The sequence below is a fragment of the Populus nigra genome, chromosome 7 (assembly GCF_951802175.1).
Source record: "Populus nigra chromosome 7, ddPopNigr1.1, whole genome shotgun sequence".
NCBI classification, from domain to species: domain Eukaryota; kingdom Viridiplantae; phylum Streptophyta; class Magnoliopsida; order Malpighiales; family Salicaceae; genus Populus; species Populus nigra.
This window is the reverse complement of record NC_084858.1, coordinates 17,284,144-17,341,724: the sequence shown is the minus strand read 5'-3', so window position 1 is coordinate 17,341,724 and position 57,581 is coordinate 17,284,144. Positions and strand designations below refer to the sequence as shown.

Sequence of the window (57,581 nt, the reverse complement as noted above, 5' to 3'; positions counted from 1 at the left end):
AAGCAAATTTCTTTTGAAACTCAATTGTAAACTACTAGAGACTTTGACTGTTTTTATGGTGTAGATATTGCCACCTTTAATTCAAATAATCATGATAACCAAGTGGATAAAACTGATTCCATGATGAAGTAATCCGAACACTCCATTTATTCTAACTCATTATTTACCATTCTAGCTTCCCCACCTATTATTCATTCCAAACACGCATTTATTTTTTCTTAAAATATATTTTGCTATTTTAGCTTTCCAACATATTTTCATTTCAATCACACAACCAATTTCCCATAACACATGTTTTTACATTTAGAATCTCCATCTCTTCTTTTGGCTTTTTTGCAATTATTTTTCTAGTTCAATCTCTCATATTTCATGCATGTCATCACCTATATTCATTGATTTATTTTTCTTTCACATAACTCATGCTATTGACTCTTTTCAAAAATTTAAAGCATGCATTTAACATTAATTTATTATTTTCAAATGAAAAACTTTCTTGATTTAATAAAATTTCAATAGAGTTTTCTTTACACAAAAACTTTATTCAATTTTGTCTTTCCATTTCCTACATAAAAACAAGTCACAATTCCATCAATATCACCACACAGGTAACCTCAAGCATATCACCAATCAATTTTAACATTTCTCACTATAATTTTAGAACCTCTTTTATAAAATTATATTAATTCTATTATGAATCTGCCACGCTCTTTTTAGTTTTACACATGACCTATTACATAGTACAAATTACTCAAGAAGTACTAAAAATGATATAAGAGGTGTTACATTAAACTTATACACATGTCCAAATGGAATTTTATAATTTCTCATAGCTAATGTTTATACTAATACAAATCTAATAGCACGAGGACAGTGTTATGCAAGAGCTCAGGATGAACATATATGCAATACACATAGCAATCATAGGATTATCAAATACTCATATACACATCCCATGAATAAGGAATTAACATTTTTTTCTTTCCTATGTTAACAACCCTTGAGCTAAATGATCTCACATAAAAACATGATATCCTTACATCTACTTCCAAAATTACAAATTAAAATACACATTAATCAGTACATCTGTGCTTAACCAACGACTGACATGATTGCAAATTAAATTTATTAAAATGATTTAAAAATTTGGAATATTGTAAATAAAAATCTGTAACGGATGATTGACAAAACTAGCAAATATATTATTATATGAGAAAATTACAAGACAATAAATCTATCTTCTTTAAATCTTCAGTATATGTACATAAATCGAGACTTTAGAAAGTTCAGCGTATTAATGCAACACGATTCTAAGATGGAATTAAAGTAGAACTTGTAATATAACTAGGTTGATTTCCTGTGTTGAGGGATGAAGCCATTTGTTTTTCATTGCAAAAAAAGTTGTGCATATTGTTAACTTTTTTTTAAATGAAAAGTTGATGCATGCATTGAATAAAATAAATTGAAAATATTTATTTATATGTATTAATAAATAATAACAAAAATATTAGTTCCATCTAAAAATTAAGTCGAAAAGTTTAGATAAAGATGGATATTAAAATATTTAATCTTATATCGCAAAGAGCTCTTTATTTATTTTTTATTTAACTATACAACTATAAAACAGTTCTTTTTGTTAGAAAAGAAATAATTTAAACTCCATTAAAAAATTTCTAGTATAATTCCTCATTTTTTTAATAATATATTTTTTCAACAAAAAATATTTTTTTTTCATGGTTTATAAAAAAAAATAAACATAATTAGAATAGATATATAAAGATATTTTATTCTCATTTAATATTAATGATTCAATATTAATGAGTAAATTATTATCAAAATTTGAATATTGTGCTCACATATAATTATCCATAAAGCAATATATAATATTATCGTAAAACGTTTTAATCTTCATAAGAACAACAACATTGGTTTTTACTAGGAGCACATTTTTCTAATTAAAGGAAATGATAATTAAAATAAAGGATTGTTAAAAATTTAAGCTATTTGAAAAAAAAAAAGAGTAGAAAACATAAATTTCTCAAATCTCATTTCTATTTATTTATTATGTATCTCTCGATTATTTTAGTAAAAATATATTTTTAAACTAGAATCACTATTTAAAAGAAACATTTCATAATTTTCAAAACAGGTTCAACAAATCTATATTAAACTAATTTTTTTAAATTTTGCATGTGATTGAAGGTTTAAAAAATTTAAAAATGTCAAAAATCTATTTACAATTTTTTTAAAAAAAATTAATTTTGTGAATATTCATGAGCAATTTATTATTACTATTATTTTTTTGCATATTATGTGCATAATAATTGAAAAACAATTATTAACATTCTAATGAAAACATGTGACATTATTTAAAAATAATATTAAAATTGAAGGGTACTTGAATTATCATGTTAAATGATTTTTTTTTAAATTGTAAAAAAAATTGAAAGGAAGGAAGGAAGTCCAACACCAAACCCAAATAGAATAGAGGCTATTTGTTTACGTGGTTGCTTTTGTTTTTTAAGCAAACCACAAACACAATTTATTATTTACGAGGCCTAGTCCATTTCACGATTGAATCATAACCAAATTCAAAGCAGCTCTGAGCTGCTTTTCTTGTGCAGAGTGAATTTAATTCACTCTGCACTGTTTGGCTTAGAAATTACATGTGGCATAGCCTTCTGTCTTATCTTCTAAACACAAGATTTTTTTTATAAAAGTAATGGTGTTCATAACCACTAATATTATACTTTATACATTCATATTTTACTATTAATTACTGTTACATTAAAATGAAAAATATAAAATTGCTCCTAAACAATGCAGAGTGAATCAAAATTTATTCGCATTGTTCACGTGAATATTTTAAAAAAAAAAACTAGTGCAGAGTGAATTAAATTCACTCGCACTGTTCACGTGAGCAGTAATTTTTTTCTTTAAAAAATTAGTATTTAACATTATTCAATGACACTATATAAATTAGAAGGAGATCGCATGATAGCGTAGTATTTGCAGAATTTGATCGTAATCTCAATTTTATTCCTAATGATATTTTACCCGATTTTGTTGCACACTCAAAAAACCATGGAAACTGTAGTCCTTGTCGAATGAATTTTGTATGTAATGGAATTGTAGATAGTTTAATGGAATAATAAAAAATATTTTATATAAAGGTATTATTTATTTTATGATGTAATAGCAGAAGTTAAATTTACAATATTTAAATTTAAAATCATCAAAATATATATATATATATATATATATATATATATATATTATGACCTCAATTTGAAAAACATTTTTAACCAAACATATATAAATATTAAATCAACCTTAACTAAAAGTGTTTTTCAAACCACAACCACAAAACCTATCTAACACACCAGCAAATGCTTTTGAGCCTAGGGGTTATACCCCCACACACACCTGGCATTGTTTATATCGTTTTTATATTTTAAAAGGACACATCATCCTCTCTTTAAAAAATATAATTAAACCGAATTACAATGCATCATCTTTTGATAGCAAATGATGCATCTTCCAACTACCCAGTTTTTGGTTGCTTCAGGTTGCTAAAAAATACCACCATCGGAGTGCTGTACTGCTCTATTTAAAAGAAATTCATTGAACCATTGAACTTCTATCATTTAATGGAACCTATTGCACTAAAGTCATCATTTTTTGGCATTAGAATCTTGGCCATCGACACATTTTTCTTCTTCTCCTTTTTTTTTTTTTACCACTTTCTCCATCTTCTCTTAACCTGGGAATGAAAAATGATCATATGAACTTTTGGACGAAAATGAAAAATATTAACTATTTGGAAATGATCAATTTTTTTTGTGTTTTGCATTTTTGTCCTCCTGTTTTCACGTTTATATTTCCTCTACAATTTTCAATTTTAACTAATGGAATTGGGTCCAAAAAGGATTAAATAAAAAAAAATAACCAAAAGAATGAAGATAAAATTAAATAAGATAAAGATAAAATAAAACTAAAATGTTTCACAGTTTACATGAACAATACTGAAACACCATAGAGAAATCTCAAATATTTTATTGTTTTTTCAACAAATAAATAATAATTTAAGGAACTAATCCCACACTAAATTGCTGAAACATTATGTTGGCTAAAGCTTAATGAAAGTATCTACAACTTGCTTATTTTTATTTACCTTAACAAAATCAATCTCTTCTCGCTGAACCTTCTCTGATCTATTTAAATGATCATGAATTTCTATCGGCATCTTTGAAATAATAGAATGAGCTGATTCATTACATTCCTTTGTTGGTGAAATGATTTTAGTGATGTGATTGAGTTATAAACAAAGTTTCATATTAGTCCTTGTACTTTTTTTGTGCCCAAATCAGTCCTTATTTGAAAGTTTATTACTCCATTATAAATTTTTTAAATTATAATCTAGTCCTTGTAATGATTTTTTTTAGTGTAATTGGATCCTTGCATGATTATTTTTAATCAACTAATGGTTCATTATATATATATATATATATATATATATATATATATATATGCTTGTAATATAATGAGTTATTACAATTAGAATATAGGAATGTAATGAACCATTACATTATATAATTTATTACATCAAACCAAATATACCATGAGTGTTTTGTTTTAACATGAAACACGAGATTTGAAGCCAATCGAACATATAGGCAATAAGTCTTCTTAATCATACACATTCGCGTGCTACAAAATGCTGTACTCTGTCCGTATTTGATAAGGAAATAGTTGCTTGCTTTTTGCAGTGCTTGCTTTTTGCAGCACCATGAATTGCAGTTGAACCTATGAAAATAGCTAGAAGTTGAACACCTTGACAATGGATCTAAAGCCAAATCTACATATGTGAACCCTGACAAAATGAATTCCAGTCCTCTCTTGCAAACCATTCCACGTGTTAAAGTTCCTTCCATATACTATGGGATTCCTGACTGTTTAGTATCGTGGTAATAGTTATTATTTAAAGTTGTTTTTTTAATATATTAAAATAATTTTTTTTATTTTTAAATTATTTTTATATAAACATATTAAAATGTTCTGAAAACACGTGAAAAAAATTAATTTAAAACAAGAAAAAAAATATAAAAAAATTAAGTCAAAGGCTTCCATCTCTCTCTCTCTCTCTCTATGTTTAAGGATGGCATGCATTGATGGTTTGGAAGGAGAACTTTGAAAATAATATGAAGAAGGAGAAGTTACTCCCTTTTAAATTGCCGGCTTCTATTTAAGAGAGGGGCCGGGTTGCTTTCATTTTTTTCATTAGACTTTGGTCCCTCACCTTATAATGCTTTAAAGTTTATCCCTCCTTCCTCTATAAATTTCATCCTTAATCAATCTTTCGTTCTTTCACTTTCATCCTTTTATAAGTATTACCACTTATGTAAGTTACTTAATATTTATTAACTAGTTCATTATTATATGTAATAGTATTACCCCTTTTTTCTAGTAAAATTTAAACCGGCTCATCTCTTTGTTAGTTATTTTAAAAAACAGGTTGTTAGTTATTTTAAAAAACAGGTGAGTATGAGATTCATCTTTTCGGTTACAGAGGAAACGAATAGTATCAGTGGAGAGGAAGCTGAGACGATCATGAGTTCTGAACTTACCAAAAACAGTAAGCCAAAGAACAAACCTGTACCAAGGTAAAGACCACTGCTCCTAAACAACATTGTGCCAGCCGATAGTAGAACCTTTAAGATGGAAGAACTCATGAGCATTGAAAGGAACCAGACCTCTTATACCAATCATGAAGAGTAGCGATAGCCTCAGGAATACCCCCCAAGTTGAACTTAAAGCTGGTCTTTAAAAGAGCACGATTATTATTAATTTACTTAGTGTGTGACACTCACCAACTATTTATTTATTTTTTCTAGATGGTTTGGAGGAATGTTAAGTAGTACGTTGTTTCAAAAGTTTATAGTTTATTATTAGACTTTAATATTTCAATAATTAAATCAATCAATGCTTATAGATTTGTAGTTCATTTGATTTTATTTGACTTTTAAGTTAGGTTATTTGATAGGAGATGATTTATATTGGGTTTAATTAATGTATAATTCAAGGTATTTTTTTTTGAGGAAGTATTATTTTTATTATAATTTAAATGTTACTGTTATTGATTTGCATGAATGAAGCTTTTGATTCAATATTCTCCACGCAAAGGTAAGCTCATTCCGTAGAGACATATGCTTCTATTGTTGGACAATAAAAGAGAATATGAGTCTTTGTTTATAAGGGTTAATTAACATGCCTTCGATAAAATCATCGTGGTCTTGTTATAGGCAGGGTCACTTCCTTGAGAAAAATAATAAAAAAGAGTCGATACATCAATCCTCAACACCATATTATAAAAAAAGAGGTATCTAGTGACGTGGAAGGTACCCCGTAGTCGTTGAAACGAACAGTGGTAATCCAACCTAGCAGCCAGTAATTGAATTCACATTGTAACCAAAGTTATTTGAAGTGTCGGTGATATTAATTATGTGGTATGGTTATTTTTAAAAATTTATTAAAATATTATTTTGTTTTTTGTTTTTAATACCAACATACCAAAAACACTCTTGAAAAATATTAAAAAATTAATTTAATATTTTTTTAAATAAAATATACTCTTGAAACACGTACAAAAACAATAACCACTTCCCTCTCGCAGATCTCTTGAGATGCTTTTCACCATGGAATTGGAGGACGTCTTGAGTCGTTCAGCCACAAGCTCATTGGCAGTGGTTTAGCATCCCGCCTGTTGAATTGTTTTAGCATATTGTTCAAAAAGCTCTTACTTTATGATTGTTATTTCAACCCACAAGATTAGATTTACAAGCCACCGAGTTTGTTTTCTAGAGGAGCAAGTAAATTAAACGGCGTTTCAATGGGCGCGCAACTCATTGGTAGTATGGTTGTATGGCTAGTTTTGGAACAAGACATGGAAAGCGACCAAAATTCAATGGTTTTTTGTTCAGATTATATCTGATATCGTAAATAGTAAATACATTAATTTAGCTTGTTGATCCCTAGGAGTTTTCTCTCCATGACCAAGGAAATTTCATGTATTGTGTTCTAAATTTTATGTTCATCTTGTAATAATGCTATTGGAGACAAAGCATATATAGATTGTCCACGAAGATATGCATCTAGAGAAAATGACTTCGGAAAATCCTATCTCTTGAAAGATCCTCTTTACCTGTATCTAAACAATCTTTTCCCACCTCACTAGAATTCATCTTGATGCTTTTCCTCTCCTTTTAGGAGTCTGGGGAAGTGGGGTGTTGAATTTTGGTGAAAAGTTGACACAAAAAGCATCTATTAATATGATCTATCATATCATAGCATGCTTAGTTATATTCCGTTCTTCCAACTGACACATACGCACACATATTCGTATACGTAGTATTAATTCTCGACACTGAGGATATTAATTTCCTTGTAGCGTCATGTCAAAAATTTAGATAGCCAAGAACAACATAGCTAATGCTCGAATAGGCAGGGCCGTTGATGGTGTTGGTCTAAATCTGCTATATATATTTGGTCTTCAAAGAAGAATTGCCCCAACTTAACCCTTTGTTTTAGCATGTAGGTTATGGTGAATTTGGTGCTAAAAAAATAAGGCATTTCTTAAGTGTTCATAGGCGAGTTGCGTCTTCAATTCCTAGTTAATATGGGATATTGCCCGGATCATTTTGGTCTTCCACTTTCTTGAAAGGACAAAAAAATTTGAATATTGAACAAAAACCAATATATCACGACTGTCGTTTTGTGTGTGTCAATTTCGGGATGCAATGGTTCCTTCATTTAAACATACACAGACACCCAAATTGATGGATTTTATCTAAGTATTATCTACCAACGTAATTAATCTCTTTTAATATTCAAGAGAACATAAGAAGATGAGGAATTTGCATTCCATGTCATTCTTCTCCAATGAAATTGCACTGAGGGAGCTGTGAAGATTACGTGCTGAATGAATGATCTGGTCACCAATGGTAACACATTGTATTTTCCCCAACACACTCATTAAATAACTTGCATTTTCAGACTCTAAAAACTCTCAAAGATCATATCTCGATCGATCTTTCTGTGCTGCACTTTCGGTTTGATATTCTCAACTTGCTAAGATCTTTGAAATCATCGAACCAAAGCTGTCACCGTTGTTCTTTGTATAAAACAACGAAGTTGCCAAAGCTAGATTCAGTTGCATGAGGAGAAGATCAACAATTACCAGTTTAATTTTAGATTTTCTTTCTCTATTTTTCGGCAAACTTGTAAATTTTTACTGAAAGGAAACAAAAATATTTCCACCAGGGGTAAGCTATATTACATCTATAATCCAGAAAAATACATGAAAAGATAATTAATTAGTCTGTCTATAAAATTTATATAAAAAGATTTATAGAAGAAGAGGATATCATATGACGATTAGCATTTCTGAAAAACAAAATTACAAATGTTGAATCGATTTTTTGTTAATCTATATCGATGCCTTCCAATCTATTTCATTCACGTTTCATCGAGAAAAATAAATATGCTGTGTTTGTTCCATGAATTTGGCACCCATCTAGGAAATACATGCTCCTACAGGATTTGGTTTTCAATTTATTTATTTTTTAATTATGCCAACTAGTAACTAATACACTGAACCAAAAAAAAAAAAGAAAATAGAAGAATTAGAAGAAGAAAAGAAAAGAAAAAACGGGGGGCTAGTTTTGTCATACAAGTGGATAAGTGAAAATCTTTGTCTTTAGGATGCATGATTTTCATCTTGACAGTTCGTCGTTACTGATCTGACATTTCATCGACCATTATTTCAAAGTTTGTTTCTTAGAAAGGTCAGTCTTATTATGTTGGTGCCACTGACCATTACCTTAACTCTTATTAATGATATCATGGAGATTTGTCTTAGTTGTTTCATAGGTCTTTCTGACATAGTTTCATATGTTTGAGTGTTTCAACTTAACAAGTCTCTTAAACTAATTTTGATGACTTGTAAAATAAGCGTAAACTGGATTTTTCGCAAGTCCCATAATTCAGTGGGAAGAAGGCCTTTTTTCCAGGGCCTCGGAATATGCTGGTGAATCTTGAAATGAGGTCAAAACAATCAATTTGAGGAGGAGTCTTACGAGTTGTGAGAGCGAAAACAAGGAAAAAAAAACAAAAACTCTGTTCAATAATATTAGTAGGAGGTGATGGGCAAACACTAACTATGATCAAAAGTATTCAGTTCTTTTCTTCTTCTTCTTTTCTTTTTTTTACTTTTCTTCCACTCAAACACTTGATTGCGATGGTTGAGAATGACTTGCATTGCTAAGAAGGATGGCATTTAGCTACAGGTTGTGCACATATATGCTTCTAAAAATGGGCACTCTTTCTTCTAACTTGGAAGATGACATCTGTGCTTCGATATTGTCTAATATATATGAATATCTAGCAGCCTAGCTAGATGCCTACTTAGTTAGGTCCGTAAAAATGGAAATAAGATCATTGAACTTTAGTTTTGTTGACCATCTGATCATGTCAAATTGTCAATGATGAAGCGAAAGCAACTGGAAAAAAAAATGCCAATTTAAAAAAAAAAAAAAGGACTGTAAAACTATACAAATTTGAGTTAGCCATTATTATCAGTTTGAAAGTTAATAGTAGTCTACCATCTGAAAGCTAAGTGCCTGTATCCTTTCTTTCCTCATTTAAGTGTCTTTTCCCTGTAAAAAGAATAGTTGCCTTTTTGAAGTTCGACTTTTGTTCTAGTTACATTTTCCCTATAAAAAAAATTTGAATACAATATATATAGTGAAGATAAAGAAAAAATGATCAATTCTCTTGACACTTGGGGGTATATTTGTTTCTGCGATTCAATATGTTATTTAAATTTCAAATTATTTTTTACTTAAAAAATATTAAATTAATAATTTTTTAAAAGTTTTTTAATAGTTTTGATATACTTATATTAAAAATAAAAAAATAAAAAATTATTATTTTATTATATTTCAATTAAAAATCACCCTACGTCAAATTACAAAACACACACTTAGTCCATTGCATAGTGATGCAGCGTACAGTAGGATAATAAAAATCATTAATTCTTTAAAATTCCGGTAACAACACTTAGCAAAGACGAAAGATGAGGAAAGAAATCTTCAGGTGTATAATTTTAAGATAACCAATGGCCTCAAACTAACAAAATTGATTGAAGAGTCCACTTTAGTTGACTAAAGATTAAATAAAAAAACCAAAAATAACATTAAAATTAAAATTAATAAAAACAAAGGTAGAAAATAAGAAAATAGATCAATGAGAAAGTTATAATTCTAAAACCAAAGAAATCTGGACATGATATGCAAGTTGAATTACTAAAATGGCTTGAAGTGGGATAACTGGAGTGGATTTTGATCTCAAAAATGGTTTTTGACAATTTTGCACTTATGATACCGGAGTATTCTCTAATGGTTCTATTAATATTGAGTTACTTGAATTTAGATTGATAATACAAATAAATAAAATTTTTGATATTATTTATTATCAACCTATGAACCAACTTTAAGTTTGAATTTATATCTTTTTATTGCATGTAAAAATAAATTTATTCTATAAATTCTGAATATTATCATTTATTAAAAAAAAAAAACTAAAATGGCGTTCTTTCAGGTTGGAGTGGAAAAATTCACAACCTCAGCCTGGAATGGGGTATGGGTATGATAATTATGGTAGCAACTTGTAATTTTATAACCACATCCTTATAGAGTAATTTGAGGTACCATGAATTAATGCGGCAACATGCCACATAACTCCATTGGTGAAGAATCCATATACGCTGATTATTATACATTTTTTCAACCACCTAGAAATAATAACTAAAACTAAATATTTATTCTAGAATTAATTTAAAACTTTAAAAAAGAGGGACCAAACCTTAAAAAAGAAACAAATACAAACAAAATATCCATGAAAAATATAAATATAGGTACTAATATAGATCCATTCACAGCCACACCACTAATTCAATCTAAAACTAACGTAGATCGAATCGTTATTCAAACAAAGAAGTAAAAAACAAGGATCTAAATTTATTTTAAACAAGGATCTAAAGGAGAAAAAACAAGAAGACAGAAATGGGTGAAAAAGAAAAGATCACAAAAGGAAACCAAAGGTATTGCCGCTCGTGAAATAACACCAGCGGGAGCAGAGAAAATCTTTTCTGAAGGTTTTTGTTTCTTTTCTCTTAAATATATTACGGGTGTTTTTAATTTAAAAATTTATTTTATTTCTATTTATTTTGGTATATTAATATTAGAATATAATTTGATAACATGATTACATGTATTTTTGGGTGTAAAATATAAGTAGCCACTAATTCAACTATTGGTAAACAAGTGAACCGATAACCCGGAGATTCAACAGCTTTATCAGGTAAGATTCTAGAATGGGCCGGTCTCGCATCTATGTAGCTTTAATTGGCACCGACTCATTAGCCGTGTTATGTTCTGGTCGAATTAGTTTTTTTAATATAAAAAAATATTCCAGCGTGGCTATATAAATTTAAAATAGAAAGTATATTAGATTATTATTTTTAATATTAGTATCGTATTATATTGAAAGATATATGGATCGACTTGGGTTAAATTATCAAATCTGAGAACTTGATTATGAGATTATAATACCTTTATAGAAAGTAAATCAAAATAAATTATGAAAATTAATTTTTAATCAATTTAATGTTGAACAACAAAATTGAAAACAAAAATATTAAATTAAAAAAAACCCAATTAACCTGGATTAACCTACCAAACTTATGACCCGAGTCATGAGATTGAGATAACCACATAAAAAACAAATAAAAAAAATATTATGAAGTCCAATTTCCAACCAATACAATACTAAATGATAAAATCGAAAAAAAATCAATTAAAAAAAAACACTCCAAGTCAACATAAACTAACATGTTAAACCTATAACCGGATCATGAGACTAGAATAACTTCATAGAAAGCAAAAACAAATACGAAACTTCATTCTCAACAGATCTAATGTTTTGAGAGAAAAAAACTAAATCAATGAGACATTTATAACTCCACTTAAAACAATTTGAAAAAAAATAATTATGCGTTCCAATTCTCAAATAACCTAATATTGAAGGATAAAAATTAAAAAAAAAAAGATTGAGTTGTTGGAGGGTAAATGAAAATCAATTAAAAATGAATCTAAAAAAAATGAATTGAGTCAACCTGAGATAATTTACCAAACTCGTGACTCGGGTCATGAAATCGAGATAACCACATAAATTGGTATATAAACCAATAAAAAAAACTAAAAAAGAAACTCTATTCTGTCAATTTGTTAGCAGAATTATTGGTTTTATTGTTTTTTCTTGTATATAATTGTGGTTGGTAATACATTCTACAATAGTTATTATATCACCAAAAGATTTACTTTCCATATCTAATGAAGTGCCAAAACACTTGATAAGAGATATTTTATAAAAATATTTAATTACCCGAGAATCACACACATACACACACATGTTAGGACACACTGTTCAGGCGTGTAAAGTGTCGAAATTTTAAGGTAGAAAACAAGGTGGTTATTGTCTCAATCAGTTTGCCCTTTGCAAAAACAGGAATTAATGTGGGGTTGATGCCCCTCTTGTAACTGAAAAGGAAAGCTGAGTTCTTTGACGGCTATATAGTCTAGAGGTTCCGGCGTCCCCCCCAATCAGCTTCCTTGTGAACAAATTACATCACAGATTTCAGCTCAATTGAAAACGATATTAAGGGCTACAATTTATTTGACCATTTTAGTTCATTTTCTTGGGAAATGCATAATAATTACCCATCTAATTATCCCCGACAAATGCCATGCCTCCATATGTGTTCATGCTATCCTTAGAAGGACAGCCTTAATGACTGCTGATTAGTTTTTTTATTTATTTAAAATTAATATTTTTGTGTTTTTACATTATTTTGATGTGTTGAAATAAAAATATTTTTTTAAATAAAAGAGAAAATTACTTGAATAGGCGTCGACCCATTAACAATATAATCATTTTATTTATCATACAAGAATTTCTGAATCGTCAATATTTGGCGACAAGTAAAATAAATTCTTTGCTTGTTACGCGATGAACAGAATTTCAGCTTCTCTATTTTATGCTCGATACTGTGGGGACTCTGACTCGGATAAACATGAGACCCTACACGCATCAACCCTCTTCTTTCTTTTTCTTTTTTCTTTTTTATGTTTTTCCCCCCCTACGAAACGAAGTTATCTATATTTTCATTCCCAGCTCTAAAATAGAAAAAAAAAATGTAAGCATTTTCTTTCCCTCGGTAGCCTAAATGCCAAGCAGACACACAGAGCCAGATGGCTGCTCATTATAGATAGTAACGTTTCTGTCCCTCCTTCCCCCCATCTCACACGCACCCCCTCTCTCTCTCTCTCTGTCATGCATTAGCTTCCTCGCCCATTCGCCCATTTATAGCCATCAGTCCCACCAGCCTCTCTAGTACCTCACCAAGCCAAATTCTTCTCTTCCTTCTGCAGTCTCTTATCTTGCTTGTCTTTTTAGTGTGGAGAAACTAATAACAAGCCATGGTAGTACTTTCCCAACTAGCTCTAGAACCTTTCTCAGTTATCAAAACATGCAAGCCTATAGGCTTGTTTTCCGAGATACCCGTTATAGACTTGACAGACCCTCATGCCAAGACTCTCATAATCAAGGCATGTGAAGAGTTTGGATTCTTCAAGCTGGTAAATCATGGAGTTCCAATGGAAGTCATGACCAAATTGGAAGCTCTTGCTACCAACTTCTTTAACCTCCCCCAGCCTGAGAAAGACAAGGCTGGACCTCCTAACCCTTTTGGCTACGGAAACAAGAAAATTGGCCCTAATGGTGATGTTGGTTGGGTTGAATATCTCCTCCTTAACACCAACCCTCAAATCTCCTCCCAAAAAACGTCCATTTTTCAGGAAAACCCACAGATTTTCCGGTAAATATATTATACAAGACAGCACCACCCTGTTGCTTAATTTTCTTGCTTTCTTTTCGTGCCTCCTGTTAAACAGGATAAGCTTTTAAAGTACTACATAAAATCCTGAATTATGCTGTTTGTTAAGATTTTATTATATTTAGCATGATAAACAAATTACGGTACTATATATTCTTGTTACTGCTAGCTAGTAAATATTGAAGTTTGGTATTTTCATTTTTTATTTGTGGGAATGGTGTAGCTCTGCTGTTGAAGATTACATACTGGCAGTGAAGAGAATGGCTTTTGAAGTATTGGAATTGATGGCTGATGGGCTGGAGATTGAGTCAAGGAATGTGTTCAGTAGGCTGTTGAGGGATGATAAGAGTGATTCATGTTTCAGGCTAAACCACTACCCACCATGCTCAGAGCTGCAAGCATTGAGTGGTGGAAATTTGATTGGGTTTGGCGAGCACACAGACCCACAGATAATATCTGTTCTAAGATCTAACAACACAAGTGGCCTGCAAATTTGTCTGAAAGAGGGAACTTGGGTTTCAGTCCCCCCTGATCAGACCTCTTTTTTCATCAATGTTGGTGATGCCTTGCAGGTCTGTTTACTTTCTGTTTTTATTCTTTTCTCGTAAGTATGTTTTTTTACTTGTAATTATCACCGTGTCCGTGTTTTGTATTGATGGGATCTCCCTGGACACACCCTCTCTCTCTCTCTCTCTCCACGTCCAGCTACGGCCATTTGGTTTTCCTTTTTTTTTTTTTTTCTCCTTAAATCGAATCTGGCAAATTACCAAGTAAGTTCAAAATATGCCTTTAAAACTCAATTCTATTCTTGTGGTCCCACCTAACTTACTAGCTTTTTTTTGAGAAAAAGAAGAAGAAGAAAGAATTCAGCTGTGGACACAACTCTCACGTATTTTTCTGTCCTTAAAAAGCACATGTTCACTTCAAAAGTTCTTAATTTCTTTGTTGACTAGTTTTTTGGGCTTGGACGCAGGTGATGACAAATGGAAGGTTTAGGAGTGTCAAGCACAGGGTTTTGGCTGATCCCCTGAAACCAAGGATTTCCATGATTTTCTTCGGTGGTCCACCTTTAAGTGAAAAGATAGCACCTTTACCCTCCTTAATGGCAGAAAGAGAAGGAAGCTTATACAAGGAGTTCACATGGTTTGAATACAAAAGGTCCGCATACAAGTCAAGGCTAGCTGATTACAGACTTGGGCTATTTGAGAAAACTGCAGGCCAATGATGTGGTCAATTCGTATTTTAGTAAAAATTAGGGTTTCGCGAAAACTCAAAATTAATAGGTGTGAAAACTTTACCCAGCTAGCCACAGATGGAAAGCAAATAGGCTCTTCGTTCACTCTTCTTCATGGCTTCTTACCCCTACCCCCCCCCCCCCCCCCCCTCTTTTTAACTTTCTCGTTTAAATGTATCGACAATCACTCTTTTATCATCATGTCATGATGTATAAAGTTATGCCAACTTTTCTCAGATTCCACTTCAGAACATTTCTTTTTATCCAAAACTATAAGATTTTACCAGCTGGGGGCTTCCCCACTTTTCTGGTCAGATTGCCCATTGTTATTACTTTCCACCATTATCTTAAAAAATATCCCCATCACATCAAACCATGAATAAGAAGAGTTTTGGGAAGATTGGTGTTTGACACAGTGATGGTAATCATGCTGATGCAAAGCCACAATGGGCCACCTTGACTCATGAGAAGCATGGCTCCAACTACTAGGCTATAAAACTTATGGTTCCCATTTCTATAATTCATTGTCTATCGTTCTCATTAGGAGAAGAAAAATAAAGCTAGCGCAAGGTATCATCTATCCTGACAGTTACTTGGAGGGATGAAGAGAATGAAACGGAGGAAATCTTAGCTTTCCTACCATTGCCTCTAGATAAACAAAATGTAAGAACAATCTTACTGTAGACATAAATGCTCCCAATGTAAGCACGTGATTTCCCGCTCAAAAACAGTAATAAAGTGCAAGCAAATTAATGCTAGGACGATAATTTCCGAAATGACACCATTATTTCTAATTCTGGCACTTCTGGCCAGGAGTATCATTGAAGTAGATCCATATCAAGCTCATGGTTTTCAGGGAAGCCCCCACACAAGTAAGAGGGTGCTTATTAAATTCTGAAAGGGAAAGGTCTTAAAAGATTAAAGTCGCCCTTCCAAATTGTTTGTAGTGACCATCCGAGTGCAATTCGCTATATATCTCAGTCTCGAACCTTTTTCTGACTCGACATTTCGTCACCATTAGTTCACCATCAGGAGATGGCACTTTATCTCTCATTCATATACTGCTCAAAATCATCAAATCATACATACATACATACATACATACATACATACCTGCCTACTTACATACATGCATGAGAGGACATTATGAAAGTAGCTTTCCAGTGCTGTATGTAAGACCTCTTCTGTTGTTCGGTCTCCTAACGGCGAATATCAACATAGATAATGAAGCACTTCGCTTTTGAAGTAAACAGAGGTCCATTTATGAGGTCCACGCACAACATTTAATGTCACGTTGCATCTTATGTGGTCACACAAGAATGCATTTCTAGAAGTGACAACGTTAATATTCAGTGAAATACATTCAAACTTTCAATCAAGCACTTAATTTGATGTGGATGAAAACGAGGAACTGCTTCCAGTAAATAACAGAACATCCATATCAACATTTTTTACAGCATCTCTTGCCTGTAAATATTCGGTGGTCATCGCCACAATCTCATCCCGTGAATAAGACATCTCTCTTGTTCTCCTCTTAAAAGAGAATGGATTGTGCAACCCAATATAGATGAGGAATGTCATACTAAACCACTGTCAAAACTAACACAACACTATAACACAATATCTCATTTATATCATAAATTAAATAATATCAAGCACCTATGATATATATCTCTACATAATATTAAAGAGGTATGCATGATCTCTCACCTTTTGCATATGTGCTCGTAGCTATGATATATCATGTTCATCGAAAAACCATTTCAACTCAAAACATTGAGTTATTGAGCAAGAACCTAATAAAGCGTTATGTTAACTCACTAATAATATATCTTATGTTAAAACCCTTTATATTAAAATTTGTATAGACCAACAAATATCTTGTGCTGGAAATTTTGATTAAAATAATTGTGGTTAGTAGAATTTGACCTTGTTATCGTTCGATCATTAAATCTTTATTACCATGTCAAATAACTATTTTAATGTAAAAATTGAAGTTATTGGATGAGGACTTAATTGGTACAAGGGTAATTGAACAACCACTACTAGAATATTTAAATTTATTGACAGAATTTTCTTTCGGTATTTGTAGTCTGTCAGTAATAATTTTACAGATGAATTTATTGACAAAAAAAGCCTGCCAAAAAAAACTTTACCCACTAAATTTTGTCAGTACTTTCATCACTGAATATAACATATCACCAAACAAAAAAATTGTATGTCATTTCATCAGTGTTTTGTTTTTTTCTGTCGGTATGTTTGTCAATGAATTTGATATATAACCGTCAAACTATCTGCTATTTTTTTGATAAGTAAACATTCAAACTTTCAATCAAGCACTTTGATGTGGATGAAAATGAGGAACTACTTCCAGTAAATAATAGAACATCCATATCAACATTTTTTACAACATCTCTTACCTGTAAATATCTGGTGGTCATCACCACAATCTCATCCCGTGAATAAGACATCTCTTGTTCTCCTCTTAAAAGAGAATGGATTGTGCAACGAAAGAACCTAATAATAGTTTTATGTTAACTCATTAATAATATATCTTAAGTGAAAACCTTTTATATTTAGAATTTGTATAGACCAACAAATACCTTGTGCTGGAAATTTAATTAAAATAATTGTGGTTAGTAGGATTTTAACTTGTTATTGTTCGATCAGTAAATCTTTGTTACCATGCCAAATAACTATCTTAATATAAAATTTTAAGTTCTTGAATGAGGACTTAATTGGCACAAGGGTGTCGGTATGTCCGTCAGTGAATTTGACATATAACCGTCTATTATTTTTTTGGTAAGTAAACAGTGACAGTGATATTTATAGTAATTCATTTTCAACTCTCTGGAATAACCGTTGGTAACTCTATCATTAATAATTTTAAAAAATATTTTTTAAAAAAATATTAAACATAAACAAAAGATAATTAAAAAAAATTAATCTAATATAAAATTCAAATATTTATTACAAATTTAAATATTTATAAGTTCAAATGCAATTAATCTAGAATAAAGGCGTTGGAGGAGGTGGAGGAGGAGGCGGGTCTTTGACTGGAGCATGGGGCGAATAAGAGGGAGCACATGTACCACTCATCTGTTATCTCATCTCCATTATCAATCGCCAAAGTTCGACCATCTCATAGTTGAGTTGTTCATAATCAGCAGCAATATGGGTCGTATCATCCTTAACTCGATAGTCTAAAATCATCTTGAACTCAAGAGTTTGAGTATCAGGAACTGATTGCGAGCATTCAATTGTTGAAACATTTTGGATTGTCCACAAGTCCCTGGTCATAGTGCTAGAGAGACCATATATACCTGATTTTTATTGGGTTCACCGAATGATCCTGCCTCTAACCACAAATCCAGATTGAGATCCAAATGGGTTGAAGGATCGTCACCATATTTTTTCTTCAACCATGTGTTGTTTGTTAAAAAAAGATTTGAACAACAACATACCAAAAAGTGATGAACTCGAACATCCATGAGTTGTTGCATCTTTTTTTGGCATTCATCAATTCGCAAGTGCGTTTCCACAAAAAGATCCATTGAGCTTGGTTCGCATCCAAAAACTATAGCTTGTAAGAGAAAATTATTGTTTGTTATATATATATATATAAACAAAAAATGGATGTAATTAAAAAAATATTACCATCTGCTTTCCATGTGAAACAAACAAAATGGAGTTGCTGGTGTGTGTGGTAACAAAACTGTGAACACACTGATTGTAGTTCATCACACCGAAGTGTGATCCTAGAAGCTCTCTTTCTTTTGCATATTTTTTGTTTTTCTTTTGCGCCTCATACCAAAAATCATACAACTAATATGGTACAAATAAATTATCTATTAGTAAGTGAATAATAAAATTTTATTTTGATTTCAATCTTTCCTAATTGCAGCATGATTCTTTCAAACTCTCATTGCAATAGCGTTGTTAGCTCTATCACATTCAAATTTATCCTTGTAGTTCAAATTTTTACAAGAGAAATTTCATTAATATTAATAAACTAACCAATTAACATTAAAAAATATTTAAGTTAATATTAATCTTAAACCTTCTGAACTATGCATCAATGATAAGTTTCCATTCAAGATGTTTGGAAACCTAACTTCATTGAAACAATAAAATTTCCATCGACGATTTCATCGTCGATGTTATGGTTTTGACAACCTTAATATTTGTAAACCTAATATTTACGATATTGCTTCAAATTAATTCTTCAAAAATTATTAACATGTCGATGTGAAAGGAAAACAAACTTACATTGAAAGGTTGTTCTTTCACTAAGCCTAATACTTTCGGGTAAATGGATTCCGTTGTGAAGGGATCCCTCTCGATGTGGCAGCATTGCACATGACAAGCCCATGTCGAGTGTGGCTCCCTGTGTCTTAGGTGCTTGTTATTGATCGATGTCTAACAACTCATTAAGCGCTGCTAAAAGAACTAGCTGTGATCATGTCTGTGCGACGTGCTATTGATTTTTCTTTAGGCATCTTCAAAAATTAAAGGATTAAGGTACCGTAAATCATTCCTATTTTAAAAAAAAATTGGCAGCACCTTTCTTATATGAAAGACTACCTAAATTTTTTAAACCTGCAAATATACAACAATTTAAATGGGATTGCCATAAATCAGTTGATTTTATTTCAATACATATCAATCAAATAATTTCAATTATGTTAATTTAACCAAATAATCTCCTATGAAATGTTTATAAGAGATTAATATATACACATTAAAGGATCTATAGTATCACTATTTCACATTAAAAACTATTCATTTATCCTAACTATTATCTTAGCTATTTTTATTTTTATTTATTTATGATGGCTACTATTTTGTTTATTATTTTTAAATAATTTTTATTTTTCATGAAATTAAAAACTATTTGTTAACACCAACAAATAAATTAGGTAACCACATCAATAACAAGAAATTTTTTAAAAAATCCAACAATCTATATACAATCATTAAATATAGAAAATTAAAAAAAATAATTAAAACAATTCCAATAATCTATATACAATCATTAATTAAAGAACATAAAAATTAAAAACAAATTCCAATAACATTTATACAATTATTAATAATATAAAATTTTAAAAAATAAAAATTTTCCAATAACATTTATACAATTATTAATAACGAAAAAAATTAAAAAGAATTCTGAATAACATTTATACAATTATTAAAAAAATAAAATGCAAAAACAAAACACAAAAAAATGAAAAGGAAAAAGAAGAATTTTACCTTAATGTTGAGTTTTCCTGAGCTTGAGAAGTGAAAAAAAATCCAAATAAATCATTAAATAAACACGAAAGAAAAGAAAGAAAATAAAGTAGAAAACATACTTGCACGTGTAGGAGAAGAGAATAGAAGATAATGGGTTGAGGAGAGATCTAGAAGGAGATAGAAAAGAGAAAGAAAGATAAAGATTTGGAAGGAGGAGAGAGGAAGCTGCAGAGTAAGAGAGAAGAAGAGATGTGCTCGTCGTTCTGATTTTAGAGATTCTTATCTTTTAATTTGGAGCTTTCTTACTAACGGATTTACCGAAGGTAAATTACATATTAATATTTTTTATTTTTTCCATCGGTGTTTCCATTTGTCAAATCTAATTGAAATTTTCAATGTAATAAAAAATTTTTAGAAACGCGTCAAGTAATATTGACGTGTTTTCATCTATCAATGTTATCTTAAATTCTTGATTTAATAAATAAAATTCAAAAACTTGCCACATATAACTGATGTTGTTAGCGATGATAAATGAAAATTTAATTTTTTAATTATTCTGTTGGCATTTATGTCTGTCATGTCTAATTGAAATTTTCAATTTAATCCAAAATTTTCAGAAACCTGCCAACTATCACTAACTACTTTTTTGTCCATTGGTGATTTCATCTACAAAGAATAGTAATAAGCATTGCAGGTGAAAAGTGAACAGTAATTTAGGTCTTAGAATAATACTGATGTACATTATTATCGGTGATCATCCTGTGCGTATTGAACATTAATAAATAGTGTAAGTGAGAAGCGAATTGTACCTTAACTCTCGAGAAAATACCGATAAACATTTGTCATCGGTGATCCCGTATGAATTGAATACAATGAACAATGCAATTGATAGGTGAAAAGCTCCAATGTTCTATAGAATATACTAACATTTGTCATAGATGAAATTGTCTTCTTCTTTAATTTCATCATCATCATATTCATCGCAATCTTCTATGTTCATTTCATCGCTATCATCATCTTTACCGACTTGTGTATGTTTGTTGGTTCTCAAAACATCATTTAACTCATCAACATAAACATCAATAAAAGTATTCTCAGCGACATGAAAGCATGAATTTTCTTCTAAGTCATTAGACGGAGCAACTCAATATAGATCAACAAACTCATCAAGTTGAAAGGCATCATCCCCTATAGTTAATTCATTATTGCCATCATGAACAACCTTAACATGACCTCTGAGTTTGGTTTTCACTATGAATAACCAATCAACTTTTGAATGATCCTTTCTAAAGGAATGAGTTTTGTGTAATAAAATTACTGAAATTGTTTAGTGAAAATAAAGATATAATTAGCGTTGTGTAGGTTAACCTTTGTATTAATTTCAATCAAATCATGATAGGGATCTGCTTTAATTCCTCTGTAAATGGTATCATACCAATAACATTTGAATAAAACACTTTATTCTGCTCGCTATGATATTTTAATTTAATGACCTCTTATAATTTCTCATAGTAATCAACTTTAAACTCGTTAAAAGTCAATCCTTTAACATAAACTCCATTGTTATATGTCTTTTTACCCTGACCATACTCTTCAGAATGAAACATATGTCCATTGATGAAATACCTGTTATAGCGTGTCACCGGTCTTTCAGGATCCAAACTTATTAAATTAAAAGTAACACTAGCATTCCCTTCCAATTGATAAACATGGTACATGAATTACATCTTCATCACAATTAAAGAGAAATATGTACTAAAATTAAGCACCCAAATAGCTAAGAATAATTAAACAGTCCTTACATGTGTTCTAAACATAGTTATAAAACCTGGACCGGCTTGGCGGGTCGACCAGGTGGCTGGATCTGTCTGGGTTTGCTGAAAGATCGGTCGATGCAACGACCCGGCCTAACCCGATCGGCTCGGCAGGTCAACCCATGACCTGAGTGAGACCCAGTGTTTTTTTTTTCAAATGTGGTTTTTCTCCTATACCCCTCTTTTTTTTTATTTTTATTTACTTGGTCATTAACACTTTTTAAAGCTCACTATATAAATATTAGAAAGGTGTTTTATTTTTTGAATGTGGGTTTTGATACCCTTTAGTATATATACTTTATATTTTCAAGAAAAAAGTTATGTTTTTTCAATATGGAATTTGAAACCCTTTAGTATATATACTCTATGTTCCTAAGAAAAATGTAATGTTTTTTCAATATGGGATTTGAAACCCTTTAGTATATATACTCTATGTTCCCAAGAAAAAAATTATTTTTTCAATGTGGGATTTGAAACCTTTTCGTATATATACTTTATGTTCACAAGAAAAAAGTTATAATTTTTCAATGTGGGATAAAAAACTTTTTGGTTTAAATACTTCAACTTAAAAGGATAACATAATATCTTTTTAATGTAGGATTTGAAGCCTTTTAGTAAATATACTCTATCTTTACAAGAAAAAAGTTATGTTTTTTCAATGTAGGATTTGAAACCCATTAGAATATATACTCCTATGTTTCCAAAAAAAAGTTATTTTTTTAATGTGGGATTCGAAGCCATTTCATATATATACTCTATGTTCACAAGAAAAAAGTTATGTTTTTTCAATGTAGGATAAAAAAAATTTTAGTTTAAATACTTCAACTTAAAAGGATAATATAATATCTTTTCAACGTGGGATTTGAAGCCCCTTAATATACTCTATATTTACAAGAAAAAAATTATGTTTTTTCTAAATTATTATGTTTTTAATTTGATCATTGAACTCTTGGAACATTGTTATTAAGTCCGATATTAGCCTTTTAAATTTTTAATTATTTCAATTTCACTCCTGATTAAACCAATTAAGCCCTTATAACTTCAATGCCCATTCAGTTTAGTACTTGGACCTTTCATCCTTGCAATTTTGACCTGAATTAACACCCAAATGTTGATATTTTTTTAATAAAGTCCCTAATTGCATTAATTATGCTAGTCCAAGTTCTTATCCCTTTCAATTTGGTCCTTAATCTTACAATTCTTGTAGTTTCAACCCAATCTTTAATATTTCTCTTCAATTAGACCCTCAATTAATATAAAATTGGAGTCCTAAACTTTGCTACCTTCTCCATGTTGATCCTCAAACTTCTAATATGTGCAGTCGTATCCCATCTTAGTCTATTTTATTCAACAAGTCCCTAAATTATATGTTCTTATGGTGTTCTAACTAGATATGAATTAAATACATGTTTGTTTATAACTTTAGAAATATATTTTTTTTTATTTTTTTATTTTTTTAAGAAAAATATTTTTTACGCGAACATAAAAAATTTTGAGTGTTACAAAATGGGACTATGACAATGAATATTGAAATAAAAAGGCACAAACTAAATCATATCAACTAAATATATACTTGGCTAGTGACGAATTATGCCACTGTCTATAGCATTCATTTCCAACAAGATTCATATCTACCAAAATAAGTAAATAAATTAGTTAATTAAATTTTTTAAAAAATCATATCATTCCCACGGTGATTGCTAGTATGGAAATCCTCAAAAAGAAACCCATTATGGTTTTTATCTCCATGGAGTCCTTGCAAAAGTTTCCATTTGAATTGAATCCGAAAGTATTAGAAAAACTATTTGGAAATTTAGGATTTGAGTAGAAATGAAATTATTTCAACACTATTTATCCAATTCTATAACTAATTAAAATTAGGTGTTTTTTTTATATATAAATTTTGTAAATTGCAAAAAGGTGTGATTTGCTTTATAATTGACTCATTGAAAATTAATCTCTAACCCCATTCTCTTCCCTCCCTCTTGCAACATGTTTTTCAGGGACGAGGACAAGTTGGGTACGTAAAAGTTGTGTTTTCACTATCTCAAATGAATTCCACAGTTTTAAAACCTATTAAAAAAATTCAGTTAGCAAATAACATACAACTAGTTATAAACTAATTATTTGACTCATGTTATTGGATAAATTATTTTGGCAAAAATAATAAAAATGCAATCTTTTCTAACGTGTTTTTTTATATAAAAAAATTATAATTATAAATCGAAAAGCTTATATGTCTATTTAATTAAATAAATTGAAAACTATATGTGCCAATAAATATAAATAAAAGTGTTAATATATTTATTTGACTCACCTCATTATAGGTCAAATAATTTTTTATAATGCAAAAGAATAAAGATTTAGGTATTATTAACATATTTTTTGATATTGAGTAAAACATATAATTATGAATAAAAAAATTAATGCTTACATATAATAAAATAAAGTGAAAATTATATATGTTAATAAAAAAGTGTCAGATCTCATGTTAGTTTTTAAAGTAGTAGAAAAATGGGATAATGTTACCATTGTTATAGTGAAACACCTTTTTCTTTTAGTCTTAGTACTAGATTTGGCCCTGCGCTGTTGTTGTGTTGTTTGTTGTAGAAAAAAAATGCACAAGAAGCAAGATGGAAATGAGAAAGGGGAGAAGAAGGTCAATGTCAGGTCATAAATTAAATATTATCAATGGACTTATGGATGAAATAAATTTATCGGTCATTCTATTAGTAAAAAATGTCATGTCACCGTATGATTTGTCTTTTTGAATTCCACTATAATTCTGTCAGTAATTCTATCAGTATATACTGATAGATTATTTTCGTCGGTATATCCACTGATGAATTTTATTGTTGGGTTAATTCTGTTGGTAAAACCTTTGATAAAAGTTATATGTCATTGTACTTTTTTGGCTTTTTTTATTTTTTTTCCCACTACAGTTTCCTCGGTAAACACCGATAGAATGTTTTTGTCGGTGTTTACCATGGGATATAGTGATGGAATATTTCTATCGGTGTATACTGAAGTATATAGCGATGAAGAAATCCGCAATCCACCAACAAAAAAAATTTCATTGGTGTTTCTAGTTGTATTTGTTAAATTTCTAGCAATGTTAACATCTAAAACAACTTCATAGCAATTTATACATTTCAATTCCTATATTGCATAAACTCTAACTACTCATGCAACACATTCTCAATTTGAAATAGAACAAGATAACTCACCGCTTAACTATCACGAAATCAAAGATGGGGGGTGTAAGAGCACAAGTTTTTCTCTTCTCTTCTACCTTCTCCTCTGACCCGTCACTTCCAATAGAGGAATGAATCCCTTGATATATATATATATATATATATATATATATATATTCTATTTCCTTGTTTTAATAACTTAATATGATCTTTAGTAATGGTGCATGTATGTTTTGTTGGGTTTTTCCTTTCGTTTTCTCAATTTCTTCTCTCCTTTCTTACTGCAAGCATTCGGCCATGGAGTAAAATGGAGGCTTTTCCTCTTCTTCTTTTTTTCCTTTTTTCTTCTATTTATATATTTCAACTCTTCTTGTATTATACGAAGTCCCCCAAATTTCTTATACCTGTACTTTATCCCTTCCTCAACTTCCACCTCTTTCTTTACTTTTTCAATTACAATCTAGTCCCTCCCCGTCACTTAGAAGGACCAATTCTCAATTTAATTTAAAATTTTCCACTATGTACATTTTCTTTTTCCTTTTAAACTATTTTTCAAGCATGCAGGTTAATTCATCTATCACATATTTCTTTTTTAGAAGGACAAAAAGGTAATTAATGAATAAGAAAATGTAAGTGAAACTATATGGATTTTCCTTTTGATTTTAGTTGTTTTTGTTATAATAATTTTTCAAAAAAAAGAAGTGTATAGAAACAAAGAAGGAAAAATTTCATAAACAAATTATAAAAAAATAAAACTAAGAATAAAATGAATGATATAAATAGAAAAAGTATAGAGTGATAAATGTTCTAAATGTAAAAAATATAAAATAATAATTTTCTTTAAAAAAAGGTAAAGTAGAAAAAGGAAAACAAATACAGAAAAACAAAGATAAAAAAAAAGGGTGATAAATAGACCAAATATAAAGCTATAAATATGTCAATTATAAAATAAAAAAGGAAAACAATCTAAGCAAATATTTTTTATAATAAAATTACATATTTACCACCACTACAATACTCATTACACTTACAAAATTTATAATTATAGAAAAGCATTATTTTTTTAGTTTATGTATAATAATTAGCTGTAAATTATATTTTTCATCATATTTCTCAATTTGGTAAACAAGGTCCTATGAAAAAAGAAAGAAAAAGGAAGAAGCTTTGTCAAGTTTTTCCTATATTGGTCAAAATTTGTTTATTCAATTCAATTAAATTAAATTGTAAATAAAATGAGATGGATTTCTGTTTAGGTATAGGCTATATTTTCTTACAATTAAGTTCAATAGGATGAAATCGGAACGAGATGGGTTAATTTCGGAGATTTCCAAAAAAATAAAAAATATTAAATAAAAAAATTAAAAAAAATCTTGTAAATGTTACTACTACTGCATTGAAGTTAAACCGCAATAAGCAGAGGCTCAGAAAGGAGAGAAGATTTTTTTTTTTTTTTCCTGCTAGACAGATCTCTCTGTCTCTATATCTCCATATCTGGTGTTTCTCAATCAGTAAGTAATGGCCGATGAACCTTCTATCACTCGCTGGTCTTTTCAGGTGCCACTCCACTCCGCCTTCATCATCATCATCACTTAAGAATATAATCAGATCAATGTTAATTTCAAAGTTGTTAAGAATTTTAAGTTACTAATGTGTGTGTGTTCAGGATTTTAAAACATTTTATGATGGTAAGTTTGGGAGAAAAAAGGCAGCAGCGGCAGCGGCAGCAGCAGCAGAAGCAGAAGCAGCATCGGATTCGCAGCAAAACGGTCAAACAACAGTAGTAGCATCGAATGGAAATGGTCATGTCAATAATTCTTCAGATATGGCCATTTATGAGCAGTACAGAAACCAAGTATTGCCTTTTATTTTTAGATTTTTTAAAGCTATTTTTTGCAATATGTCAACAATGAATTTGTTGTAATGTGATTTCAGTATCGGAACTCAACAACACATTCGAACGGAGTTTTGTCTAATGGAGTTAATGAAAGACCGTAAGTGAAGTGATTGGGTTTTCAATTATTTATTTAGTTATTTATGGTGCTTGATGATTCTTGGGAAAGACTAACAGATCTTATGCCTTTGCATGTTAAAGATATGATATATTGGCAATGTGGCTGTGCAATTATTTTGCTGAAATGTTTCCATTTAACAGACTCTCATGTAGAACTAAATGAATTGGCAAAGAAGTTTTAATTTTCTTAAAGTTATCTTATTTGACCTTTGAGCTCTGCAATTAATGTTGGACAGGCTAAAATCATTGTTACTTTAATGTTTGCAAGAACTAGCTAACTGCCTTTTGCCTCGAGAATTCACTGATTTTTTGTTTTTCATTTCCAGGAAGAAGTCTTTGCTTCCTGCTTTTGATTCTGCTGAAACACGTGCATTGGCCGAGAATTTATGCAGGTAATTGATTCTGTTGCAAGTGTTGCATTAGATAGTTGGTACATCTTATGTTTGTATTGTCTGGGTGTCCATGATTTTACGTTTTGACTTCAATACTCTGAATGTTTAGACCATGCATTTTGTTTTATTTTGTACAGGGACATCATTCGCGGGAGTCCAGATGTTAAGTGGGAAAGCATTAAGGGGCTGGAGAATGCAAAACGTTTACTGAAAGAAGCAGTAGTAATGCCGATAAAATATCCCAAGTAGGTCATGCTAATGAAAACTTTTGTTCACTTCATTAGAGTAACACACAAATTTATCTTAAGCCAGCCTTATTTTGTGATGAATTTGTCGATTCCCCGTTATACGGTGGAAAGAAATTTCAAAATTCCACCATTCTTCTTATATGGCACATGCCTTGAGAATTTTCTTGTCTGTCTCTGTTTTCAAAGGGTGATATAGATAATTACCGATGTCTGAGCTATTGCTAAAGTTACTTCAAATTTAAGACTAGCTAGCTAATATTGTATGAAACTTAAACTCTTATTTAGCATGCTATAGAAGTATGATTTTGATGCTCTTCAGATTTAAGGAATTTTGTGGGCAACCTCTAATAGTGCTTATGTATCTGATTTAATGTGTTTGCCTGTTTGGTAGACTTCCATCGCAGAAATGTGTATTTGTTAACATTCTATCAATGTGCTTTACCACTATCTGATTTAGGTCTTTGAAGTTTACATCTCACAGTTAACCTGCCTTCTCCTTTAACAGATACTTCACTGGTCTTCTGTCGCCATGGAAAGGCATTCTTCTTTTTGGCCCTCCAGGGACAGGAAAGGTTTGTGAACTTTTTATTTATTGTTTATAGTGCTATTTGATCTTGTATTTCATTTAAAAATAGATTCCATTCCCTTTATAGAATTCTTGTCTTCTATTTCTCTTCTTAAAATATTTTTAGAGATGCGCATATAGTTTTCTTTCTGGTTTTTATTTGTGCGTGTGTTGGGGTGTGGGGTTGAGTTTTTTCATATGAGGATGTTGAACAGGTAGTTATATTGAAACTTGGATTACTTTTGCAGGTTTTTTCCTTCTTTTTTTCCATATTAAATGTATGGGTTGTAAACCGTAATGATTTAGATGCAACAGAAAAACTTTTTCATTTATTTTCTGTTAGAAAAAATGCGAAAAATTTGGAAAGACCGTGTCCTATGCTGTCATTTTCCTGATCAACATAGTATATTGAAATTTGGATGAAAGTTGGCATATGGTAAAGGAAATCTTTTTATGGCATATAAAGAATCTAGGAAAGGAATTTGGGGATCATTATTCATGTAAAATGAAGTATAAAGGCAATAGTATGTACATCTCCCATTGACTGGATGCAAAGTGCCCCATATGATGAGTCGAGGTCATTCATGAGAAGAACAGTTTGGATTTCCATTGCATGTACTTTTACATGACAATGCTGCAATGGTGCTCCTCGCTCCCCACCCTCAACCTCCATTCAGCCTCTCTTATGAACTCTTCTCTCTTGTGTGAGTTGTCTGATTAGGTCCTATCATGTGTTTATGGAAATTTGTTTGTCAAGACATGTCTTTGGAATTGAAATGTTGTATTTTGTCCAATGATATATTTGAAGGGTCCATGATTCAAGAGAGAAAAATTCTAGGTTAATAAGAAAATGGTTTGTCATATCTTGCTGGTTCTTGAGCTTTCTTTTTTCTTTTTATGATATTTTTATTGTTATATAAGTTTTGATATTTATGTTTTAGACAATGCTTGCGAAGGCGGTTGCTACAGAGTGCAAAACCACATTTTTCAATATTTCAGCATCTTCAGTGGTTAGCAAGTGGCGGGGTATGTTTGGGAACTTTTTTATCATGTTGTTTAGAATCTGAAATATATCAAGTATTTTGTATGGAGAAATAAAGTATGATTAACTTTCTTTTGACGTGACTACTGATTATATAAGTTCCTAGGCCTTTGAGGATAAATATTATCAACATATTAATGGATGTTATTCTTGTCATGTATGCAATACCTGTGAAAATTACATTTGGTTGAGCAATCTGATTATGTATTTGGGGTTTTATAAGTGATGAAAGGATGATCTTTTCTATCCGTAGCTACATTACAATGAATTGATGGATTTGTTTGGGCTTCAGCTCTAGATGGAATCCAGTCTTACTGTTCAGCAGTTGCATGCCACCTCTATTTCCCTGCAGGTGTCATCTATACGATAATTAGACATTGCCATGTTTTGGATTAGTTATCCTGATTTTATCTTTGGCATGAAAAAATGTATTGATTAGTAATCCTGATTTTATTGTTGTCATTAAAAATGGGAATGAGTGCCAGTTTCTGGTGAAGTACTGATAAGGCATCAAACTAAATGAAGTTGTAAGACTTGTGAAGGCACCAAGGATTGCTGTTCTTCACTTCTTTAGGAATTATGAAATAAGTTCTGAACTGGTTTTGGGTGAATTTAATGAATCTCTGTCGTATAGGTTTTTTTCCCCTAACTCCTGTATGGTGTTGTTAGAAGAAATGTTCAACAGAAACTAATTCACAGGAAAAAAGAAATTCCAGGTGATAGAATGAATCTGTCCTACATGGTCCCCCACCGCCCCCCACCCCCACCCCCACCCCCACCCCCACCCCCCCCACCCCAAAACTCCAGTGTGGTGGTTTTAGAACAAATGGTCATCAGAAACTAATTGACAGAAAAAGGAAATCCAGGTGATAGGCTTAAATCTTTCAGATTAAAAGAGGAAGTTGGTAAAGATTGCAGAAACTCATGGATGAAAGCCACATGATAGATATAAATTGAGAAAGTCACATAAGTTTTTCTAGGCTGGTGGTTGCATCTGTCTGTGCTTTCATGATATGATGGTGGTAGATAAGAAAGCCAAATTGTTGTCTTATTTGGATAGTCTTTATTTTGTGACCTAGGTTTTCTCCAGGAAAAAATACCAAAATATTTCTATTTGCATTTTATAGTTGTAATTTTACATCGCATTGAAGTGAAGCCAACTGCTACCCAATTTTCAGTTTTTGTTGTTCTTCTTGTTATCAAACAACTAATCTTTGAGGGAGAGAAAGGGAGTAGAGAAAATCTCAAATATTCAGTATAAGTTATTTTTTCCCCTGAATTGCAAGCTATTCACTGTCATCATACTGAAAGTGAATCAGAAACGTAAATTTTGTACACATTGCAGGTGATTCAGAGAAGTTAATAAAGGTGTTATTTGAGCTTGCTAGGCACCATGCACCATCAACTATATTTCTTGATGAAATTGATGCTATTATCAGTCAACGTGGTGAAGCTCGCAGTGAGCATGAAGCAAGTAGGCGTTTGAAGACCGAACTGCTCATACAGGTGATGTTTGTTTCCTTAAAGCATAGTGTTTTGTTCACGCATATGCACCTGCTTGTGAGTGCATAGACACCTCTATATTTTTTTGTGCATGAATGTTTCTAATCAATATGGCATTATTCTGTGTTGTGCCCTTTTGAGCTCCCATTCCAAGCACTGGCACAGGTGTTGTTAATGTCATTTCATGGTGGTTCTGTCTTGCATCAGTTCCCTTACCAGTGTTCTGATTCCCTTAATTCTAAATCGTATTTACCAGCATTATTCTGATGGATTTTGTCAGGTGCTGCATTTGAAAATTCAGCATTTCACTTCTTACATTGCATGTTATGTCAAATTCTGCTCTCAATTTATATCTCAATTTGGAAATGAAATGATTTATGGTTTCTGCTGCTGTTCTGCATAAATTGATCAATTTGATTAGATTGCAGATGGATGGTTTGACTCGCACAAACGAGCTTGTTTTTGTTTTGGCAGCGACTAATCTCCCTTGGGAGTTGGATGCAGCTATGCTCCGGCGTCTTGAGAAGCGAGTATCCTTTGATATTTTCTGCTAAAGTGCTAAGCTTACTAAATAGTGAACAGAGTTAGATCTACAACTATTTTTGGATGGCAAACTACACTAATTAAAGCCTGCCTTTAGACAGTATGTGCTCTTGTGAGTTGAGAGTTGCTCCTTATTACAATTTAAAGGCGTAGGTTTGCACCACACCCCTGTTCTTGGTTTAAAAGATATAGGTAGTTCTACCTCACAAAACAGAGATATGTCGAAGCTTACAAGTTATTGGCACCACCTTTTGTAGTTTTTAGAATAAATTTTTATTTGATCTGTATGTTTTTGGTGAAATAATTTGCTAATTCCTTTGGTTTAAGAAACCCAATATTGAGTCCTTGTATTTTCATAATTGTTTGCAACTTGGTCCTTGTATTGGTTTTTCATGACAATTTAATTGTTTTTTTTCCTTAAATGTCCTTGGTTTCTAATCAAAATTTCCAATCTATCTAGTACATGCAAAATAAAAAATGCATTTAAAACGGACAATTTATAAATTTAAAAAATAATTAGTAGTCCAACTTTGGTCAAGGGACTAGCTTATGATTTGCACAACTAGGACTAACTTCAATATCACCAGAAACACAGGGACTAAATTACAATTCACTTTATTTTTTAGTGTTGGCTTGCTGTGGCTTGATATAAATCATGCCAGGATTGGTGGATATTTCATCTCTAACCTTTTCCCTCTTGTTCTCATTGTTATTTAGCTGTTGCACATCTTTAGTCGAAAACAAAGGAACAAAACATGTCACCAACGTTTGGTCTATCATTTAAATAGTTTTCTGTTGACCAATTAAAACTAAGATTCTTGTACCCCTTCCAGAACCAGAAGCTAGAGCAGCCATGTTTGAAGAACTCCTGCCATCACAGCCTGATGAGGAGAAGCTTCCTTATGATTTGTTGGTGGAAAGAACAGAAGGTTTTTCTGGTTCAGATATTCGGCTATTATGCAAAGAGGCTGCCATGCAACCATTGAGACGCATAATGACTCTCCTTGAAGACACAGAGGAAGTAGTGCCTGAGGATGGTAAGTGATTTCTCGCATGCATTATCTTAAATGACATTCAGAAAATGCTTAAATGAATTCTAACAAATTGAAAATAACTATGAGTTCTTGTATCCCATAGGGGGAATATATAAAAGGGCGGTGCCCTTCTTGAGCATGACTTTTCTTACCTAAACAGATCATTTTTCTCTGCTGTTTCCATCCCTGTCTGTATTGCCAACTAGCTAACTCGTGTCATTTCTTATGAGACACTGACCTTCCCTATTACCTATCATTCTGAAGCACGGCTGCTTTAAAGGTGTGAGATGGGAATAATTAATTTTTCTTTTCTTTGGCAAGTCTGTGTGGAGCCCTAGTGAAATTCCACTGAGATATATTTCTCCTCCATGAAAGGGAAAGTCCAACGTTTTGGAAAAAGAATGCTGTCAACTCCTCTTTTCTTTTCAATTTCCTTTTCATTTTCAGTTCTAGGTAACCTATGCAGTGTCATCCATACCATTTTCCAGGGAAGAAAGAGAGTGCGATGAACAAAGAACTGACACCATGATTCTGTATATAAAGAAATGTTCAGCTTCTCCTTTTTGCTTTTCTTTCCTTAACACATATATATTACCATGGTTGATACGAACACCTGATATTGTTCATATCTGGTTCCATAGCGCTTAACATTTTCAACCACCTTTTTTAAGAGAACACATTCTGTATTGTTGAGTACTCTTTTTTCGCTTGCGAAATCTGTATGCCCAATTAATTTATCATCATACATCAACTGAATAGTTGTGAGCCTGCAGAGTTGCCGAAAGTTGGGCCAATCAGACCTGAGGATATAGAGACGGCTTTGAAGAACACAAGGCCATCTGCTCATCTCCACGCCCATCGCTATGACAAATTCAATGCTGATTACGGCAGTCAGATACTCCAATGAAGGCATGCATTGTTAATCATTCTTCTAAATAGCTACCTGTAATGTTTCTGGATTTCTTGTTTTCTCTCATTAGTATCACCATTGTTAAACTTGATGTGGTCAGGGACGCAGGAGTTGTCAGCAGTTCTTATTTTTTGGATTAACATTTAATATTGTTTTCAATTAGCTTCCAAATTGGTCAATAAACCATGTTGCAGGCAGCCTTTGGACTATCAAGGACAGATGCTTGTGTTATGTAGTAGTTTCATGAGAGGTTTGGTTTCAGTTGATTGGCGAATCTGACTGGGTTTTCAGCCACAGATGCTGTTTTTTTACTTATCTGGTTAGAAAATAATATATAAATGAGATCTCAAAATATAATTTATATTATTCTTTAACAAACCTAATCTGAATCATGGGTGGATCATGGGTGGACAGACAGCCGAGTTCTAAGGATATTTATCCATGTTACAAAGCAGCCTATGGTTGCAATGAGAAAGTTTAAACCAACGGAGAAGGACACCAAATGTCAAAATGCGGACTTAAAATCTAAGGTAATGGCTAAAATATTTTATTGCAATTAACAATTTTAGTTCCTTCATAATTAAGAATTATTGTTGTGGTATGTTCAAAGTTACTGTTTTTGATGGTGAGGAACAAGCATTTATCACTTTATTTGAGAAGACGAGATTTAACTACATGTGGAGTGCCGAAGTTCATAAAATCTACTCAACAAGTATGTTTGAAGTATAAAACGCTAAATGTTGTCTACTCTTTCTTTGATCAGGATAGAAAAGAAAAACAATGAATTTATCGCGTAAGAAATGAAAGAGATGGAGAAGGACCCGGCTAATACAATTGATAGTGATGAGCAATCTATAAGATAAAGAAAGAGAATTAAAAAGAAAAAACATAATATTTTCTATTTCAATTGAATTAATTAAACTTATAGGTTTTATTTTTTTAATTCTCAACCTTTTATAGAAAATTAAATACCTTCAAAACATGGTTATTTTTTTTAAAAAAATATCACAATATAAAAAGCAAGTTTCAATAAAAAAAAAATACCTTTAAAAACTTTATGTGACTATGAACAAAAATTAATTAAAAAATACTCTTAAACAAAATTATTTTAAAAGATGAAAGCCAGCATGCTCCCATGTGCCCTTATTTTTTGTAAGATCATTTGATCCTTTTAAAAAATAAAAAATGGACTTCAAATGGTAGCCAAAATAGGTCTATAATGAAACCAAAACCAAATCCAAGTGTAAGCCAAGAAATGAGGAGCAAGATACTTCAAAATAGTATCACTACTCTTCAGGTAGAGAAATGCATGGAGCTATCAAATAAAATACATGATGCTCCTTGTCATTGCCAACAAGCTCAGGCAAAGCCAAGGAGGGTTATCTCATTCCTATTAGATGACGAAGTTAATGCCGCGTCCTTGATGTTTTGTTCTCAAAGATGCTGTGTCCCAGATGAAAAGACTAAGAAACTTAATGATTAAAAATAAAAATAAAAAGCCAGGAAACTGTTACAGCTTGAAAGCAAGACAACACTGCTCGGTTATTCAGTTCTTCTCAAAGGACTGAGCTGCATTAAAGCAAAATCGCGATCTGAGAAAATAAAAGACAGGGAAAGCAGTGTTCAGTCATGGATATTAATGTATCCAATGTTATTACACAAGTTCAACTGCTTCAACTACTAATTAACCATTTCACTCTCAGGCTTGAGCTTTTCACTTCTCCATTTCGATGTGCTGCTAGGTGCGAACCACCTTATAACTTTGGCACAACTCGGGGAGGGTCCCAGTCTGCCACGATGTGGTTGCGACTAATCTCCTTTAGCGAACGGCAACCATTTAAAGCCATCGTCAGCTCAAACTCATCACGAAGCATCTGAAGTACCTTCCTAACTCCAGCTTCGCCATCAGCGGCCAATGAGAATACAACTGGCCTTCCAATCTGAAGTTGAACAAAAAAACAGGAGATTGTTTTCAATGCTCCACGACTTGCACACAAACTTATTACGAAGCTAGGAGAATCATGGTAGACCTCAATATAAAGTTCAGTGCTTGAATTTGATATTTTCTCCAATATTTAAGTCTGTGAAATGGATTAAAGATCAACCAATTCTTATAGAATAGGCTAGTGCTGAAAATGTTTCACAAGAATGATCATTAGTTATCTAGGAGAAGTTTTGTTTATTCATTTTTTCTTCAGATTGTTATGTAGGAGAAGTTAAACAGAGCTAAATGAACACATTAATTTTATTCAAGTGTTATGTTCAATTAATCTTTTGTTATTTCCTGTTTTCTCACAACTATGACAAACACTTTCTTGTTTTTGCGTACTGGCCATTGCAATATCAATGCACTTACAAATATTCCAGATGCTCCAAGGGCCATTGCCTTGAAAACATCTGTTCCGCGCCGAACTCCACCATCAAGAAAAACAGGAACACGGCCTTGTACAGCTTTGACAACCTGAATATCACATCAATGAAGTTATTAAAGCAGATTACTATCACTTAAATTTTTTACAAAATATACATTCCAATAGATGTTTATGTAATGTATGGGTATACATGATGGCAAAAGGTATACAGAGTAACTTTGACTTCAATCCTGGACTAAATCAACAAGATGCACATGGCAAAAGTTTCTTGAACTTGGAAGAAAAGGAAAATTTACAGGTTGACAACTTAAAAAGCCAGTGAACTTTCTTGAGATTGCCAAAATGCACCAGAGATATGCCATGATCATTAAAAGCACACGTACCTCTTCCAAGGCTATAATAGTGGAAGGAACGTAATCAAGCTGGCGTGCTCCATGATTGGAGACAATGATTCCTGCAGCCCCATTCTGTACGGCTAGCCTTGCTGCAATGAAAAAATAAAATAAAATGGAAGAGAGAAGATGGAAGAAGGTTTGGAGGCCCATAAATAGGGTTAGAGGCAAGATGAATATTTTCATTAAATCATTCATTACAGTTTAGTATTGGTGGATGGGGAAAGGATGGACTAGTTTGCTTACCATCCTCAGCAGTGAGTACACCCTTCAATAGAATCGGCAATGATGTGATTGTCTGAAGCCACTTCACATCCTGTCGAAATGGTCAATAATATTTTATTAAAGTATATCATCTCTGCAATATTACAGTCCAAGTCTGAAATCTGTAAAAATCCATACATGAACTTACCTTCCAGCTAAGTGACCGATCAATTTGTTCAGCAACATACGATGCTAGTCCAGAGTCATCAGTCTGCATGGTCAGCTCAACGATCACATTAATGAACAAATTATTAAAACAAATGGAAGTAACTAGTAGACTGAAATTAGCCAGTATTACATGTAACAAACCTTATCCATCTTGCCAAGGTCTAAGCCCTCAAAGTTCTTCAAAGTCAAATATGGTGGCATTGTAAATCTGCAAGGGTTAACATTAAAGAAAATTACATACATTCTACAAAACAGTAAACTGAATTTATTTTCTCCTTTCATTGGCATGCTTTTCATTAACCAGGATAAAAAGTCATAAAAAAGAAAGTTTCTTTCTATTTTCTATTACGCTTAAATTGAGTTAACCTGTTTTTGATATCAGCTTCCCTACGGCCAAGTCTTGGAGTATCCACAGTGAGGGCAATTGCCTTGAAACCAGCCCTCTCAGCTCTTCTTACGAGCTGGGCAACCACATTCCTGTCTTTATGCACCTGAACAGGCAATAAATGGGTTGCTGATTTGTCATAGGTATACATAGGAAAACTCATATGAAAAACAAGTAGCTTATGGAAAAAGTAGACAAATTTTGGTTGATATCATTCTGTGAAGTTACTGCATAATATTGATATCAGAGAACATCATAATATTCATTTTAATTGAGGATTTCTGGGCAACATTATTGAACTGTGAATAATCATGAGTTACTTCATAAAATATGGTTGAATAAAATTTTGAGTGAGCTAAAGCGCTGTTGGAACAAATGGGTAAATGATACGACAATGCTAGGAAGATCAACAAAGAAACTAAAAGTTGGGGGCGGGGAACCATCTCAAACTCACATAGAGTTGGAAAAATCGGACGCCTGGCCCAGTTGAAGCAACCTCCTCAACACTAGAAGTAGCCCATGAGGATAGTGTCTGAAACAGTAAAATCATGCATAAACTAGTATAGACAGTGACAGAAAAATAAATACTGATTGCCGGAATGTTTACAAAATCAAAGAAAAGTAGGCTTTTTATTGGTTCTCTAATGAAAGCCAGTACGATCAGAAAAGGCAAATTTGCAAAAGATAAAGCATCAAACCATGATTGTGTCAGCTGCTGAAGCTGCTCTAGCTGTTGCATACTCTCCTGCATAAGAATATATACTTTTGCAATCAGAAAGTATTTCTTCTTTTCTATTCATGTTGAAAAACCAGTGAAAGAAGAAAGGACAGGGGATGAGAAGAGACGAAGAAGTAATTTGTTTTTGAAGGAATCACGACAAGACATCCAATTGTTTATTGATCAGTTGAACACTAGGAGCACAGGAAATGTTGCACTATTCTCTTGAATAGCAGGGGTAAGAGCTGAGAAAATGACATTAACAAGCTATTCTAGAGGCTAAAAGGTAAGACTATTCATGTGAATGGATCAAAGTCTAGCCTCTCATTTGTATTAGTTTTATGATTTTTCCCAAAACCACTAGAAGGCAGAAGAGCTACTGAATAGTGAAATCGACTTCCACCGAGAGAATTATCTACCGTAGCAAAAACGTCTTCCAACTCCATGTAAAGAGGACATGTACCTTCTGGGTGAGCCATTTTCTGCATTGCTGTTGGCGCAATCATTATAGGCATTGAAATCTTGAAGCCCAAGACAGTTGTTGACATGTCAATCTTGCTAACATCAATAAGAATGCGTGGCCGAAATCTATTTTCAGAGGAAAAAGTGGAGAAATGAGAGAAGAACAAACAAAAAACCTCAAGTCTAGAAAGATATATATATATATATATATATAGAGAGAGAGAGAGAGAGAGAGAACAAAATGCGAGAGAGATCCTGACAGATTGATTTGTAATTGTGAAGACATGGCTTACAAAATGCGAGAGAAGGCGTTCCGGTTCTCCTCAAGTGTCCACTGGTCCTCTGCACCTGATGCATAATAGTCATAAACCATCTTGGGCAGTTTCTGCCTTGCAATTTCCTGATACTCCATAACATTTGTTATCTGATCCATCTCTTCTAACTGATTGCTTGCGCTTTCTCCGAATAATCTGATCAAATTTCACACTTGACTATGAGAATCAATGTGATTTCAAAGTGTCTTCTCATATTCAGAGAATCAAAACAAATTAACACATATCACCTTGTCAAGCCACAACGAACATTATTTGTAAATACTAAAATCATGTAAATCCACCCCGAAATGAACATCAGAGAACAAAAGTGGCATACATGAAGAAAGTTAACAAGGAAACGGGAAAAATTACAATTCTACAACAGCAGAAAGAATCTCTAGCAGGCCATATTCCATTCAATTAATTGCAGTAACACAGAAACAAAAGACCACAAATTCTCAGAACTAAAAGTCACTGTCAACCATGTACAGGTTCTTCCTTGACTGCCTTTCCAGTTATGATGCATACAAAATTGATGAATCCTCCAAGAATTCAAAAGAACATGATTCTGCAACTTCTCATAACCATATTATAGGTTATATACAATTAAAGGGAGTCCTTCAGAAAGTTCTTATGGCTTCACAGAATCCAAGGCAACATGCGATTATTATCATATTATGGAGGTTACAAACAACAGTGTTTTTTGATCAAGTTTGTAACCTGCATGCACATAACAGAACATCGAAATGCATATCCAGCGGCAATTAGAAAAGAAAAAAAAAGATTCTCGTAACTTCCCATATCGAAAAAAACACAGAGATAACATGGCGAAGGTCAAAGACAGAATTATGATCAGATAGAGATGATCATGATATTCATATCAATAAAACTAAACTAAACATTAATACAAGAAATTATCTTGACATTGGAAAGTGAAAAAATAAAAAAAAAAACAAAAACAAGAAAGAGAAATGATAGAGATGTTAACTGGTAGTTGAAAGAACAAACCTGGCCTACCTTTTCCGAACAGGAAATGGAAAGACTGCAGCTAATGTTAAGAGAGGGTGTTTCTCAAGCAGCAACCAAATAATACTTCGGTAAGATTAAATCATTGGTTTAAAACCTAGCCCGGTGGATTGGTTCTCAATCCAATTGACTCAAGTTTGAATCAATTTTGATTAAAAAAAAAAATACCCAGTCAAAACTCGACCATTAACTAGTTAAGATTTTTTAAAAAAAAATTCTTAGAGCAAATTAAGGTTAGGTTTTAAAATTAAAACCTTAATTAGTTTCAAATCCATAAATTATATCAATAATTCCCAAATATTTTCAACATTTCTTAACCACTCCTTTTTGTCAATTTTTTTATAATTTAGATCTAATTTGATCTAAATTTGAATGTTTTATACACTAAATGGAGTCGAATTTAAAAAACATTTGGATAAAAAGTCAATGAACGTCAACGTTTTCAGTCTAATATGCATGTCCATTCATTAAAATGTCATCAATTCGAAGAAATTTCGAAAAAATTCGATGATCATTGACAAAAAATATATATTGAGAATAATTTGAAATACATTTGGGATCTAATTGAGAAACTTATAGGCTTAAGACTCAATTGAAATTGAGTGTATAAGTATAGGACTAAATTAAGGTTCTCCCAGATTAAAAAAAGAAAAAAAAAACAATAACAAATACTAATGGGCTGGGTATTGAAAGAAAGAAAGAAATATTAAAGAATGGTAAGAGAATAAATGTATAAAGACAAACAACGTTGGACACATGGAGTCACGGATGTCTTCAATGTGGAATTGTGGGTTGCTTTTCCAAGATATACATTTCATTTCTGCATAAAAACATCAGTTTCATGGAAGTAAGAGAGTTGTGCGTGGACTGTCAAGTGGAGAGCATCATTTTGTTTAATACTATTATGGCTGCCAGGCTCTCCGTTGGATATTACAACATATTCTATGTAGTCGTATAAATACATAATTGGTTTGTGATATGTTTTATGTCGGGTCAAATTTTATTTAAATATAAAAATAAAATTAGATGTTGCTAAAGTTTTTTTTAGTAGAAAAAAATTTAAAATTTCATGGGAGTGACTTGATGTAATTTGATTAACTTAATAGATCCAAAGATTACACATTAAAAAATAAGGTTTGACTCAAAAAATTTCAAGATATCATTTAAAAAAAATGACATGGGCTAGAATAACCTCATAAAAAGAAAATAAAAAAGTAGTCATTTAAGAGGTAACCTACCTTATCAATGAAAAATTTAAAGATTTTCAAAAATGGTCTGCTTGTTTCAGACGATTTACATGTTGGTGTGAAAAACTCAGATATTTTAAAAAATAGTCTAATTGTTTTAGATAATCTGCCCGTTTATGAAATACATGAAAGTGATTTAACAATGATCTTATTTTTCAGGTGACCTACTTGTTTGCAAAATACTTGAAAGTGATTTCAACCTTGGTCTTATTTTCCAGGTGACCTACCCGTTTGTGAAATACATTGTAATGAATGAACCTATCCAATTGTAAAAAATACAAAGATTTTTCAGGTTGGTCCAATTCTCATGGGTGACCTGCCCAAGTGAAAAATACAAAGATTTCTTAAAAGTAAAAAAAATTCAGAAGTACTTTTAAATTTAGCCATTTCAAGGTGGTATGCCTTTTGATAGACCCTATCAAACATTTTTATTATGAATTTTCAGCAAAAACACATTGTTTAATAAATTGAGTTAGATGACATATATGCATCTTTACCTGATTTGAAATATAAATGCTCATTTCTTTTCAATTTCTTTGTTGCTTGATTTGTGAGGCCTGTTATTTCTAATGATTTAGCTTCTAGCCCACTCAAATTGGCCTATACAAGTCTTTTCCAGAATATTTGCAATTTTACACGACTAAATCTTTATGGTACCAATCATGACCCATCTACATACCAAAAATTCTCTGTCACGTTTATCATTTTGATAGGATTATTCGTTACTCCATTGTCTCTCTACTAACAACATTCAGTGTCACTAGTTATCTTGAAAGGATCAAACTAGCTTTTGTAAACAAATATACTCCCTTGTCTTGTTACAAAAAAATGTTTTTTTTTACTATTACCTTGAAGATATCAAATCTCCTTCTAAATACAACATTGCCCCTTTGTACTGGTTATTACCTCTAAGTGTGTTTTATCAATGACTCAGACAAGTAATGACTCAGACAAGATTTTAGTTGTGCTTAGTTTTAGTGAAGAAATCTTTATCCATAATTAATTTTGAAATCTTGAACATCATGCATTTTGAAAAAAAAAATGTTTTGATGTGAGTTTAAAACAAATCTTGCAACCCCTTGGAAATTTTTGGAAAAAGGTATGATTTGTTCCTACATCGAAGAGATTGAAATTTTTGAAGATACATGATGAGGTAACCTTCCATTTTTGTGGGTTTCAAAGCAAGAGGCTTAAGTAAAAGTTTGAGGTTTTGTTTATGAAAAAATTATCCCTTTTCTGAGTACTCGTTTTATCAGCATGAAGAATAACGAGTGGTTTGCTCGCAATATTACGACTCCTATGAAATAGTCTTTTGCATTTTTAGAACGCCATTTATTAGTCAAAATTGCTTGCTTGTTTAGAAAAGACTTTTAAAGTCACGTAATGTAAGTTATGGCTCATGGCTATGAAAGAAAAGGAATTTATAAAACTCAAAAAGTGTTTCAAGGTTTTAAAAACTTAGGATCATTATCATTTGCTTGATTCATTGTATCTTCCAATCATTATCATTTCAAAAAATATTTAAATGTTATTAATGTTTTTTTCCCAACAAAAAAAAAATTAAATCGTGTGAGAGTTTATCCGATATAACCCTTATTAACTTTACAAGTCCAAAAGCAACTCATATAATCTGTGAAAATAATATTTAACTAAACAAAATTTTAAGATAATATCTTTTTTTAATATTAAAATAACAATACATTGGATTCACCTAGGATAACTCAGTTTAACATGTCAAATTCGAGACCCGAGTTATGAGACTATGATAACTGTATGAAAGCAAATCAAAATAAATTATGAAGTCTAATTCTCAACCAATCCAATAATGAATGATGAAATTGAAAAAAAAATCAATTAGAAAAGGACCTAAAATAGATCTGAGTTAACATGTCAAACTTGCAATCCAGGTTGTAAGACCGAGATAACCTCATAAAAAGCAAATTGAAACAAATTACGAATTCCAATACCCAACCAGCCTAATATTGAAGGATGATATTAAAAAAAAAGAAATCAATTAAAAAAAGAACTTAATAAACAACATGAGTCAATCTACCAAATTATAAAATTAGATTAATTTATCAAACCTGATATCCATGTCATGAGAGTGTGATAACTAAATAGAAAAAATATAATATTAAAAAATAAAATTAAATAAAAGAAAAAACATTGATTGAAAAAAAATCAAAGATGAAAAAAAATAAAAAGTAAAACACTATTCTAATAAATAGTAATTTATAAGGTGGAATACAGTAAAAAAAAAAACCCCTCTTTTAATTTACATGTAATAAATATATAAAGACAAACAAGGTTGGACAAATTGAGTCACGGATGTATACAATGTGGAATTGTGGGTTGCTTTTTCAAGATATACATTTCATTTCTGCATAAAAATCAGTTTCATTGAAGTAAGAGAGTTGTGTGTGGACTGTCAAGTGGAGAGCATCATTTTGTTTAATACTATAATGGCTGCCAAGCTATGTGTTGGATAGTACATCATATTCTATAGTAGTATAAATAGATAATTGGTTTGTGCAATGTTATATATGGGATCAAATTTTACTTGAATATAAAAAAAATATTTTAATGTTGTTAAAGTCTTTTTTCATTAGAAAAAAATTTTAAAATTCTATAGAAGTTGACTTGATATAATCTGATCAACTTAGTTGATCCAAAGATTACTTAGATAACTTGTAAAAATAAGATTTGACAAAACATTTCAAGACGTCATTTAAAAAAATGACATTGGCTAGAATAACCTCTTATAAATAAAATAAAAAAAAATAAATCTCAATTCCTAATATCAACTCAATGTCGAAAAATAAATCTAAAAAAATCAATTAAGAAAAAAATAAAAAAAAAATCCAAGTTAACCAAATCAATTTGTGAAACCCAGGACCGTAACTCAGGTCACAAGACTAGAATAAACTTTTAGAAAGAAACTCAAAAAACATTATGAAGCTAAATTTTCAATATCAATCCAATATTGAAAGATAAAAAAAATTAATAAAAAACTAACACAGGTTAACCCTGTTTAACTTTCCAAACTCGATAATCGGATCATAAAATTAGGATAACTTTATAGAAATCAAAACAAATCATGAAAGTCAACTCCCTAATTGAACTAATAAAAAAATATAAAAAAATATAATTAAAGTATTGTTCTAGTGAACAGTGTTTTATAAAAAAGGTGAATCAGTGTTCAATGTTTTGTAAATAGGTGAATAGTAAATTCACCTTCTGTTTTAGTTTTTACAATGATTTACTCTCAATAGAAGCTAGCTAATAAATATTCTTTGTTGTTTTTTTTTTAAAAAAAGATTTTGATATAATTCAATAAAATGACCTCTATTTATTGTACATATAACTTAAAAACTTTTTAAGCATATTGGTTATAACTACTAAAAGAGACTACCAACACCTCATGAAAAAAGACAACATATACTAGCTTCCAAACCAATCAAAATTTAAAATAGTTAGCTTGTATGCTTGTGTGTGATGGTGCATAATGATTTTTAAAATTATTTTTATTTAATTTTAATGTGATTAAAATAAATATTTGTAGGATTTTGACAAATTTAAACTCTTGATGAAAAAAAATGCATTCTTAAGTTAAATCGCTCATTCTCTGTTTATACATTTTTTTTCTTGATAAAAATATCTTTTTTTATTAACAACGTTGTTTATTTTCATAAAAATCCAAGATAATTCAAATAAATATTCACAAGATTCTATATAATTTATAGGGCAAAACACTTGTCGCACGTATGCGGTATCACAACAAATATCCTCCTGATATAATCCAAATGGTATATGATGTGGGAATGGACAGGACAAGGAATTCTTGTCCTTTATTAGTGGAAAAAAAGAATAGAAGTCGTCACCTAGTATTTGGTCCCTAGAAACCCTAAATGATCTCAAAGATTGGGCATGGAGACTGATTGCGTAGAGGAAAGGTATTAGCACCCCTTATATGCCTTACTTAAGGTAAGCTACATTGTTTAATTGTCTGATATTAACTAAGGTATTGTTATGTTTTTCTAATTGTTAGTATGTCTAAGGTTTAAGAAAAAATTTTCTCAATAAGGAGATCCTTATTTTATCGAAAAAAAACCTAACCATTCTAATGTCAAAAGAAAAAAGAACTATATTTATATTTATATCAAGAATACAATTTACGTATAAGTTCGTAACCCCAGATATTAAAAGAAAACAAAATAATTTTTTAGTATTTCTGAAAAATGATCATAGTTTTCATAACTTTAATAAACTGGTTATTAAAGTTCAAAATGTATGCTAATATGTATTTTTTTTGTATGAAAATAAGATATGATTTTTAAATCTTTAAGAGACTTCTTCGTATACATGAAAACAAGATAATTTTTGTTCTTTTTCTATATATATATATATTTTTTTGCAACATTTCAAAGAAAACCAAGTATTTATAACTGGATTTGTATCCTACAATGTAAAAATACAAACCAATATTAAGCAAAAAAAAATATAGAAAACTATGCGAGAAAATCATAAATGTTTTAGGATTTTTTTAAAATTTTTTTGAAATGTTTTTTTTTGTTTTTTATAATAATAATAAGATGGGTCTAGCCCAATTATATAGGCTGAGCCCATCCTGGCTGGGCCAAAATCAGCCCAGAAGAAATTGGGCTGAGGTCGGCCTAAAAGAATTTGGCCAACATCGGTTGAAGACAAGGGTTAGGCCAATGTCAGCCCAATAGATATTCTTTTTGTTTTTTTATGGGACTGGGCCGGACCCGGCCCAACCATTTTTGTCTAGGTCGGAGTTGTTTGGCCTAGAAAATAGTGGAGAAAACTCTTAACTGTTCACTAGTAGAACAGTGGAGAAGGAAGACAAGGAAGAAGAAAAAGAGGAAGAATGAGGAAGAGGATGAGAGGGAAGGCTAACCTGGCAGTGGTGTTGATGGTGCTGGTGGCGTTGGTGATAGAATGACGATGGTTTCAAGCAGCTGCAAGGAGAAAAATGGTGGTGGTTCTTCCTCTTTTCTCTTTCCTGTTTTTTCTCTATGTTTTCTTTTCTTTTCTTTTTCTTTTCTGTTTCTTTATTTTTTGTTTATGCTCTTCCTCCTTGTCATAACCATTTTTGGGTTCTTCCAAATTACATTTTCTTTTCTTAAAAAAAAAATAGAACACTAAAACAGTGTCGTTTTGAACGGCACTGTTCTCCTTCTTCCTTGCGCATGTAGAGGCAGGGAAGAAGAAGATTTTAAATGTTTTTTTCCTCTCTCTCTTTCCACCCCACTTGCCCAAAAAACCCGCATGACCCATACCCACACAACCATACCCTGCAAGCATTATGGAAGAAAAATGAGACGGAGACCCATGCCCTGCACTTGAACAGGGTATGGCGAACCTCTCCCCCGGCTTCCTATAAATACAGGCGGGGAAGAACAGACAAGGGGGGAGGTGGAAACCAACGATAGCTTTTAGGGGGGCAAAATTTTGGAGAAAGAGAGAAAGGCAGTGACAGAGAGGGAAGCAAGACGAGAGAAGGGAGAAAGGAATAGAAAACAGAGGCCAGATAGAAGAGAAGAAAAACAGAAAAAGAGAGGGAACGAAGCAGATCCAAAGTTAGAAAAAAATCATCCTTTTCGGGTTCCCAGCAGCTGCTCCTCCCTCTCTATTGTAGCCTTCGGCCACCACCATCCAGCACCGCCATTCCACCACCATCAACGCTGCCAACGCCAGCAGAACCAAAAAGGGAGAAGAGAAACAGAACAAAACCAAGAGAAAGAAAACCAGAAGAGGAGTATAAGGGGGGAAGAAGAAGACCACCGCCGGCCACCTTCAGCCTGGCAGCGCCACCGTTGCTCTTCCTCTCCACAGCCACCAGTAGCACCGAGCAGAGAAACAGAGGAAGATAGCAGAACAGAAAAAAACAACATAGCAAAAAAACACAAAGAAAGAAAAAGAAAAGGGGCGGCCACCACCCCTGTCGCCACAGCTCCAGGTAACTTTCTCCCCTCCCCTGTCGTTCTTTAGTTGCTCATCTTCATTAGTATGCAGAACATCAGCAACTCATGTTCTGCAGCAAATGAAGATTAATTAGCTAGTTATTGTGTTGTGCACAGTAACTAGCTAATTATATTTGGCTGGTTACTGTGCGCAGCAGCACAGTAACCAGCCCTTTCATTGGTTATAGGCTGGAACATCAGCCCAGCCCACGCGGCTGGGCTGAGTCTAGCCCATAATATATGGGCCGGGACAGGCCCAACCCAGGATGGGTGGGCCAGGTCCGGCCCAGTTTTTTTGTTAAAAAAAATTTCAAAAATATTTTTTGGAATTTTACAATTTTTCCGCGTATTTTTTATGTCATTTTCATTAATATCAAGCAGTATTTTTATGTTGCTAAAAATACAAAATCCGATATTAAAATACCTGGTTTTCGTCAAAACTTCCAAAATACAAAAAAAATTTGAAAAAAAGAAAAAAAATGTTTTTGTGCATACGTCCAAGTGTCTCAAAGCTAAAAAATCATATTGTGTTTTTCATACGCCAAAAAAACAATGTTTTAGCATGCATTTTGGCTCTAATAACGAGTTTATTAAAGTCAAGAGAACATTGGCCAAAATTTTAAAAATAAGAAAAATTTTATTTTGTTTTGTCTTTTAGTATAAGGGGTATGATATTACACATAATATGTATTCTGGTTATTAAATTGTTTTTCCAACATTAGAACGGTTAGGTTCTACCCCATTAAGATAAGAACCTTCTTATTGAGAAGGGTTTTTCTTGAATCTTAGATAGATAGGACCAACAATTAGAAAACACGACCAAACCTTAGATTTTGATCAGACAAATAAAACAATGCAACTTACCTTAGATAGGGCATATTTATGGTGCTAATACCTTCTCTTTACGCAACCAGTCTCCGTACCCGATCTCTGAGACCAGTTAGGGTTCCTAGTGACCATAATACTAGATGGCAACTCCCATTCCATTTTTTTTCCACTAATAAAAGACAAGAATTCCTTGTCTCCCTATATTTTCAGACACACACACATGAGTGTGGAGGACGATCGTCGCGATGCCGCACACATGCGACACTCCTCTCTTGTTTGTTTTTTTATCCCCTGTTTTTCCCCCTTTTTTTGTCTCTCCATCCCTCTCTGTTTTTCTCTTTCGTTTCTATTTTTTTCTCTTCTCTTGTTTCTATCTCTTTTTTTCTTTTCTCTCGTTTCCTCTCATGTCTTCTCGCCCCCTACTCCATCCCCTGGTGAGGGGGTATTTATAAGGGGCATGGAGAGAAAGAGCTACCCTACCCCTGTCCAGTCATGGCAAAGGGGTGGGGTGGCCTCTATGCAGCCGCCCCAAAGCCACCCACAAGGCTTGTCTCCTCTGCCCCTTTCATCATAGTGGTAGGCCATGAGGGGTATGGGCTGTGTTGGAGTTTTTTGGCAAATAGGAGGGGGAGAGAGAGAGAGAAACATGCGTTGTTAAAGAGGGGAAGAAAAACCTTCTTCCTCTGCCTTTGTGCGACCACGGAAAGAAGATGGCGTACAATGCCGTCAAAACAACATCGTTTTGCTTTTTTATTTTTCAATGAACAATGAGTGAAATGACGTCTTTTTGTATAAAATGCACTATTTCATTAAAAAAAGCATCAAAAAGTGTCAATTTCCAAATCAGTCTTCAATTTTTAATTTGTTCAATTCAGTCCTCAATTGAGATTTTGATTTTAAGAATCAATTCAATTGCATCCCTATCAAATTCAAATGTCAGCCCTGAAGTTGGCCACCTTTTTTCACTTTGGTCCTTGGTTTTGAATTAATGCATTTTGACCCTCGATTGATCAACAAACTTTTAATTTCTTCAACTTGACCTATGATTTTGTCAATTTCAGCCCCTATATTTACGCGTCTTTTTCAGTTTGGTCCTTGATTTTGGATTTCTTCAATTAAGTTCCTAATTGCCCATCAAACTTCAATAATTATGCAATTAAACCCCTGATTTGACCAAATTAACTCTTAAAAATTGTAATTTGACCCCTAAATTTGAATTTCTTCCAAGTAAAGCCTAAATTGACTTAAAATCAATTTTTCTTGCAATCAAACCCTTCATAAACTCAATTAATCTTTCAACTTAATCTAATTGAGTCCTTAAACATCTGATTTTAGACTTTTCTTTCTGAAATTGATTTTTCTTTGTTAATAACGCCTTCATTAGTAAAAAATATACTGTCAAATTTCATTCTTTGTATTTTTGAATTTCCTCAACCAATCTTTGATCATTTTCTGGGCACCCCTGTGTCCTCTTCTCACTTCTATATATTTTTTTGGTTTTCTTCTGATAATGTTTTTGATTTGTTTTCTTCTTCTTTTTTTTCTAAAAATAGGTAACAACAACTCTCATTTCCGTATCAATTTGTTTTTTCAAGAAAACATATTTGTTTCATTCATAGCATGTTTTCTAAGGAAAAACTAATCATAATGTAAAACCCAAGTTAAAAAAAAAATGTCTTGATAATTTTTATGTGTTTGTATGAAAAAAAAATCAATTTTGACCCATTTTAAGTGGAAAACACATTTCAAATACCTTAAAAACCTAAATTACCTCATTTCAATTTTTATGCGTTTATATGAAAAAAAATCAATTTTGACCCATTTTAAGTGGAAAACACATTTCAAATACCTTAAAAACCTAAATTACCTCATTTCAATTTTTATGCGTTTATATGAAAAAAAAATCAATTTTGACCCATTTTAAGTGGAAAACACATTTCAAATACCTTAAAAACCTAAATTACCTCATTTCAAACCCCAAAACACTATAAAGTCACTCGAAAAACCAAAAACCAAATCAAATCTAAATAAATTTTATAGGTCCCAATCTATTGTTTTAGACATGGTTGATGAGAAAAACCAACGTCATTGAACTCCCATCTCTAGGACAAACAAATTGATACCAAGTTTGGCCATTTTATGGCTAGAATGTGATAGTTCAAATATTTTCTCTCCCTTTCTATTTTTTTTTAGTGACTTTCTCTCTTCCCTCACAAAATCCAAGGACTAAATAGTGATGAAAACAAAGTTTAAGGACCAAAACAGAAAATAAAAAATTTAATGTATCAAGATGTAAATAAGCATAAACATCATGGACCAATAGGCCACTTTGTCAAGTCATGGTAGCGCTACTATGATGTAAATAGTGAATTTGTCTCTATTGTTGCAGCGGAACACAATTTTGGTTTAGTATATTTTACTTGTAATATGCTTATGTTGTTTGTGTTGCAGGCATTTTGAAAAATAAAATGAAAAGGCATTTGGTACAACTAAAATGATTTCATGACAAACTAATAAATGTTCATTATGAGTAAAAAATCATTGTTTAGAAGAAAAAAAACAGGTATGTTAATATAAAAAAAATCATATGTCTTGCATTTCTTTTTAGTGACCAAAGAAAACTCAAAGAACTTGCTCTGTATGGAAAATTTAGGAAAATTAGAGTCATCACCTAGTAATTAAAAAAAAACTAGGAGACCTAAAAATACACTGGTTCCAGAGATTTAGGTAAAGGGTTAATTATGCCTAAGAAAAGATCAATATCACTCTTACTATATCTTTTCAAAAGAAATGATACATTTACTATGAACTTTCTCCTACAGCCATTAACTATCTAAGTATTTTTTTTTAGCTTTATCTGCCATTTAATTTATTAATTTTTTAATTATATGTAAAAACTCAACATCAATCCATTAGAAGAAAAAAAAGACATGTCGAATTGGCCTTTTTTTTTTAATCGAAAAAAGTCAGCATTTGTCCTTTGAAAAAGAGATTAGTTAATTAGGCTACTTCCTTCATCAAAATTGTGTATTGATGATACGAAAAAAAAATCAATTTGGACTATAAAAACAACCCACACCAAGACTACATATGCAACCTCAATCTAAGTTGTTGAGAACCTAGATGTAGGTTGTATGCAACCTACACAAAGGTTGCACTTGCAGCCTATACCAAGGTTACGGAACCTTGAATTGGGCTATCATGTGCAGCCTCAATAGATCGCGCTACCATGTAGCTCGGCTAATTCTTAACTCAACCAAGCTACCCTGTAACTATTGGGCTGATTTGTAGAGCCCAACAAGTTCACCACCCTTTCTCTCTTCTTCTTTTCTCTCTCTTTCCTTTCTTTTAATTTTTTTATTATTTTTAATTTCAATTTTCTTCTTTTTAAGCTGCCATTATGTTGAGTTGTAGAAGATTGACTTTAGTTATAACTTCAGCTCGAGCTACCATAGTGAAAAATACCACATTTCATGGTGAGCTATTCCAAATTTGTTTTCAATGTATGCTATATATTCTCAGGTTTGGTGAGAGAGAGAAAATATTTTTTTTTCATTCCAATAACATAGAGAGAACACATAGACTTCTCTATATATAACTAAATATTGTTTTTCATCCTCTTGATTTTTTACATACTTGTCATTTGATCAATCAAACTCAAATATTAACTTAAGCATTAGAGTGCCCTTAATTCCATGAGGGACTTGTTTTTACAAGAACGACTCAGGCCTAGAACTCAACCTGGGAAATTCTATTTTTATGTGAAGTTCTTCTACGATTTCATCAGCTTGTTCATTCCCATTCAACATCTATAAAAATATTCCATGGCTTACAATGCTCTAATATATGGAAGAGTAACTAATATTCCTATAGGGACTCCAATTCCTCTAAGTATCTAATAACTCTCTTAAAAAGTGCAAGTACTCATCAACTTTGTTCTAGCCATACAAGAACATTTGTGCTCTTTTTAGTACAACCAACAAAAAAGTCAACCCACAACATTAGGTGCATAAAGACAACTCCAATTTTAGGAAGAAACTAGATAAAACAACATTTCAAGTAGGCACAATACTCCAACTCTCCAAATGAGCCAGCACTCCCCAATAAATCCAAGCCATAAACTTGGTTATCTCCACTAATTTTCTTCTAAATCTCAGTCTTCTCATTCTCATGCTCCCTATCATAAAATGCTAGGCACGAAGTGCATGAGATTGTATCAACCCCAACTCTTGCACACCATTCCCACCAAATGGGAGAATCTTTACTTTTGTCACAGATTGTTACACACTCACCTCACTAAGGATTGTATCACTACTAAAGTCAACTTGTACAACTATCATGGCCTTACAGGCCCTAGGGAGTACATATAAAATATCAGAAGCATTCTAAAGCTAGTGATAATAAAAGTGATGTCATGTGTAAGATTTTCCTCATAACTTTCCATGGATCTACTAAGGTGTGGTATCATAGCCTTAAACTGGCTCCATCCTAGGTCTTCATGATCTCTATGTAAAGCTTATCTCTTATTTTAGCACAAGCATTCTAGCAAAAAATAGCACCACATACATCTTTGACATCACACAATGAGATGATGAAAACACGAGGGCATATCTTTAGAGATTCAACAAGAAAATGTTAAACGTAGAGAATTTGTTTGAACCCATAACCATTAAAGCCTTGATCAATAGAATCTACAATTATTCCTTATGGAAAAGGTTATACACATTCCCTAATAAAAATATCCTTAGTGTCAAACACGCAATGAAAAGTTACATTAGGGTGGAAAAAGCTAGCATGACCAAACAAGGTCACCTACGCTTATACATACAAGAAGAGTCTCCACCACGCTAGTAATCTCAAATGAGAGCATTGAAAATAAGCATCAAAGGGCACATCCATGATCGCTTGACATTTCCTAAGCTCATAACTATAACTCTTAGAATGACACATGCTAAGGTGCTAGCTTCCATATAGGGAAAAGACTTCCTACAATACCCGCCTCCAATAAAAAATGGTTCAGACACAAATAACCCAATAAGGTCACTCATGCTTCCACACACAAGAAGAGTCTCCACCATGCCATTGATCTCCAACAAGACCATCCAAAAAAAGCACCAAAAAGCTCATCCATGATTGTCTGACATTCTTTGAGCTCATTACTATACCTCTCACAATGACACGTGCTGAGGTGTTGGTTGTTGTAAAGGGAAAGGACTTCCTACAATATCCACATTCAATAAAAAGTGGTTCAAACACAAGAAACCCTTACAAATTATCTCTTTCGCTATGATAATAGTCACGCATAAAAAAGTGTCATGCACTCATAAAAGAGATAAAAATATTAATCTCCAAATGGTAACTTCAAGAAGTTGTGAAGGAGGAGATATATATGAACAAATTGGAAACAATCCTCGTAATGTACTACTTTAAAAAAGATAAATCTCATAAATTATATCTCCATCATCTTTTGAAATTTCAAAAAAGAAATAGTATATCTCCATGTCTCTATTCATGAAACATCTCCATGAAATTTCCATGGCAAAATCTCCATTGAATCTTCATTATATCTCTAGGTCCTTATGACCAACTATCTTTAGATCCTCGTGACCACTTGTCTTCAAATCCCCATGACAAACCATCTTTAGATCCTCGTGACAATTTTTCTCCGGGTACTAGGATAAAGTGTCTCTGAAAGACAAAAATCTCTCATGAATTCAAAAAAAATGGTAAAATTCAAAGGCATGCCTATAAAAGTAATAATTTTGTGCATAGACAAAGGTAAAGTTTTGTAAATAAGGTATACTTAGACAATGAATAAAAAACATGAATTTTTATTATTTAATGTGATTATGCCTAGTGATAAAATTTCGTGGAACATGATAATATTGTTTCTTTCTACTACTATTTTCTTTCTCTTTTTTATATGGTCATTGATTATGGGCTGACCCAATAATTCATGAATTGATTTAGTGATTCAAATCTTTTTTTTTTCGATTTGATATTTTAATCAAATTTGACTTCTAATTTGATAACTATATGTAATTGCAAAAATAATTATTTGTCACGTTATTTGGTCCCGATATAATCCCCTAATATTTGGAGCTTCACCAACCACAAAATCATAAAGAAAAGGAAAGTCTTCGTTGTATAAACCATCCTACAATCTCTCACAACCCCCTCTCTACCTTCAAAAATGGAGAAACCACCACCAAATTTAGTTCTAGGTTCAATCAAGGCCTCCAAATCTAGAGACTACCCACAAAAAGCCAAGGTAGTGTCATTCTTTGCCTTCGTTCTCTCTATTTTTGTCTGTATCTTTATTTTCTATCTTTTCAATCTTTCCCCTTGAAAGCTCTTTAACAGCACTAAATTTAGGTTTTTCATTTCCAACACTCTAATCCTCATCATTGCCCTGGATTATGGTTCATTCTCTTCTTCGTCAAAAGGTATTAATAAACATGGTGTTTATCAAGAGTAGGTAATAATGAGGAGGCGAAGAAGTGTTCCATCATTTCCCTCATGCTACCGGGAAATTATCAAGACAGTACGCTTGGATGAAGAAGAGGTTAAAAAAGATAGTCGAGAAAAGAGAAGAAATGCTCACCAAGGAAAATTGCCAATTGTTCATGAAAGTGATGAGCATGAAAATGCTCCTGCCGTTAATCCCAAAGTAAAGAAGCTAGAAACTAGTGCCCTAAAACTTGGTGAAGCTTATCGTCGCAAGAAGAAGATTGTTGTAGCAAAAACTCTTCAACGTAGTAAGTCAGAGAGTTCTAAGCGGGTGATGTTCGATGAGAGCAAGAACATTATACGTAGGATAGAAACTGAAAAGTATGAGCCACCAGACTCTATTGAAGAAAAAGATCAGTATGCAAATATGTCCAACGAAGAAATAAATGCAAGAGCTGAGGAGTTTATTCAGAGGTTCAATAAACAAATTCGGCTTCAAGGTGAAGTTTATTCCAAAAAATAGATAGGGAAAGATATTACAAGATCAAGTTGTATTGTCTTCTTGCTTGTGTCCTTGTCGTCCACTTTGCTATTTTGTTCACTGGTTCTTGTTAGTGTAAATGCTTTAGATAGTTTGTATGTAGTCTTCTCTTTGTAGGAACATGTTTTCTTATTTTCTTTGTGTGGTTATGCTCCTTTAACTCGAACTTGCTATTTGATCCATATTCTGCTGCGGATTGATTTTTTTTTTCAACAAAAAAAATTAAAAAAGACACCTTTTCCAACACCTTTTTTACATTAAAAAAATCGTAAGTGTAAATTGAACGTTTATGCATGCATCTAATTAAATAAATTAAAAATTATTTCTGTCAATAAAAAATCATTAACGATAACTAAAGAGGTAACTGAAAAAATTAAGAGATAGAACATAATAAATATTAAATTAAAAATAAATGATCCTAGAAAAAAAACATATGCCAACTCAAGCTAATCCGCTAAATCGTGGTTTGAGTGGTGGGACTAGGATAAATGAACAAAAAGCAAATTGAAGAAAATCATGAAGCCCAATATCAAAAAACATCAACCTTGAAGGATGGAATTGAAAAGGAAAATCAATTCTCAATCAATATTGTTGTAACCCAATTTTGGATTCACCAAGATTTTTTCGAATGATATTTTATTTCTATTATTATTTATAAAAATCCAAAAAAATTAAGAAAAAGTTTAAAATTTAAAAATATATTTTTCTCGAGTCAACCGTATCTTTCCATCAAAACCGAATCCACCGGATCAATACGGGTTAAACCATGTTGACCAGGGTAAAAAATGAGTTTCGGGTCAAAATCATCATTTTCAACCAAAACCAAGTCCACCGGGTCAATATGGGTCAAACCATGTCGACTAGGATAAAAAATGAGTTTTGGGTCGTTTCGGGTCAAAACCATCATTTTCTACCAAAACCGAGTTCATCAGGTCAAACCATGTCGACCAAGGTAAAAAAATTGAGTTTCATGCCATTTCGGGTCAAAACCATCATTTTCGACTAAAACCGAGTTTACGGGGTCAATACGGGTCAAACCATGTCGACCAAGGTAAAAAATGAGTTTTTGAGCCGTTTCGGGTCAAAACCTTCATTTTCGGTCAAAATCGAGCCCATTGGGTCAATATGAGTCCAACCATGTCGACCGGGATAAAAAAAATGAGTTTCAGGCCATTTTGGATCAAAACTGTTATTCTTGGTCAAAACCCGGTTCACCGGGTTGATACCTATCGGAAGTTTTTATTTAGTGTTTCAATATAATTTTTTGTAATTAAAATTGATTTTTAGCAGTTGAAACAGGTTTTTCTAATACTGATTTGAGTTTTTAGTTTTACCCATATAAATATTTATTATTATATATAATAAAACAAAATAAAAATCAATAATGCAAACTTTTTTTTGTCATAGCAAGCGGGGCAGTTGTACCGATGATTTTTTTTCTTGCAAGTAGATAATTTTGAGATTTTGATGTGCCCTGTTGATTTGATTAACTATAAATAGCCAGTGAGAAAAACGAAAAAGGAGGAAGAAGAGAAAAAAAATAGAGAGAGAAAAGAAAGAAAAGAAAAGAGAGAGTGAGGTTTTTTAAAAAAAAATTTCACGAAAGTAAGATATTGATTTTTATTAAAAATAATTTGAAAAATATCAAAAATATTCTAACCATTAGATCTAATAGTATTTAGTTCTGGATCTTTGATTTAATAGGATACAATAGAGCTTACCACACTAGATTAAAACTCAAATCCATCTCAGCTCTTAAAACACCTTAAAACAATTTGCTCTTAGATCATGTTGTGCCACGTCACCCGGTGTACCAAGCTCTCGGTACACCGCGCCACACCAGATCAAACCTCAGCCCATCCAGACCATCCGATCAACTTGTAGATCAAGCAATCACAGCCGCAGGATCAGTTCATCCACGATCCAATGGTTCATAGCCTTCAGCTGCACTGGTGCACCATGCTCGCGTTCACACCGCAGCAAATCTCGGAGTCTCTCTCTCCTCTAGCCAGCGATTCCCTCTCTCTCATCCGATCTCCCATTTCCGACCGTGTGAAGCTTCCTAACCACCACATAAAGGTTGCTAGCCTCCTATAAAGCAAACCCCCGGCCGTTTTCAGCGTTTTCTCCTCCCCATCCGGCCGGAAAAAGGCCGCGATTTTCGTCGGCCACCCGAAGCTTCAAACCGACGATTCTCCCTCATCAGCCATCAACAGACATCGAAACCACTTTCATCGGAATCCTCTCCCTCATATCTATCAGAAGCAACCATTTTTGGTTAGAAATATCGCCGGCAAATTTCACCGCCTCCAACAGTAACCGCGCGTGAGCCACACGAGCCGCCAGTGGTATTTTTTGTAAATTTCCGAGAAATTCAAGGGTATTTTAGTATTTTGCCTATACAGTGACACTCAGGTAATTTTTTGGGGTTCCTAATAGTATTTTTGATATTTTTATATATATAAATGCTTGAAAATTTTCTCGCATGCTAAAAAAACTGAAAAAAATAAATATAAAAGGAATAACGACGCGGGTTCAACACTCATCTTATCATGTAATTGTTTGTGGATCCAAAGCCCAATTCTCAAGTATGGTTATACCTATTTCTAAACAATATCAAAATAATTTTTTTATATAAATAAATATAGTTTGTCGACACCACTTGATTGGTTGTATTCTTCATCTTTGAGG

At 32.1% G+C, this 57,581-nt stretch overlaps 3 protein-coding genes across 8 annotated transcripts; 2 read left to right on the top strand and 1 right to left on the bottom strand.

The window, feature by feature from the left end:
* Nucleotides 1-13,325: 13,325 nt before the first annotated feature.
* Nucleotides 13,326-15,347, top strand: LOC133699214 (gibberellin 2-beta-dioxygenase-like). Its single transcript, XM_062122377.1, has 3 exons — nucleotides 13,326-13,990; nucleotides 14,232-14,580; nucleotides 14,982-15,347. The coding sequence occupies exons 1-3, from the start codon at nucleotides 13,593-13,595 to the stop codon at nucleotides 15,231-15,233; spliced, it is 999 nt and encodes a 332-aa protein (XP_061978361.1). The 5' UTR covers nucleotides 13,326-13,592; the 3' UTR covers nucleotides 15,234-15,347.
* Nucleotides 15,348-26,796: 11,449 nt separating this feature from the next.
* LOC133699492 (uncharacterized) lies at nucleotides 26,797-33,949 on the top strand. The gene is made up of 11 exons (XM_062122743.1): nucleotides 26,797-27,042; nucleotides 27,152-27,340; nucleotides 27,421-27,479; nucleotides 27,826-27,891; nucleotides 28,029-28,136; nucleotides 28,645-28,711; nucleotides 29,646-29,730; nucleotides 31,092-31,252; nucleotides 31,678-31,779; nucleotides 32,607-32,829; nucleotides 33,600-33,949. Exons 1-11 carry the CDS (start codon nucleotides 27,004-27,006, stop codon nucleotides 33,731-33,733), a joined length of 1,233 nt encoding a protein of 410 aa, XP_061978727.1. The 5' UTR covers nucleotides 26,797-27,003; the 3' UTR covers nucleotides 33,734-33,949.
* A 1,242-nt stretch (nucleotides 33,950-35,191) lies between these two features.
* Nucleotides 35,192-40,127, bottom strand: LOC133699493 (glycolate oxidase-like). 6 transcript variants are annotated; one of them, XM_062122746.1, is made up of 12 exons: nucleotides 39,829-40,127; nucleotides 38,791-38,967; nucleotides 38,499-38,623; nucleotides 38,016-38,062; nucleotides 37,772-37,849; nucleotides 37,299-37,423; nucleotides 37,074-37,140; nucleotides 36,913-36,975; nucleotides 36,747-36,816; nucleotides 36,492-36,592; nucleotides 36,093-36,197; nucleotides 35,192-35,676 (listed from the first exon to the last, which is right to left on the bottom strand). In XM_062122746.1, the coding sequence occupies exons 2-12, from the start codon at nucleotides 38,928-38,930 to the stop codon at nucleotides 35,491-35,493; spliced, it is 1,107 nt and encodes a 368-aa protein (XP_061978730.1). In that variant the 5' UTR covers nucleotides 38,931-38,967; nucleotides 39,829-40,127; the 3' UTR covers nucleotides 35,192-35,490. The 6 variants fall into 6 exon arrangements, with proteins under 6 accessions (XP_061978730.1, XP_061978731.1, XP_061978729.1 ...); XM_062122747.1 differs by having other exon boundaries at nucleotides 39,820-40,126; XM_062122745.1 differs by having other exon boundaries at nucleotides 39,800-39,830.
* Nucleotides 40,128-57,581: the final 17,454 nt, after the last annotated feature.

Coding starts and splice junctions, on each gene's coding strand:
- LOC133699492 (XM_062122743.1), top strand. CDS start 27,004: ATGGCCGATGAACCTTCTATCACTCGCTGGTCTTTTCAG. Junction 28,712..29,645: donor GCCCTCCAGGGACAGGAAAG/GTTTGTGAACTT, acceptor TTTATGTTTTAG/ACAATGCTTGCGAAGGCGGT. Junction 31,780..32,606: donor TCCGGCGTCTTGAGAAGCGA/GTATCCTTTGAT, acceptor ATTAAAACTAAG/ATTCTTGTACCCCTTCCAGA.
- LOC133699214 (XM_062122377.1), top strand. CDS start 13,593: ATGGTAGTACTTTCCCAACTAGCTCTAGAACCTTTCTCAGTTATCAAA. Junction 13,991..14,231: donor GAAAACCCACAGATTTTCCG/GTAAATATATTA, acceptor GGAATGGTGTAG/CTCTGCTGTTGAAGATTACA. Junction 14,581..14,981: donor ATGTTGGTGATGCCTTGCAG/GTCTGTTTACTT, acceptor GCTTGGACGCAG/GTGATGACAAATGGAAGGTT.
- LOC133699493 (XM_062122744.1), bottom strand. CDS start 39,127: ATGTTCATTTCGGGGTGGATTTACATGATTTTAGTATTTACAAATAAT. Junction 37,850..38,015: donor CAGCAGCTGACACAATCATG/GTTTGATGCTTT, acceptor TTACTGTTTCAG/ACACTATCCTCATGGGCTAC. Junction 36,976..37,073: donor ACCTTGGCAAGATGGATAAG/GTTTGTTACATG, acceptor CTGACCATGCAG/ACTGATGACTCTGGACTAGC.